Source organism: Pelecanus crispus, chromosome 8 (assembly GCF_030463565.1).
Source record: "Pelecanus crispus isolate bPelCri1 chromosome 8, bPelCri1.pri, whole genome shotgun sequence".
NCBI lineage: Eukaryota > Metazoa > Chordata > Aves > Pelecaniformes > Pelecanidae > Pelecanus > Pelecanus crispus.
Window position 1 is genome coordinate 43,175,868 of NC_134650.1, and position 60,948 is coordinate 43,236,815.

The window sequence follows — 60,948 nt, forward strand, 5'->3', positions numbered from 1 at the left end:
GTCGTGTACTTCACTTTTAAGTGAATTATTCATTGCTCATGACTCTGCAGATGTAAAAATCGTGTCTGTCATTTATTGTGCAAAGGTGTAGCTTTATGAAATGTGCCATGTTATTTTCTGTGCAATATAATGCTACTTTATACAGTGAGTCAAATTGTACCGTATGTCTGATATACATTGATGTTTGCTGCTTCACACTTAAACTGGTAGGTTTTTTGCATGTGATTCTATGCTTTTCATGGCAGTAGTTTTGAAATCTACCCTAATTATTAGAACTCCTAACAGGAATTGGAACAATTAAGTGACTGTAAATGGAATTTCAGCGAGCTAAACATATTACTATTTATTAGCATAAAATCAGTAACTGAAACTTTCGTACTTATTTTCAATAAATGTATATTATTTCAGGTAAATTTTTTTTTTTCTCCTTTTACCATTTGCAAATAATTTTTTGATGTGAATGTGTGGGCCCTCGGTATCTCAGTAAACAATAGAATAAGTACACGCTCTTTGTTGTTTCAGTGTATGTGAGGGGAAAATGTATCACTTGAATGAACAAATGTCTGTTCATGCATAAGCATGATCTCTTACAGATACATGAAACGTTTTTCCACAGCGCCAACAGGCAAACATCTGCTAATTCTGTATTTTAATGTAAAGTAACATACGGAAATACTCAGAATCTGCTTTTTAACATATTATTAAATATATGTTGAAATTTTTATGTGCCTTTCAACATTTCCTAGGAAGAAATCTCATGTATTCCTTAGCTGTCTCACCAAAAGTCCAATAACAGCTTTGTCACTAAAATGAAATTTAGACTAAAAATGTAATAAAAAATTCTTAATTCCTGATATGTTTTCAGCTGTGCCAGAAATCCTGTATCTGTAGCAGCCAGAAGAATTTGATAATATTTTCCCATATTACAGTGAAAGAAATTACAGTCAGAAATATGTCTTCCTGGTACACTCCTGCAGTTATGTAGTTAAGTAACAAAACCAACTGTGACTGTAGTTAATATTACAGAATATATTTATTGTATATATTCACCTCTTACACAGATATTCTAAATATATATTCTACCTGAAATCAGAAGTTCTAGTTTTTTATGAAATCTGTTTGTGGAGACATGGTCTTTTCAGCTTTTACTGTTATTTATCTGATGCTGTATAATGCATATTGTTAAAACTTTTGGATGGATTTAATCTGTCTGCACAGTTTGTATCATGAGATAGAAGTGCTCACTGTAAGGAATATCTGAAGAAAATGACTTTCACCTTCCAATTATACTGCATGGCTTTTTGGCAAATTTTCAGTAATTCTGTTTCCTATACGCACTTCATGTGTACATGTTCTGAATATATGAAAGGATTACTTACTGAAATGAAAATATTTTTGAGCACTGAAATTAAGGTTTTTCAAACGTAAGTAGCTTAAGGTAGGAAGTAAATACAGTCATTTTTGCTGTAAAATAAAAATTAGCCTTATGTAGAGCTGATCTGTTTTGTTTTGTTTTGTTTTTTTAAATGGAAGGTGGTGGCATTTTTCAAAATGAAACATGTTCAGGGAAACATACCTGTTTGAATAGGAAGGTTTTCTCAGGTTCAGCTTATATGAGAGAATTGCCCTAGAATAGTGAAGTGGTAAGAATACTTCCTTAAATCCGGGTATGGACTTGAATGTAGGTCTTCCGTGGTCAAAGTGAGTACTGAGCTCTAAAACCATTGGCTATGGGTTGGACTCTTTCTCTGTCCAACTTACAGACATGACTTTATTTTATAGAGAGGATTTTTGACCCTGGATTTCCCCATCTTGTATGAATATCCTCTTCATTCAGCTATCCTGGCTTTTGTTTGAGCTTTCTGTTGTTGAGAAGGGTCTGATTTTATTTTTATGCAACATAGGAAAATTATTTTACATTATAATTTTGGGGGGAAGGCAGGAAAACTGTTTTCCTTTCAATTTTAGTTTTTTAATATGAAACAATAGCATGCAGAATAAAAATGTCCTTGAAGTAACACATGCACTAGCGATTCCAAAGAATATAGCTAAGAAAAATGTAAAATGTGAGATGTGCTTTTTTAAAAACGTACGTGCTTTGATTTAGTAAGGCAGGGAGAAAGTCCTAGTCTCCAATGCAAGTGTATTAATACCAGGGATTTCTTTCTATGCAATATTACGGTGCACCTGGTTTTTTTAGGGATTAACTTGATTGGTACAGTTGATGTATTGGTGTGTTGTGCATAGAATATTCTGTTAAAAGTGTCATTAAGGAAACTGTATGTCTTAAATGGTGTTATATCTTTAGGCTTTTTTTTGTCTAATCTGACTTCACTAAATCCTAATCATACTCCTTTGAGTAACAGTAGCGAGACAATATTTCATAAAATTGCGTAATGATGCCTCATGCATTATACTTCACTCTTTATCACCACCTAGGACAAAAAGTTGTGTTACTGTTGTGAGTTTCAGAATTTTTGTATTTCTGTGTCTTAAAAATAAGCCAAATCGTATTCTACTTTTAAACCGGAAGAGCTAACATACATGTTTTTAAAGCTGACCAAAAGTAGTAAAACTAAAATTGGTTGGGATTTCTCGTACGTCCAGTTTCTAAACTGTGGTATAACAAACGTTTGTGTACATCCTGTAACTGGCTTCATGGAGGTGCACCCTGACGTGAAGTAATTAGAATCATGCATTTTAAGGTTGATACAGAATGAGGTCTACCTGGGTGCAAAACCTGCCTACATCTGGACATGAATCCATGTCGTAATGCAGGAAAATCGACTGCTGTGACAGAAAATTACTGTTCTTGGAATGGTTTAAACAAACCTAACTCCTCCCTCATAGTGTTACACAAATTATTTCTCTCTGTAATGGAGATGCTGTCTGTGGAAGACAGTGTTCTTTAACGTGCAAGTTTTTATTACTGTTTCTTTGATTTACCTTGACTTTGTTAAAAAAAAAAATTGTTTCTTAACTATGTACTTAACTAGTAAATTACTTTTGGTTGTAGTTTCTTCTGCAATGTTTATATTTCACCAAGTAATGTTTATTTCTAATGTTTGTAAAAGTAATGTAATATCACCAAAAGTTCAAAATCAGTGTTTTCTAATAATGCCTTGTAATTTACCTAGCCTTACAGTATTTCAGACAGTTTTCCACCAAAACTGCATCTAGTCACTGGTTGTCACAATTATGGAAAATATATATTTATAAACCTGTAGCTTCTGGCTGTCATTAAAGATTAATGATACAAATTGTGAGCCTGTGGTGAATATAAACCTCTTTTTTTGACTGACAAACCATGAGTTCTTTTTTGTTGAGGATCTGAAACAATTATGTTCCGATTCATCCTTAGTGCACGTATGAAGGCATGTTGTGAGGTACCTGCACATCTGAAGACAAGTATCTAATATTTGGGCCAGATTTTCCAGCCAACTTGTCTTCAGGCAGTCTCCATTAAGAGTGTTCTCTACGGAGGCTGCAGTATACTGAGTTACGCTGGTAATCCCGTCTTCTGAAGCGTAGCCATCTTTCAAGACGGTAGGATGAGTTATCGGTGGGCATAAGTGTATGTAGCTGTCTTTGTAGTCTTGTGTCGTTAACACCGTTTCAGACCTAGTTTAGCAGGCTGTAGTTTGGAAAGGGGTGCCTGTACTTCGGGCATCTTCAGGTTTACTCCTTCCCGGCTTTGCATCGTTATGGTCAGTAGTAACAGCTGAAACATTCTCCAGCGCAGTTCAGCATTGGGCTGCCGAGAGCCTGTGCTAGGTGCTAGAAAGCACAGAAACACCAGTCTTTCAGGAGAGGAGGGAGTGGCTTTCATGGAGGGAGGATACGAGATCTGTGGAAAGGACTGATTTTTATTTAAAAAAAAAACCAGTTTAAATTTTTCAGTGCTGAAGGACTAGGAGGAAGGTTCTAAGCCCCATGTACACTCAGCAGGAACTGCAGTCACGCTGCTTCTTTGAGCAGCACATGCCTTCTCCTCCAGTCCTGATGCAGAACTGAGGCTGTCTAGGTATTAGCTAAATGAATCGTAAGGACTCTTCCAAATACTTTCTCTGTTAATTGCCGAGTTCAAAGTATTTGTTTCTTGAATTGTAATAATGTGCTAGTTTTCACAGTGTCACTGTAAACAGCATCTTGTCTTACAATGCCAAGAACAGTTTTCAGCTCTTCTTTAACCAACAGTTTTTAAGCCTGCCTTATAATACAGATAAAAGCCATATAGCCATAAGGAGAAAAAATGGTACATGTTTGTCCTGGTGTAATTAGTGCAACTTATTTTTCTGTACTCTTTCGGAAACGTCTGCTTAGCTGTCTCATTATTATTATTAAAAATAATAATATTTTAATGTGTTTCTTTTGAAGGGCAAAGTAATTAAAATGTAGCCCCAGATTTCATTTTTTTCCAGAGGGGAATGTTTTCTGATTTAACGTCTGTCTAATCTTTTTGTTCAAGTAAAAATGAACTCTTAGCTCACAGAAATTACAGAATCCAGAACTGTTTTCTTAAGGTGCCATCATATAAATATTAGACTGTAATAATTAGAATAATGGAGTGTCATTTCCCTTTTCTTTTTGGTAAGGCATATGCTTTGAATTTAAAACTGCTGTTATGCTTGAGTGATCCTGAAGTAACGCGATCACAGTTCTGGGTGAAGATTATGATGAAGTCATGGTGCTCTAAAATGGAAAAAAAAAAAAAAAAAAAAGGAATAGGAATAGTTTTACATTGTTCTTTAGTCTTGGATTAATTTTTCAATTTTTTCACTCTGACATGGAACAAAATATGACTACAGTAATTCATCTGACTTCAGAATTACATGCAGTAGATAGAGTCTTATTAATAACAAGTGTTAAAATGTATGAAGTATTCATATAATAGTACTACTAATAATGATAATAACAATCCCCATTTCTTAGCGTCCCTCTCTGGGCCCTTCTTGGAATCTACCAACAATTTCTGGTCTGACTGATGAGCTGAATTGGCTCCGGAGACGTGCTGAAAGCCATGGCTGTCTCAAAGGGGGGAGCCCCTCTCGCCCGCAGAGGTGGCGAGGGTGAGGAGCATCGGCTACGGAGAGAAGGGAGAGGCCGAAGGGGGGGGAGCACGAGCCTGCTCTTCCAGCAGCAGGGAGCTGCGAGCTCAGCTCAGCTTCTCATGCAGCCTCATCCCCAGAGCTCGTGCTCTTGTCATGATCTAGAGCCACGGTTCCCAACCTTTTTTTGACCTCGGGATGACTGCCTCTTCTTCCTTGCAGCTGATGGCTGCCTCTTCTTCCTTGCAGCTGATGGCTGCCTCTTCTTCCTTGCAGCTGATGGCTGCCTCTTCTTCCTTGCAACTCTCCATTTATACAGGGGCAGGTAGAAAGGAGAAATAGGGGTTGTCTGTGCTACCTCTAAAAAGCAGCCCTTTGCAAGACCGTGTTAGATTCCCTATTGGAAATACTACTTTAGATCACATAGAAGCAGGGGCGTGCATTAAAGGACCGTGTTGTCCTTCAGTTATTCTTTAAACCTATGGAAGATATGGGAAGTAGACAAAAAAAATTCCTATCAAGGTTTTGAATGGCTGAATTTTCTACTTCATTGTCTAACACATTTACCAGGCCAACCTGATGTAATAAATGCCCCTTAGTCTAATAGAAAGCTGCAAAAATGTTTCAGTTGTAGATGAGGATGAATACCTTGCAGAGAAAAGTAAGAGCTGTGCAATGGTGCTGTTACACCAGTTTTATCGCTGGCTTTGGCTCACCAGTTGTGGCACAAGCGAGGGGCTGTCAGAACAGACAGGAGTTGCCAAGAATACTTAACGCTCTGTCATTTTCTCTTGATCCAGACCCATGCAGCGAAGAAGGGAGAGGTGATGGCTGAAAACCAGGAGTACTCTTGAGTCCGAAGAGTGCAGACTCATCCTCCTGTCTTGCGGATTGATTTTCATGGTTAGAGAAAGGTACAAGTGCTGTTGTCCATTAAAACACATCTCTAAGCAAAATACATTCAATAGCATAAATCATTGACCACTATAAACAAATGCCAAATAGAACAGCCTAATAGCAGAGGCTGTTGGTTGCTTGTACTGCATTAAAATAGATCAGGTCTCAAGTGACTGAATTATGCTTTGTCAAGAAGAGAGAGATATCAGTATTGTGTGAGGCAAATGCTAACCAATCTAATTTAAACCACAGGCTAAATTTGCCCGCCAAGGACTGATTCTCTGTGTCTCAAGTACTGTGGGGAAAGCGGAGAAAATTACAATGAGGACACTCCTAAGCTGCTCTCAAAATTTGCCAGTGCCATCTGCAGCCTGTCTTGGCTGGTAGTTTACACTGATGGATATTGCTCAAGAGTCTTTTAATACTGTCTTCCATCCATGAGGTCATATTCCCTGGAAATGGCTTGCCAAAGGGTGTTCAGTTTTCCATCAGTCCAGTCCCATTTCACCACATTAAAACATGTTTGTCTGTAGAAATGGCACTGCGTTATGCAGGGGACTTTTGCAGCCTCTCCAAGACTGGTGCAGCTTCCTTAATGTAAAAGCAGTCGCACCTGTGACTTTGGTGGAAGAACATTTTTCCCAAAGCTCCCAGTCGCTCTCTCTGCTCTGTCATTGCAAGGCTCCTATTGTCTTAATGGCTGGCAGCACGTTTGGAGCTTGGTAAAATTTTAGACTGTCCATGCACACCCCTTCCCAACGAGGCCAAATTTTAGGCGTGCTGCAAGAAGGGGGAAGAGGAGACAGGGGGAGAAGAAAGATGTTAAGGTGATGGGTACAATAAAATGAGGTTTAAGTTAATTCCTTTGTTACATATAGTGCTGTGAGGAGCGGTTTTTAAAGATTTTCAATAAAGCAAGATGTGCGTAATAGCTTTTCTGATCGTGAAGGTGACCTAGGAAATTGAATTCCACTGAAGCTGAGATGGCACTGCAGTACCGTGCAGCGACTGAGCAGTGGACTAGACACCCCGACTGACAGCACCTCCTTGCCTTGCCCCTGTGTTACCATCTTTAACGTTTTGAGTGCCACCGTGCGGTGAAATTCTGCGATAATTTCTATTTTAACTTGCAGTTATTTCAATCCGCACGTCACCATTGGCAACCTGGAGCATTCCACCCACCAGTGAACTCGCGTTACTAAGTAATGCTGCACTCTGCTTCGGTTTTCGTTCTCTCCTCCGAAACACGCAGTGGTGCGTTTCCTCTGCCTCTTGCTGCGTCACGTCTCCCAGCATCACAACAGAAAAGCCTCGCGCGCTCAGTTGAGGAGCTGAGCACCGTGCTGGTTTGATTTATTGGTACGGGTCAGCTTATTCAGATGAGCAGGCTGATTGAAGATAGATGTTACGTCCTTTATCTGTCAGTTTGGCATAGCACAGCTGTGATGGGAGCCATTACTACAGGAAGATTGCAAATTCCCCATCTATCAGGATGAAGAAACAGGAAAGAGGATCCTTATCCACAGGACGTCAGCTGTCTGGAGACACCAGTTAAAGGGGCATTAGACACTCAGATCTGCTGCACTTCTAACCCTAGCATCAAAGCTGCTTAGGTAATTGTCTTACTGCTAATTTAACAACAGTGAAGTTGACATTGCCCTTATTTTATGTTCATCAAAACACCAAGTGTTATTATTTATGTACTTTTTGTTGGTGTTTGAGTTCCACAGCATTGATTTTTTTTTTTCCCCCTCTCTGATCAGAAGTAACAATTACATGATTTGTATTTATATACATGATGGGTCAAGATTCACAGGGAGAGGCAGCTCTTCATTGGTTGAAAACCAGACAAAATTTTAAGTGTGCAATCTTTTCAGGACTGATGTGGATAAAAAAATCTTCAAAACTAGATACAGATTGAAAAAACTTAGCTCCAAGTTTACTTCATATTATTCGGTTAGATAATTTGAGAGATAAAGGGGTTGGTACTTGTGGAACAGAAGGAAGCGTTGGCAAGAAGGAAGGTGATAATAGAATTAAGCCCTATGAGAGAGACATGATTAGTGGTTGTGGGAGAAGTATGGAAATCACAATTTGCCATAAAACCAATCCCTCTACTGAATCTATAATGTTTAGTATCCAGTAACTATGTGTCTTAAGTTCTTAAGCTCAGGATCAAGACTTAAGAGGTCACAGATAAGGTGGTTATTTTGTAAAAAAATCACTTTCTTTATTCATTTTCTGTAGGAGCACACACTGGTGAACAGGTTTGATGTATTCCCTTGTGGTTTATACAAACGCATTTAAAATTGTGTCATAGACCAAAGCTAATACACATGCATTGCATCTTTTATTTTGACGAAAGGCATCCATTACAGATTCACGTTGGCAAGTTTTACATTCCTGCTCTTGGAGAGTCTGGCTCCAGCCTGGGCATGGTGGTCTGCCTGCGGCTGCCTGCTGCTGGGTGTAGTGACGTTATGGGATCATTTGAAAGCTGGGAGCTCTGCTCGGGTAACGCGCATCAAACATGTAAGAATACATTCTTTCGGCAGCGTAATTCAGGTAGCTGAGTGGATTGTAGAAAGATATAAAAATATTTGCTCCAATAGACAGCCTTTGGCCTAAGTATCTACAGAATACCAGAGCTCTCGGTATAAGCCTCACAAGAAAAGCACCTAAGTATTGTTGTTCCCATTTTAAGAGGAATTGGGAAATTTAATACATCACTTTAAGAACATATAAAACCCTAAAAGAACTAGGGATAGAGATGTTCCTGGTCCTCCTCTTTAAGCAAAAGAACATCCGTTCTCCAGCTGGACACCATGAAAGAAAGGTTGAGTTCTGTTTCAGATGGTTTCTCAAGAAAGTTGTCATTTATCCATACTCGTGTGTTACCTTATAAACACTGCTCATACACAGATGAGGGCAAAGCTTGAGGAAGAGATCAGATTTGCCCATTTTTATTATTCCCCAGGTTCCTTAGGGGATTACAGAAATTACTATTTCATATTTCATGGATCAAAAGGAAAGACTATAAACACTTTAAGGGAAAAATTTTATTAAAATGCATTATAACACTCTGGACTAACTTCTGAAGGGAGATCCACAAGGGTTGTACATTACATGGCAGTGAATGAAGGGCCTGTTACTCTCTAGTAAAGTTGAAAGAAATAGGGTGGAAGAAACAGCATCAAATCGAAGGGTGTTCACACATTCCTATGTCCATTTGCCTGCACCCATTCTAACTGGAAATGAACTTTCTCTTTCCCTTTGGAAAGCGCAGAGGGAGGTCAAAGACCCAAAGTGATGCAGGGAGTCTGTAAGAGGCCAGGATGAAGCTCCCAGCTCTCCGGGCCCTGAACGTTGTTGTCACAATAAATACTGCACGATACTGTGCATGATGGATAAGCACTGCCAGTTTCTAAAGCATTTACATGAGGTTTACTGGAGCCTTTTGTTTATCAGCCACTGCCAAGTTAGGACTCCTGTGGAACAGTCAAACCCGCTCTTTCCTCTTAGTCACTTTGCAGTTTAACTCCTATGGAGAAGATAGTTTTATCTTAAATACACAGTGGAGTCTCTCTTGGCAGGGCTTTTATCTGTGACTCGTGTAGGAAAAATTAGCTCCTAAGACTTAAAAAAAAAACAAAACAAACAAACCACCAACCACACCAATTACCTTGACATCCCTTCAGATCTTAAAAGACAGACCTACATTGTTACACGCTAGAAAGGTTTCTGTATAACCTGCAGTGTATTTCTGCCCTTTAGAAGGGCTGTGCTTTTGAAAGTAACTTCCAAAGGAATACGAATTTTGCCTTTGTCATCTTATGCGGATTAAACGTTCCCCTGCTTCCTCTTACATCAACTTACAGATACTTGGGTTTCGCTCCCATTTTGTGCTTAGCTTCTAATTGCTATTTTAAAATTGTGGAAAAAAGGTTTAGACCAGAACTCTGCTGTACTATTACATTTTCCTAAAGTGCAGGTCTCTACAACTCAACCTTACCCTTGGATGTCACATCAACTTTGAGTGCACATTTGTGGATTCATTAAATATTAAGTCTAATGGAGCCAGCTGCTTTAGTTTACTGGTTTGCAAAGCGAAAGTTTCAGCTTCATTCCTGTGATGTTAGTACAGCAGTGTGCCTACTTGATCTTAAAAGACAGACACACACGGATGCATTATATGTCAAACTACTACTGATCACACAATTTTCAGAAGTATCTACTCTTGTAAATCACCGTAATTGCTAGGCACAGGATATAGAATTCCTTAATTACTTGTGACAATAGGCAGTGTTTACCAGACAAAAAATACAGCCGAAGTAATCCACTCGAGAACCTCGATAAACTACCATTGCACGAGTTCTGCATACTAAAAAAGCACATAGATCAGAAGACAAGGACCCTACCCTTCTGCCTCAAAGGCAGAACTATTTGATTACATAGAAAAATGAAGAAGGAAAACATAAAGGATTAATAAATTCTGTAATGAAGTAAAAATCATGCAAAGAGGTAGTTGATATGGCTTCTTTTTTGGTATCATCTTTGCAACTATAATTAGGAAAAATATTAGGAAGGTAGGGAGGCACTGGTTTTTCAGTATCTTGGGAGCAACAGAAAAGTATTTCAGGAAAAGCTGTAGTCCCGGTTACAAGGACAGTCACGTGCCTACAACAGAATTACCATATTAAGGCTGTTGTTACTAAATCTGATTGTCAAATGATTCTTCGGAAGTATATATTTTAGTAAATAAATTTTGTTTCCCAAAATATCATACATAAGATCCTGAAGTTACATAAATCAGACAATCTAGAATAAAAAAACCCTTGCAGGTATGCAGATGTTAAACACTTTTATCACTGCAGTTATTTATGGCCTTGTATATGTGATCATAAGTGGTATTTTTCAGGTTGTCAAAACTTGATATTCTCTACTTCACTGATTGATGACAAACTACACTGAAATATTTTATATGGATTTATTTCATTATTCCAGCTCAGTCCTCAATGGATTTTATGTATTTCTCGTAGGCATCTTCATTCATCAGTTCATCAAGTTCAGCAGGGTTTTCCACAGTCATCTTGATAAGCCAACCTGTAGTGAGGAAATTAAAACAGTTACTAATATCCTACAAGAAAGGTTCATTCACGTTACTGCCTTAGAAAAGTACTCCCAGTAGGCATACAAGCCCTGTAGCACTGGTAGAATCAGCAGGACTTCTTGTGCAGGCAAAACAATGTTTCAATACCTTAAAAAAAATTAACAACCAGCCAACCTGTCCTAAGAAACAGCCTTTTGAGTCAGACCAGCTCTCTGATTTAGTACTGCCTCTGACAGTGGCATTAAGGAAACGCTGTCTAGAAAGAGTAAAAGAGCCTGAGCTCTCAGTATGATGAGCTGTTAGAAGAGCAAAAGAGAGAAATGCGATCAAGGGAAAGAGATTTAAATTCAACCACAGTCTGTCTCTGAAAAGAACACACTGTAAAGCAGCTGTCAGCAAAGACAAGACTACAATAAGACCTTCATGTTAAATTTTATTGGGCTTGAACTATATTCAATATATTCCACTTAAGCCTCCACACCATTAAACAGAACTAGGAACTGTAGAGCCATGTGTGACAGCAAGAATCCAGGTGGTATTCATTATTGAAAGATAAAAATGACATCTTACCATCTTGATAACAAGATTTATTGACAAGCCCCGGATTATCTGCAAGGGCAGCATTAACCTCAGTCACTTCTCCTGAGAGAGGAGAGTAGAGTTCACTAGCAGCTTTCACACTTTCCAAAGCTCCAAACTCATCTGAAACACAGAACATGATTGAATGCTTTTAAGAGGAAAATACAAAACACTTCAGTTTTTTTTAGTCAGACATTCTGGGGATGACCTAGCCATTGAAAAAGTATCTTGATCTTGAGCAAGAGAAACTGTTAAAGAGATTGAAGTCACCAACTTTATGACAATGATCAGCAGCATTAAATTTGATGTTTATGCTCCTGAATTATTCTGGGGAACTTGCATAACACTAGCTAGCTGGCTACTACAGATTTCTTACATTTGGCTAATCCTTTGGCTAAAGCCCTACAACATATGATATGATAAAGGGTTAGAAGGAACCACATCCAGCTCTTCCTGCAAGAGACCTAAATATGCCTGCTACCTACAATTTAAAGCTTTTTAAAATTTGGTTACAAAACAGACACAGCCACACTTTCAGGAATCCCAGTTTTTCTTCAGAAACACTACGTAGTGTTACATTTGCACTCACTGGCAAACACACATTAGTATTCAGAAGCACCACACTGGAATCACCCAACCGCTCTTCCTTTTTTTCTATTTTGTAGGCAGTTATGGAAATGGTGCCTGGAGCGATGCTAGTCCAGAGTAACTCTAAGCCACAAGCAAACAAGACAGAGGCTGGAGGAACACGGAGCTGTCAGAAGAGTAGATAGGCATCAGCACAAGGAATCGGAGAACACCATGTTCTGGGAAAGCTTGGAATTAGACTAAGGCCAGAACAGGTAGAAAAGAGAAGAACTAAATGGAAATGAAATTCCTTCAGATAAAACGACAAGTTGGTTAATTAAACTCTAAACAGAAAGACAACTTTTGTCCAACAGTCACCATTCAATGCCATGCAATAGATTTGGCCAAAACAGTTCGATACAGACCTATTGCACAAGAAGGATAGCAAAAGAAAGGCCTGCTACTTCACCTCAGGAAATCTACATTCTTGTTCTGCAACATCTGAAGCTAATGACAATCTTTTCTTCCTATACTAGTGAGACAGCTCTCCATGTAAACACAGGAATAGGCTTTTTCTGTCTGTTACATTACCTGTTAATGCTCACTCTTCTTTAACATGGAAAATTACATAACTGAATGATTAAGAATGTAACAATCTGTACATCACTAATGAGCAAAAACCTACAATTGCAGCTGATACCCCAAAATTACTGAGTCTGTATATTCACAGAAAAATTAGAGCTTGAGATCAATTAGATGTTTCACATCACGCAACTTGTGAAACGCGTAACTGCAGAATTACAAATAAGTCAACCTAAACACTAGCAAGTCCAAATCAAAACATAAATATTTTAAAAACAGAGTATAGATAAAATTACTACAAAAATGTATTTCAAATGTTTGGTTTTTAAATAAATGTCTTCACAGTTTAATAAGCAGGTATTTTCTGCTACCTACCATGCACGGTCTGACAGCAGGAATTTGAAATTAAAGCTGTGTCTTGTAGAAATACCTGAATTTATACTGCATCCAGAAGATTTATAATGGTATTAATGACCATCTTTGCAAAGGGAGAGTGGCATGAATAATTACTTTATTAGAAATCAGAGCTGAAACTTACCATTTTTATTCAATTTTGTCCCAATTTCTGGAAGACTACAGTAAACAACGTCTCCTAATGCTTCCTTAAAAGAAAAACAAAACCATCAAAGCATACATTAAAGAAACTATACATAGGAGAGATCTGATACAGTAACTCTAGAATCACTGTATGTAAGTAATCTGTCTCTAAATTTAGTTCTCATTCTTTAAGGACTGCATATTTTTCACTTTTTAAACATTTAACTTGAAAACACTGTTTTGTTATCATGCCCCAAATGCCAAATTATTATTTATCTATTAGTGTTAATAACCCTCAGGCTGAGTTGCAAGGTTTATATACAGATTTCTTCAGGCAGAATGAGAAATAACATCTGCTGATCTTAGCATCAGCTAGAGTAACAACAGTTTTAAAGGACAAAGTTCCCAATGATTAGAGGGGATTATCTTTTTGTTACAAAGCACAGAGGATTTACTTCCAGTGCCATTTGAAAGAAAAGGCAGTGAATCCTCCCCAGAGACACGGACAACTGGAGAGCCGCTAGCATACAGTTTGTGCTTACTGACTTAATAAGGAGCCGTATCACCGTAAGAATCGGCTCACCCGGAACAGGCTTCTGCCTCTTCACTGACCAACGTACCCTATCTCACAGCAGGCTAGGAATCTGGCAGAGTAGGAGTGTTATTTACAGAAAAATGAGATTACGGGAAATGCTGCTTGTCCTCAGAAACACTAATGCCGCTTCCTTGACAGCTTCTCACATTAGATTTTCCTAAGTTTGCCGTAGAGTGAATCTCTCTCCTGAATTTGCCTGTGACTATTCCAAATCAAGTACTTGCACGAGAACAAAACAAAACAAATAATCCAAAGGAATTCCTATCCCAGAGTAAGAAATGCATGCCATGTTGTACTTCTACCCACAGTTGTTCTTTGGCAGAAGGATTGCACCATATCCACGTTCAAGGGAAATTTGGCCTAAAAAGTGCACGATATCCTCTTCACATAGCCACAAACAACTCTGGCCTATAAGAACTGAAGTAATAAAGGAGGTTCTAAATTCTGATGAACCATTAAGTTTCTCATCAAGTTCAGCTCTCCGTAGGCTCAATCTGAAGCGATTAAGAATTCATCAGAATGCTGAAGCAGCATTCATTTCACAAATAATGTGATAGATCCAAGTCCAAAATTCGCGCTCAGCGCATAGCATATGCAATTAGAACAATAAAAACCAGTAACTGACCAAAGAGCAAGGACAAGAGCAGGTCTGCATAAATAAATATTGCAGACTTGGGTAAGGGGGGAAGGATCAATACCTGTGCAAAATTGCTGATTCCTACTGTTCCAATGCCATTTTCAACGGATACCCATTCATGCTTGTCTGTGAATTTGCGGGCTAAAATGAAACAAACTTGGTATTTCAGAGATAAGTGACACGTTGCTCACTTAAATACAGTAACACATTTGCAGGCTTAAACTGTGGGTTTTTTTACTGAGGTTAGTTTTGTTTTTCTTGGAAAATATTTTAAACAGCAAATACAATTTACAGGAGCATTTTGTTCTGCTCCCGACATGCTGAGTGACACGGCAGAAGCTCACCAGAGGTTCTGCTGAGAGTATTGCTAGGTCCTGTGCACTCATCTAGAGACTGGTAAGGTACAGGAGCAAAAGGAGTAGTTCTACTTCAAACAAAAATAGAAATCTAAAGCATAGATGTGTACTTTACTCATAGTTATGCATTTCTATGACAGCTTAGTGGCTTTTCAAGCATATTTAGTGTTTGTTTCTGACCACCTCTTTATTATTCCTGGGGAGGCCAGTGTTAACGACCCCTTAGAAACGGTGCCAGCATTACAGCATCTCATGCGAAGTACTGAAATAGAGCCATCAGCTGAAGGGGAAAAGTTGCATCCTAGCTAGTTTTCATACGAAGTACTGAAATAGAGCCATCAGTTGAAGGGGAAAAGTTGCATCCTAGCTAGTTTAAGTGGCTGATTCTCTTCCCTCCCCCTGACATTTCCTATAGAGTCTATTTCTCCCTGGTTAATGTTGTCACAGATCTATCTGAAATTAAGGCAAATTACTACAGGGCAAATTAATAAGGTCACTCATACAGGTAACTGTTCCTTAAGAGAATTTGCTCTGTTAATACTGTTACTGTGAGAAGAACACAGTGGTTATTCTGTACAGCTTTAAAATAAGCATATTTAAGACCCTGTTAAGTCTTTTCACAGCAATCTTATAATCCTACATGTATTTGAGATCTGTAAGATTCAGGGCAGCTTGTACTAGCTTTTATTAGAAGCAATTCTTATTATAAAGTCAGATGGAAAATTTCAAAAAAGTAAATGAAACATGCAACATTCCTCTTGCTAACATTTTACCTGGAACTTTTCTTACTCTGAGCATTTTCAGCCTGCTTTGTTTTCTCACTTCCATAGTTTCCCCATAGATATTTTCTTACTTTTTTTTTTAAATGTATTTATTTTTAATTTTCACTTGTAGCACCTATCCCATCAGGCAAGGGATGTCCCAGAAGCTGGAGAAGATAACTTCTTAAACAGCTCCCCGTGTGATTAGTGCCAGAGTGGTACAGCTGGACCTTCCTTTTGAGTTCAAAATTCTCCTCTCAGGCTCCTCCTCTAGGCTGGACTTCTACCCACTAGAGAAACTACACTTCTGTAAATCCTTATGTATTTCCTAAACTTGTACATGAAGGAAGACAGACGTTCTCACTGTAGACCTGCTAAAACCTTTCCACTGCAAGTCAGTCATATTTTAAGCTGTTTCAATTGTAGTGATCCCCTTATTTATGTCTGAACACGTGTAAGAGAAGCAAGTCTCAGATAAAGTGGTTTGTCTTTGAGGATGGCCTAAGTTTTACAGACCTCGGTAGAGCAATACATGTTTTTACAAGTCCAATACACAAAAAATTTTGAGGAAAATGCAAATATGAAGTATTCTTCCATGAATTACCACTCAAAAACCCCAGAGAATTTCAGCTAGCATTATTTATACCTACGCAAATCTCTCAGGACACGTTCTAATGCACAGAAGAAATCAAATGTCTTAAATCATTTAGGTCAAGACATTAAACCCATAGGAATTTCATTGGAAATCAGTAATGAACCATAAGAACAGAGAATGACACAGAATCTCAAACCCAGGCTGAACATTTGTGACATTACACATCACAAAAAGTCAACCAATATCTTTTTATGTAGGATAATAATATTGTCTAAGATTTGTTTATAAAGCAAAGCAAGGTTAAAAAATAAAAAAAGAAATACAGAAGACTTCCATGATCAGTTTGGAACACAGCAGTAAAATGTTCCTAACAGTTAGGAGAGCACTAAAGCTTCTTGCAGGACAAAAAAAGGGAAAAATGAAAACTTCTAACCATGTAACAAAAATACTGCAAATAAGTAAAGGTCAAATTAAAGAGAGTTAATAAGTAATCCCAAAATTTGAACTTTGAGCTTATGTGATCAGCCCACTAAATAAATCAAATTAAATGAATGTGAAATGTCAAAGCATACCAAATCTCTTCTGTGAGCATTCTTTTTCAGAAGAGCAGCTAAATTTACTCTAGCTTCATTCATTTCAACATGACTTTGGGTTTCAGCTTAACTAGCACATTCTGAATTCAGACCTTCATTTAGTTTAGCCTGCCTCTATTAAGTATTTCATAAATATGTACCTCAACAGTGAAGGCAAACTCACACCTCCACAGAGGCATACAAACTTTTTCCTCTCTGCCTAAAATAAAACCATAATTTATGTTATTCCTTCAAGTTATAGCTGTAGAAAAACAACGGGTACATTAAACGATTAGAATAGAGACAAAAGCTTAGATCTTGACTCAATTTGCAAACAGTAACTAATAAATGTTATTTTGTTCACTTGTAGCAGAAGGCAGACGAACAGATAGGTTAAAAGACTGTCCGGCAGGAAATTTATGATCTCTTCTTCATGGCAGTCATTACTTTTATAGCACATTCTCCTCCTCATCTCTCCTATCTTTTCCACACTCCTGTCTTCTCAAGTGCCACAGATTCTGTTTCTCAGGCTTCTGTGGCTAACTTGCATCCAAAGAGAGCTTCACCAGCAGCAGATACTTCCAGGATTAACTTCGTTAAGCGCAAAATCACGCCGAGCACCGATGCGCACGCCCGTCTCCTGCCCGCTCGCTCTGTCGCCATGCTGCGGGGGAGCTGGGCAGCCCAAGCCAAGCTCCTTTCGCACGAAGCTGGCCCCAGAAGCCTGGCCGGGGCTTGCCGGCCGCCCGGGCCGGTCCAGCTGCCGGGGCCGCTGCAGGCCTCCCCCGCCCGCCCGCTTCTGCTGCTGCCGCTCCCCGGGGCCGCCAAGGAGCCGCTTCGGCAGGGCCCCGCCAAAGCCGCCCGCTCGCCCCGCCGGGCCCGCTCGTTCTCCCCGCGCTCGGCCCCCCAGCGAAGCCTGCGGCTGGGGCCAGAGGGGGACAGGGCCGCTGCGCTGGGCGACTGCGGCGCGGACAGGAGGTGGGAAGCGTCCTGCCCGTTAACGGAGGCGAACCAGCTCCTCACGGCAGGGACCGGGGGAGCGGCAGCACCGCCACGAGGGACAGGTGGAACCCGCAGCGCCGCAAGCCAGGCGGCACCGACGCCCCCCGCAGCTACCAGCCCTTGCGAGGCTTCAGCCATCTTGCGAGGCTGTGCCCCCGCTCCCACACGGCCAGCCCCGCGCCCGCGCCCGCAGACGGCCCCTGCGAGCCCCCGCGGCTCAGGGGAGGCTGCAGCGCCCGCTCCCCGCGGCCGCGCTCGCCCGCGCCGCCAAGCGCAGGGCCCCGCAGGGCCCCGCAGGCCTCGGTACCGGCCGCTGCTGCGCGCCGGGGGCTGCCAGGCGCAGCTCTGGACTCCGGGGCTGCCCCGCGCAGGGAGGCGCCGGCAGCCGCCCGCCGGCAGCCGCCCCCCGGCCGCGCCCACCCTCCCGCCGCTGCCCGGAGCCCCCCCGCGCAGCGGGAGCCGCGACTCCCCGCAGACGCGGGCCGCTCTCCCGCGGGCCGCCACTCACCGGCCAGCGCCAGCGAGCTGCTGGCCAGGCTCCGCGCCGCCGGCACCCGCAGCGGCAGCGGCGAGAGGCGCGGGCAGCGCGGCGCCAGCACCGGCCCGACCCGCCGCAGCGCTCGCCACGCCATCTTTGCCGGGGGCGGGCGGGGGGCGGGGCCGTGCCGGGGGGCGGCCGGGGGCGGCGGCCCTGGCGGTGCGCGGGAGGCGGCGGCCGGCGGGGCCCCTCAGCGGGCGGCGCGGTGCCCCCGGGGCCGGCGGGCCGAGCCGCTTCGTGCCGGGGGCGGGGGCGGGCTCCGGGGCGGGCCCGGCCGCAGGAAGGCGGCCCAGGGGGTCGCCATCTTGCCGTGGCGCCGGCTCGGCCCCGACGAGCGGTGTCAGGCGGGCGGTGCCACAGACGCTCAGCGTTTATTGATAATACCGATATAATAATAAAAATACCGATGCTAGGTCTACAGGAGGGGCACGTGGGACGCTTCATCTTAGGTCGAGCGTTATTTCTTCGCTAATACTCCACAACATCAGCCACAGTCCGTTGAACGCCACAGCGATTTAGCAGAAGCCACGATAACCTAAGTCTAGCCGCTGCAGCCCATAGTTAAAAAGTAAATCTTTCACCCACAAAGTGACTTTTCATTGTGGTGATCATTTAATCCTTGCCAGGCTATTTCAGTTAATCGTCAGTGACTGCCTTCTCCTCCTTCTTGCACTTCATCCCGAAGAAACTGAAAAGTTTCATTAGCATTAGGTCAACAATCTCCTCTTCCTCTGAAGCCTGAAATAACAACGAGAAATAAGTGACTTGGATGCGCAGACCAGAAGCGGACACAGCCTCTGCGGGAGCCAGAGGAAATCTCTGCTTGGGGTGAAATAAGCCAACTCACGCTAAGCAGAGCACGAGTACCTGCCAAAGCAAAACGACATGCAAGTATTTTCATCAAGACAAAGGCCCCAGGTGAGCATGGGTGAGCATGGACGTTACAGAGGAAATTTTGGCTCTGTCAAAGCCCATGGAAACCTTGCTCCAGGAGCCTGGAGTTCACTTGCCAGCTACCGTACAGCTAGTGGCAGAGACAGTGAGCCACCCACCATTTCTAGATTAAGTCGATGAGAAAAACTAAATATATCTTGTTTTCTATTGACCACATCCTTTGCTTTCATCTCCCTTGACTTCATTTAAAACATAGAGGAATTTTGGACAGTACTGGAATACTAAGCTGGATTTCACACCATGCTATCAATAGCTTGAATGAGTCAGGCACCCACAGTAGCATTTTTTAGAAGAACCGTAAAGTCCTCATGGACTTCAATAGCAGTTTTGGCACTGATTTCAATGGAGCTGGGGCACAAGTCTAAGACTTATTTGCTGGAGTTAGTATGTGAACAGAAGGCTACAAATCAGATCTTGTACTAAATCTGAACAAGGAGTCAACATGAATGGACAGCATAAATCTGGAAAATCTGAAGTGTACTTTATGAATAAATGTTGACTTCTTAAGAGTTGGACTGAGTTTACATGGGTTTCATCCAGTGGTAGAATACCTAAATCATGAGTAAGCACTGCACAATAAATGTTAAATATGGCAGGAGAGCTTAAATGAACATACCTGGTAGTGCTTCTGCTCCTCACTAAAAGCAACCAGAATCACCGAAATGAACAGATTCAGTACCACAAATGTCATGAAAATTATGCAGGATCCAATTAAGAAGGAGCCTAAGATTGGATTGTAGTCCAAGACCTGTAGTATTGATAAGGTGAGACATCATATTTTGATGGGGGGGAAGCATACATACAAGCAGTTAACACACAGTGAGTTTGTCTCTCTGAAAATACTTGTGGTGAATAAATTATGCTATATATATTACATATATATATACATTTTATCCTTTAGTCACTTTTCTACATTGATGTGATATAGTACAAAGACTATAGAATATTTTACATACGTGAATATGGGCAATTTGGGTTTTTTTTAAGTGTTTGCATTTCAATGTAAAGGTATGAAAGTTTCACGTGAAAGTTGACAAGCCTGGCGGTGTGTTTGTCCACAGGACAGCTGCAGCTCCATCATACCTCAGCTTTCAAAGTACAGATGAAATCTCTGTATGCTTTTATTTAGTCATGTCTTTACAAAGAAGCCCAGTCAGACTGTCGTGGACAAGTATCAACTAAGGGTTGTGCAGAAATCCAAAAACTTCATTTTCATGTAAGCTATAATGTAGGAATATATTCTCATGATTAACAACATGAGTTGTAGACATGAAAAAACTGTATGCCAAATTACTGATCTTCAAAGCTACCCGTACCCTGTTGGGGTATGGGATCCATGGTCTAAAAACATCCACCAAGGAGGGCTTCATGGTCAGACATGTCTGAGAGCTAGCTTAATCCACAAAGAGTCGTTCAAAGGATATTGCAATATTTGAAAGAACTTAATGAAAAAGTCAAGAATAATAAGTGTGACATAAAGGTCCCTTGTGGAAGGCTTTGCCTTTCTTGAGAAGCTGATGGCTGTGTGTTCAGAACAAATGCAGGGCATCGCTCACATTTCTTTCTGTAGCTTTCTAAGGAAATTGCTCAAAACTTGTAATCAATAAGTAACATATAATTAAAATGTGAGCACCTTTCTCAATGAAAGGTTCATTATGAGTCTACTGGTGGTCAAAATGGGATGGGAGATACATTTCACTTGGTGTCTTTTTCTTGTCTTGATGAGAAAAGGTGGCTGTTTTAGGAAGCTGTGGAGCTTGCAAAATTAGATTAATGCCTAGCACTAACTGCAAGTCTTTCTATTTGCTGGTTCAAAGCATATTTGGTAGCTGAGCTGCTAATTACACAGTGATAACCTTCTCAAAATCCAAGGTGGTACCTCCTCATAGTTGAAGATTCCCAGCTGAAGACTGACCATGGTCTCTGCTGAATCAAAGACAGTTTTGTAAGAGTAGAGCTTCCAGCCAAATATCAGGTTTGTCTGCAGAGGAGAGAGGGCATATCTTGTGTCATGATCAGAGTACTTGCTGCAAAATCAGCTAATGACTGCTGTACTTGGAGAAAGCCCTCCTAGCTTGTCATCAGAGCCATGAAGCTTTTTTTGTGTTTTGGGGGCTTTTTGTTTACAAACAAACAGGGGACACACCAGACAAGGTCACAGAAGACAACTAACCTAGAGCTAAGAACTGGATTCACACTTTCTGAATGTGTTTAGCTGTAAGATCTTTTATCATGGATATGAGAATGACTTATATCTGCTCAGCTTGCCACTAGATATGTAAAAAATCTGGAAATACGTGACAAAATCATGAAAGTAATTTAGCCCACCTCCAAGGAGCAGATTTATCCCTGCATAATTGACCAGATTAATCACAGTCACAAACACTTGCCTTTCAGTGCACAGATCCTTGCAAACAGGCAACCTCCTCATTTGCCCTCAGTAACCAAGGTGCTGTTTTCTTCATTTAGATCTTGTGAGCCTACCGTGTCTGATTTAAGTAGGGGCTGCTGCAGTCTCACCTTTTTCTCCATCCCTCTGCCTCTTTCTTTCACAGCTCCATCACTTGCGTGATGTGACAACAGGCTGGGGCGTGGAGCTGATCTCATCACTTATTTTACCTGTTAAGTTTGTGGCCACACCAGTGCCTAAAGCTACTCAGTGGCTAGAGCGTCAGTGCTGGAGGGAGAGATGAGGAATGTGAAATCGGGCAGTGCGAGGCTGCAGCAGGTCCCGCTTGTCACAGGGCTGCCCTTTACAGGACACTTTGGATTTGGCTCAGGTGATTTCCACTTTTTCAGTGATTTTGCAACTGAGGTATGCTGAATTTCCCACATTAATCTGCCAGAAGATTTACACAAAACGTTTCAGCTAAAACAGTAAATACAGTTGCAGTCCAATAATTCTTCAGTCTCATTAGAATGAAAATATAATTTTATTTGCATGATAAGTATTCCTATAAGAGGCAGAAAAATAATTATTTGCCACTAAAAAACTAGCCAAACAGAAAACGGCATTTGCTGCACTCTCCCCAATGTGAGCTTTATCCAGAAAATTATTTTTGCTGTACTTTGTTCTTTGTCATACCTAGTAATAGGTATGTGTAAACATAGAGAATCCATTTTTTCATCTCAGTGTTTGATTTTTATACTAAATTTCAGTTTGCAGAGAACAGACAAATGGATATTTTAACTTCTCTTTCACTTACACTGAAGAATTGGGCTCCAAGCTGCTAACCTAAGATTTAGATAGGCAGCTTTACTCAGTTTTACATTTCAAAGCTATGTGGCTTTCAGCATTCAGAAATAATTCATTTAACCTGACAGTACCTGGATGCAGACTGCAGACAACAGAAACCACGGTGGTACTCACAGCAATGGAGTAGGCGAGGAACATGATTGCAATAACGGTGATGAATCCAGAGATATCTCCCCATGCCCTCCTTAGAGTTGAAGTGATCATGTTTAGTTTAGGGTTGAGCCTCAGGAGATGCCACAGTTTCACTGTGGAGAGAAGCACTAGGAACGCAATCAGGTAGCCAAGAACTGCATCAGCTCTTGCTGTTTCATTAAAGCTTACACAGCTGTTAGAAAGAAAGAGCAGATGTATTAGACCGTGCACACAGAAGCTTTTGAAGTGCATAAATGAGTGGGCTGGCAAAGCCAGTCACTCTGTCCTTGTTTTCAATTGAGAGCTAACTTGAGTTCTTGCTTGAATGTTCCCGTCCGTACTTCCTGCTGTGTACACACAAAAAGCTCAGTTGCACATGGCAGAGTTTTTTTATCAGCATTAGCTAGAGCTGAGAGAGGGTCTAGGCTGTAGCCCAAATGCTGCTCATTTTTAGCAAGTCATAGCTGAAAGGCAGCTAGTGCAAACTTACTATCAAATTCTGACCCTTAGGAAGGAAGACAGGTTCTTCTGTGCATGTGTAGTTGAAGAGGATGGGGTTACTGGTGCTGTGCAGCTAGCAGGCTGCAGCGGCTGTGACAGGATTAGCTGATTTCCAGCAAGATGTGTGAGAAGGTACTGTAAGGAATGCAGTAAAAGATTGGCGGTCAGAACTGCAATCTGTGACTGAGTTGAGTCAAGTCTTAATGTTAGCAGAAAAAAACTCAATAATACTTGTATTTACCATTTATAAGGGTAGCACATTGTTCGTACTTATGATTTTGTTTGCAACAGAGGTGACCACAAAAAGCTTTTATGAAGTATGTATGCTAATACAGCACAAGACATATACCTATATGATATATGCATGCTGTAGTAGCAAGAATGTAGCTGTCAGGTTAAAGGAAGTGTTTGTTCTTTCCCCTCATTCAGCACTTGTGAGGTCGCATCTGGAACACTGAGTCCAGTTTTGGGCTCCCCAGTGGAAGGAGGACATTGAGCCCAGTGAAAGGCCACTGGGATGGCTGGGAGTCAGGGTACAGCACATATGAGAGAAGGATGTGGGAGCTGGGTTTGTTCAGCCTGGAGAAAAGAAAGCTAAGGAGGCCTCTAACTGCTGTCTCCGACCACCTAGTCGGTGGTTATAGAGAGGGTGTAGGGAGACACGTCCTGGAGGCGCACAATGAAAGGACAAGAGACAACAGCCACAAGTTGCAGCAAGAGAAATTCCAGCTGGATGTGAAAAAAACTCTTCTTTTTCTCTCCCACAGTGAGAGTGGTTCAGCACTGGAGCAGGGGTCCAAGGGAGGCTGTGGAAACTCTGTTCTTGGAGGTACTCAAAATTCAACCAAACAAGGCCCGGAGCAGCCTGATCTAACCCCAAAGCAGGAGGGTGGAGCAGAGAGCTCCAGAGGTCCTTTCCTTCCTAAATTACCCTGTGATTCTATGACCTCTTTCCTGTGCAACCTTTTTTTAACAGATGTTATAATTTTCCATTCTGTATAAAATAAGCCATTATTGTCCTCTAACTGATGGCTTTTTACAACAAAGAAAGAGGCAGATTATGTACTATCTGGATGGACGTCCTGCAGCAGAAAGGCTTGCTGATTCAGAAGAGGGTGATGCAGATAGGGAACTAGCAGCTAGGCTAGGGAACTTGGTGCCCAAGTCTGCTGGATTTTATTGGAGCAACATCAGAAGAAAATCCTATTGCTGACACACATCTAAGCCCCGAAATACTTACATGCTTCGTGAATATAGCTGTGTAGGGTAGCATTACCTAGCACAGACAAGCTGCTGTCTGGGGAGAGGAAAAATAGATCTGTTTCTGCATAAGTAGCACTGACAAAGGGTGCCCTAACTAGCATTAGTACTTACTCCTCTTTGTGTTCCTGGTAGTAGCTGATGTCTCGGGTCCCAAGGATTGTCCGCTTCACAAACACTGACAGGGCACTCCAGCTAATCAATATAATGGCCATCTCCAGGAGATGCCACTTGCTGTGGAAGTATCTCCATTTCAGAGTCTTCATCAGTTTTCCCTGTGAAAAGAGTTCTACTGTTTCAGTCTCGTGACTCCATATCATACAATGCACCTCTAAAGATTAGGGCTATCCCCTCTGCAATAAAGCAGACTACTGGACATCGATAAAATCACATCTTGTGCTAATTTCTCAGTATCTTTCTCAAAAGAAGCATTCCAGCCAAATAAAGTGTCTCCTTCCTATTATTTAATACAGATACAGTATCTTCCATTGGTGCAAGTCAGCTGCAGCACTAGTGAAATCAAGTACAGTCCTAAAGTTTTTGTAAGTGAAATCAAAACCAGACACAAGCTGATGCTGTCAGCCGAGCTTTCCATTGGGTCTCACCTGTACTATCATGTAGTACACAATAAAGAGGAAATAAATTACTTCTGCTGCAACCACGAAGATGTGGAGACTGTTGGTGTACGGGTAAAGCCGGACACTTTGCAGCTCTGCGCTCGTGAAGAAGGCCCCTAAAAGACAAACAATGTTCACCTCAGTGCTCTAATAATTACATCATTCTGTTTTCATTCAAACGATTTAGTTCACCACTAAGACTTCTGTACTTGCATTCACACCAATGTGAGACTGAATCCAGCTTTCAAACTAAGATTTATGTTTGATTATGTGAGTAGCCTTATAAGGGTTCTTTGAAGTTTTCCTCAAATAGGACTTTCAGGCAGTCGATGGCTTTTAGAGTGCTAGTGCTCTCTTGTGTGATAGTATGATACTGATCCCAGCAGGGCTGAGTTTGGATTGGGCTACAAATGCAGAAATGTAGCAGGAGGACCTGGAGACGTGAATCTGAATCTCATTCTAAAAAGAAAATGAGCTCGGCTTTGTGGTCTGGTTTGAGCATTTTCCAATACTGGGACAGACCTGTGGGAGGCTACTGCTCAGATAAAATGTTTTTCTGTGGTCTTCAAACCAGAATCTAGTTTCACTATTTTCTTTATTGTATCCAGATTATGTATTATATGATTACACAGCTATATATTAGAAATCTTCTGGAACAAAAAAGACAGACTCTGTTATTTGTACCTTTTATCTTAATATTGTACTGATCAGCTGAAATGATTAGGAAACATCATTTTTCTTGTTCCTTTTGTATAAATTCTGGAGATTAAGTTTCAGTACCGTGTTTTCTTCATCAGCTGAAGACCACAGCATAAACAAACATAAGATATTCCATTATGATCTGTATTACTGTGATGCTACATATTTCCTAAATGGTTTATAAACTTTGCATTGATTCTGTCATTACTAGATTTATCAAAACACTTCTGTGTACTGAATCAAGAACTAGGTAAACATTGACAGTATGAAAATCTGCACTCCGTAGGTGCGTTGCTTGCTGTCTTCAGAAATGCGTAACTTAAAAGAGGTTCTCACCTAAAGCATTGGTTTCAAACATCAGGCTTATAATGCAGAACAGGTTCACATTGGCATTGTAGACTGTAAATTCAACAAACGCTGCTCTTGTGAAGGTGTCTAGCCAGACGTTGTTGAAAAGGTACTGGAGAATTCTGCCAAAAAATGTATAGCCAGTGATCTAACTCATACAGGAGAGAGACAGTATCACATGGAGGATAGGAGTCTTTGGATATTATCATAGAGAAAGGGTAAACCAGAGGTAAGGTGTTCAAGAGGACGCCTGGTCTGTCAAGTCTGGAGATAGGGGATATTTGTACTGTTAGTCTAGGTGGTACGTTTCTTTTTGGCTCCTCTGGAGAAGCAGATACCAGATATTGGCCAGTGCTAAACCTGAGATGCCTCAGGTATCTGATCATTTACCTCATATAGGTTCCTGTGCAGATATGGATATCTCTGACAACATGTATGTTATCTGTAAGTTTGGATTTCCACGCTGTGGGATATTTTTTCCTGCTCATTTATCTTGGGTCCCTTATCTGCCAAATTCTTTTTGAGTCCTGGGTTTCAAGGCCTCATTTTCTATTATTTCACTTTAAAATGTATTCCCTGTTACTATTCATATTCACACACAGGAGATTACTTTCAGTACAATTTCACTGATTCTCCTCTTTTAAGGCAGCTACAAAATTGGCTGCAAGTATCTAGGGAGTATAAACACTAAAGAGAGATAAAGAAGCTTCACAGATCTTACTATGATATGGAAAGAGGCAAAGATATCATAGTTCAAGCATAGTAACAAGCTAACATAAGATTAACATAACGAGATTTAGGCTAAACTATTTTCTCACACCTATTGACATCCCCTTAGAAAATTCAGTATTTTAGAAGTTAAAGGCTAGACTAGATCCAACACTGGATTAATACATCGATAGGATAGTTTTACTAGTTTTTCAGCATTATGTATTTCTGCAGCTATGTAAATCTGGAATCCATGCATGTAAGTTAGGAGAAAAGGGTTCTAATTTTGGATCCTGGTTGTTTCCTAGCATGGAGCGAGACGATAGGAACATAAACTACAATGATGGCACCGCAGTAATACCTACAATATCCAGCACAATGCCTAGCAGGAAAACTCAGGATGCAATCTGAAATGAATCTTAAATAGGATAAAGAGCATCGTTGGCGCTACAGCAGGTACACTGTAAATTACAAGAATACAGGTGGTACCTGGAGGCATTCTTAGGATCAGTTCCCAGGTGGATCACGTATCCCCCTCCCCTGTAGACGCCCAGTTTGCCCCAGGTGGGCTGCCCCCTCAGTTTGGACTGACTCTGATACTGCCATGCTGAGCTCAAGTCAGAGGAGTTATCGAAGACCGAAGTATTCCAGTGTTCCCCATAATCTGATGTATCTTCTGTTTGTAGGGAATATGGAGCGTGGCATTCCTGAATCACACGCTGGAATTTGGGAGAAATAGGGCAGGTGTCTCCTTTCACTCTTACTTGGCGAATTCGAGCGCTACCCACCAGCTTGGAATTGCCATCTGTAATGAATCCTAAACGGGAGATGGAAAAGAGCAGCACTGGCAATATGACAGAAGTACTGCTAATATTTCTTCATCTCATTTATGATTCACTGATGCATTAATATTTTTCTATAGATTCTTTTCAAAAAAACACTGTAAGCAAAATAGTCATGAAAATTAAGCCTTCATGTTGATTTGAACTGAGTTCTTAGATAACATCCATAGATAACAGAGTTCAGTATCACTGCCTATCTGTATTTTATACAGAAGGAAACTGAGGCCTGGAGGAGAAAAGTGACTTGCTTCGGGTCACACAGCAGAGTGGCTGTATGCAGTGTTCACTTCGCCACAGTTGGCCAGTGCCTGTCATGTCCAATGAACAACTCTGCTAACGTATTTCAGTATTTACTCTTAAGTGTGAGCTGGAAAATGGGTCATATTTTGTGCTGGATGTGGCCAGGTAGAAACATGGTGATACTGCGTAATTAGCCTTCACATTGACCTAAGTCATGATGCACACAGAGCTCTCCTGAGGAAAAGCTTTATAGTGCCACCTATCTGCCATTCTGGGTTTTGTATTATGGAAAGAAACGGGTAAAACTGAGGCATACATCTGAATAGCTGGAATAAGTAATGTAAAATGTGAAAAATGTAAAAATACAGTGCTGAACCTGTGGGTTCTATTAAAGATAAGGAAAATATCAGGGCACATTAAACTTGGGGTCAGGCCATGGGGTTTTTGTTATCCGCTAGTACTCATATCATAAGAATCCACACCAGTCTTATGCACTCAAATTCTCTTTCTCCAGTCAAATAGCGTGTGCAAGTTAGGGAGATGTATAAAAGAGAATGTTTCAGAATCTGGAAGGCTGAAGTGAAACAATGTGACTCTGCACCTTTATATGATCCGTAAAGATTTTTGACTAAGGTAGTGTTTGCCCACGTGAAAAAATCCCGATAACTGTAGACATCTTGGAATCCATCTGTAAAACTGTTCTCAATGTGCTTGTTTAAGTAGTAGGAATTGGGATCTCTCTGCCCATAGGCAACCAGTAACAGCATCCATAGAAACCCCAGATAGGCTGGAAAAAACAAGAAGAGACAGCACATGTGAGCTCAGAATTAACACTGCTGTTCAAAACAGGTTGCATGCATGGTTACTGCTGCCCTCACTTGCCAGGTTAAGGAGATGCTTTGCTAGGCCCTGACTGACCCGTGCGAAGGAATTGACCCAAGCTGCTTCGATGTGCAGCACTTTAAACATCCCCCATTTAAACATCCCCCATGTTTAAACATCCCCCCATCCAACATTAGCGGTCAGTAAATTAAGTGGGAAGGCTGGCTGAACACCAATAGCAGTGACAGCTCTAAATAAAATGAGTAGTCTAACTTTGTTCCAAGTGAATTTGAGGTAATTTTTTCCATTGTTTTTAGAGGAAATAAAACTGGGGTGTAAACCATTATCTGTCTGCTTTTAGAAAGATGGCCTCCATCTGCTCTTTTGATTTCAACTTCATTTCACTGTTGACCTCCTCCTCCTACCCCTTCTAACTTTTCTTTAACCTCTCATGTGTCTGTAATATGTTTCTTTACCACAAAATCCAGCTTTTATCTCCAGCTGACATTCCCGCCTCCTTGCAGCTCCAACAGCCACTGAACAGCCTGTCTCTACACTGTAATGGCTGGCAGAAAGCTAAAGATACGCCAAAACCTTTTCAGCCAAGAGAACAATATTTTCACTGATGTAAAAATACTGATGAATACTACTGAATAAAACAAGATCATCTACACAGGGATAATACCCAGGATTTCTCTGATGAGGGCAAATGCCTTCTGCTCCTTCATGCAGCTGATTTTCATTTTCTCCACATCAGCTGCAGGAGGTGGCCGGTAAATATTGCTTCTACTGTCCCTTCGGGCTCCAAAGAGAGGATTTGAATCACCTGTGAGTGAGAGCAGTAAATCCTGCAATTAGTCAACAGATTGTCTATGTCCTGCTTTTTGTTTCTTTGGACATTATAAGGAAACATTTCTATTTAATGTTTTCACTTAGGAACACGGGATGTGATTTTAACAATTAGTATAGTAAGGCAGACAGTGGGGAAGGCAGGAGCTCACAAACACAGCGTATTAGGGTTAGGCCCGGGTACAGGCCAGGTCTCTCTCCCTAGGCTGAGCATCTCGGAAGGTGATGTATTCAGAGCCTGAGACCGATCAGGGAGGACGACTCCTGTCTGCTGCTATCAGCTTTTTTTAGACACAATTATGATTGCATAAGCTACTATTTGTTTTATGGGAGTAATACAGATAATTGTGGTTGTGGAAAATGATGTATACTGAGGACTCTCATATCATAAGACTTAAAGGAGGTAGGAAATTTCCTTGAGAGAGAACTTGAGTTTTAGGTATGCTTGTCAGATAAAGATCTACCAATCCAGAGTGCATTTTGCACTTGGGTCATGTGTTTACTGTCACTAGGTTTTGGAATAGTTACAGGTTTTGTTGCAAGCCACGCGATGAATACTGAGATGTCTGCACAGAGCTAAAACAAGCCTCCTGGTATATCTGATCTTTCGTATGTCTGATGTGAGAGCTGAACTATTTAAGCGTGGTTACTGCATACTAATAGCGCTGATTCATTAATTTTTATTATAGTGGCGTCAGTCGGTTTGCCGCATTTTACTATTTTCTTTTCTAGATGTTCCTTGAATGTTGATGGACTGAAAAGTGATTTGCCATCCACTTGTGCAACTCTTGATCTAGTACGACTCAATATAGGAGAATACTTCTTTTTTTCCTGACATAGATGGAGGGAAGGCAGGGGTCAAATAACAGTATCCTGGCTGCAAGCAGACCCTCCAGTAACAGGGGAAATCTTACAATAGGGCTAGGGGAGATTGTGCACGTATTTATATTTGCAGAGGTAAAAACATACAGAAAAAGATAAACAAGGAAGTATTATTCTTTTGATCCAGATTTCTTCTTTTTTATCTTTTTGATCTTGCGGTCTCTTTCATTAAGCGTTCTGCAAGATTTATCCAACCTAAACATACACTGTTTTTTGTACTTTCTCCAGCTGGCACAAAATCAGTTATTTTGGTTTATTTCCACTTCCACCTTGATCTTGGGAATGCTAATGGCCAGGCACATAGTCATAGCACCTGTGGATTTAGTGATTTCTGCTAACCTTGTCAGCTAAGATCAGGTATATAAAGATAACCAGTGAAGTTCTCAGTTGAGCTGAATCACATATTTGTGCATAAAGCACTCCAAACACTTGGAGAACGCTTCACTTACTTTAATAATTTCTCACTTTACAGACAGTTACCTGGTGCAGATAAAGGCCCATCAATAGCTGTGTTTTCTTCATCCTCATGTTCCACCTTCTTCAGAACGAGAGCAAAAAAAGCAGCAAATCCCAGCACCTGGAAAGAATTAGCTATAGACTCACCATATGCTCATTCCATATAAAGCAGCTCAGGCTTTGACCTGGGTCCCTTTGAATCCAGGGACTGCAGGAGAACAACTGTGCTTTGGCTTTGTTGAACTCCTGCAGCTGAAGCTCATAAACAAGAGAACAGTGCACAGTGCTGGGGTCCATCCAGCTAAACTGATTTTGCCAGATGACACATCTTTGCTGGTCAGAAACCTCATCACCTATTAAACTCTGACAAAACAAACTAATGGAGATGAAACCAATGGACTTCATGTCAACAAAAGACAACAGAACTCTGTAAACTACCTGCCAGCTCTTGTTTTAAGGGCAAAGATGTCTCATTTTACATGTTAAATCCTGTGGTTCTTTAGAACACTTTACATTGTCTTCCTGAAATGATAGTAGAATGAGTTCATATTGGCCAGTGGTTGTGTTTCCGAGGATCTCACCTTTAGGGGCTGTGTGATGAAAAGACTTTCCAAGAAGGAGATGGCCATGGAGATCAGCCACTTAATGGAGTTCTCCTTGCCGTAATGCAGCCCGTAGAGCATGGTAAAGAACCCAGACACACCACTGGTGGCTGCAACAAGGAACCAAGCAATGAACACAAACCACCAGGGCAGCCCTTTGGAAGAAGAACTTTTCTTGCCATCACCAGAGAAGCTTGGAGTTAGGGACCACCTGGAGAGTCGATCAGAAGAGAAAAAAGTCAGTCTGCAGTGGAACAGAAGCCAAAATCACAGTCTTTGGGTTCAGTGGGGGCAGGCCACATCTTATGATTTAAAATCTCAATCAAAATATTCTAAATTCTTTTAACTAATGCGGTTATATAGGATATATGGATAGCAAAAAGCACAGTGAGTAAAAATATGAGGAAGTGTGCAGAGATCAACTAAAATCAAAACAAATATGATGGGCTTATTTACTCCTCAGTTCACGCATAATTGAACCTCCAGTAGAAATATTGACAAATAAAGCCATGTGTGCATTTTAGCTGCTGGATACATCTCTTGTGATCGCCATAAAGGCCAGGGAGATAATTAGTGGTATTGTTTTCAATACTTCCAACTTAATTATCATATTTCACTGAAATATTCTTGTCTGCTTATTAATTTTTCTTTATCCATACATTTTAAGAGACATCTGAGACTTTGGAGCTCGGTGATTATCTCGGCCCTTTACTGTCATGTGGCACTGTATTGTAACATTCAGTTTTGGAGGCAAAAATGACAAAGAGTGATGATCTCTCATTATTGCTTTTGTGTGCAGTTTGCAGTGCATTGAAATTTCTTTGTTGCTCCTACAATAGTATAACAATAAAACATGTTTCTACAGCTGTAATAATGGTTATCTAGCTCATATTAAGCAGTAATTATTTGGGCTCCATTATCCTGACCAGATTTGAATTCACGACCTGAATTTACTTATTCTGAGAATGAGATGAGAACTAGGCTACCTTTCACTGGTGGATGCTGATGAGCAGATCCGGTTCTCCAGGAGGTTCTTCATGTGCTGAACCTGACGAACAGCTTGTGTGTAACTCTGAGGCATCTGAAATTTATGGGGCCCCAGTAATTCCAGCTCCATCTCGACCTGCTGGAGTTGCATGTACAAGCAGCGATTGTAATCACTGTATTTCAGTCGCTCACATAGTTCCTTCTCTGGAGTTGGACTTCTTGTTTTTTCTGCAGGTAAAGAATTTTTTTTTTTTTTTAAAGAAAATCAGCATAACTATCCCTAGATTAAAACACTGTTCAGTACAAAGGTTAGCAGAACTGGAGCTCAAGCTTATGAATGTGGCAAAGTGAAGAGCAACATTGGAAGGGACACGTAAAAGCAACTTTAGTACTACAGCTTTAATGCTTTTCTGCTGGAATGGACTGGAATAGTTGCCAGGAGGCAACTTAGTAAGACAGAGGTCCTAAAACCTTAGTAGAGAAGTCAGATAAGATCAAGTGCTAATTTGTTCATAGTTTACCTATGCAATTAGTAGCTTGGTACACTGATTGGAAAAGCCAAATGCAAGTCTTAATGAAATCAGTGGGATTGTTCACTCATATATTATCATTTAATTGAAAATAAATGAATGCGTAAGTTAAAAGTCAGACTGAAAGGAACAACAGCACAAGGCCAAGAAGGAGAAAAAGGACAGGACGAAACTGTGAAACAACTGATGTTTGTGAGTCTTCATGCTCTTAGATACTGATCCTGCTCCCAAGCCAGGCTGGTAGCTAACATTTAATTCTACAGCATAAGAAATAGAAATTTCACAGTGTCTTTACTCAGCTGGGTGCTCACTGGTGTGCAGTGAAAGGACAAGAGGCAATGGGCACAAACTAAAACATGGGAAATTCTGTCAACATAAGGAAAAACTGTGTTGTAAGGGTGGCTGGACACTGGAACAGCTTGCTCAGAGAATTTGTGGAGTCTCCATCCTTGGAGATACTCAACATCTGACTGGACGTGATCCTGGGCAAGCTGCTCCAGCTGACCCTGCTCTCAGCAGGGTGATGGACTAGACAATCTCCAGAGATCCCTTCCAACCTCAACTATTCTGTGATTCTGTAATTGCCTTTGAGTCAGAATGTAAGAAGAGCTTGGGTCATCACATCCAGCATTACCATCATTTTCACTACAAAGGTTTCAGTAGGCATGTCACGTTGTGTTGTTTACCTTGTACATCCATAGCACCTAATGTGACAATTACAGGGTCATTCTTCTTTCTGCTGTCGTCATAAAACTCTTGCCCAGTTCGGTTCTGCTGGCAAATGATGTCCTCAACCAATGCTAAAAGCGTGTTGATGTTAGTTGATTTTCCAAGATCTGATACTGAAGTGGGAGATGGAGTCTTCAGGGCTTTAAAGAGTGAGTTGGCAATTCTTCTTATATCCTAGAAAAGACAGCAGCAACACAGCAGTGACTCTGGCTGCAGTGACTTAAGCCGATGTGATCTGAAGGCACCACTGGCTGGGAGCTGCACCAATTGCTGCCATCTCCAGAATGGATAAGCATAGCATATCCTACGGTGCTGCATGTGACAGGTGGACTTCAATGAGTTCAGCAAGAGAGCTTTCAGGATTCAAAAATACAGCTTACCTGCCTGAGGATCTAAGCTGAGACAAACGGGGTCTATGATACCTGTTATCTTCACTGTCTTGCTTCATGTTTGCTTTAACCCCTGAACACGGTGATTTTGGCCGCACATAATAATTGTGCAGGGGCTGGGATGTACACGGGCAGATCTTAATGAAGTCGAGGATTCCATGTAGATGGGTAAATGAGTGCTTTGCACCAGTGCGTAACTGGCTTTTCGCTGCAGACAAGCTGAAGGGCACCTGACGGGGATGATTTCTGCTGGTGAACTGGGGAGGCCGGGTGGTGGATGGCAGCAGAGGGCAGTGCAGGACTCGCTGGGGAGCAGCCACAGGGACTTGCCTTTATCACAGCCTCTGGAGTGAGTGAGACGGCCTGGGTGACCTGTGGGGTGGGAGGTAGGCTTGGGGACACTCGACCATTCTTTCCCGGCTTCTTCTCTCTCCCCTGCATGGCTGGCCGGGATCGTATGTTCCTGAAGATCTGCACAATGAGCAGGTTGATGGGGAACATGAGGAGGGAGCTCTCAAAGCCAATCATCACTTCCTGCCATGTGAACTCGATCTTACCTGTCAAGATCAAACAGAGGGGAGGAGTAAAAATAACCCCAGGAACCACCAGATCTCTCTCTTGTGAAAAAGCCCCTTTGTTCAGCTGTTCTGCTTCTAGATTCTGCTGTCTCCCTATTTCCCTGCCCAAGCAATGATGAGGATTGTTACCCAAATCCATTTTCTGCTCAGCTGGGTCCTTTGGCACTCCCCAGAACATGATGCTGGTCAGCATGGTGCAGAGAAGCAGTGAGAAGCAGCACGACACGCGCTGGGCTCGTGTGAAGGAGCTTCGTGGGGAGCGGCTGAAAACTGAGTACCAGATGTGCCCGTCCTGGAAACCCTTGGAGGTCTTCATGAAAAACAGATTGCTGGGAAGGAGGAGAGGGAGATCAAATGGATACTTAGAAAGGAGAGGGAAGAATAAAGCTGTAGTTCAGGGTCCTGACCTGTTCATGCTTCTAGGCACTATCAGAAGAAATAATAACTATGAGAAAAATGTCACGGCTTGATTTGCATGGAATGGTCATAGCTACTTATGTCCTTTCCTTCTGGCCACACCATGGAGGGAAAGCTAATCGTGAGCTGTTTCTATACAAATTGTTAGGGAAATTACACATAAGAGAAGTTGCTTGTGTTTCTGTAGGTCTTGTCAGGCTATCCTTCTTTAAACACCAATATTTCCAGTGTGCTATTACCGCTAGGGTAACGGTTAGGCTTACTTAACCATCCTTCCTCTTTTCCTTTGAGGGCAATGGAAGGACCTCCATTGTTTTCATTTTTGTCTAGGAGTTTGATCTTTTTTTGCATACTTGCTTTTCTAGACTGATTGCTATCAAGAGTAAAAAGTCCATAACATAGAAGGTACCTGAACTGCTTCATGTCCTGTTCTGTAGCTACAGGGAACACTTTATCTAGGACACATTCTCCAATATCAACGGCTAGCCAGGAGTTACAGAGGAAGTACCATTTCTGATCCCATGCCAGATCATGCACCAATACTCGATTCACATACCTGTCGGAAGAACATACAGGGCACATTCACATGTAACTGAGTGGTACGAAATTCAGGACTCAACAGGACTATGGAGGACAAACTCTGGCCTTCGGCTTCTTAGCTTGTGTCTAAACTGTAAGGTTTTTTCACAAATCCCATCCTGTACTGGACACAGGATATGGGAAGCTCTCCTGGTCCTGCGGTTTAGATTACGATTTGATCTATTCATCTGCAAAAATGAGAAACTAACACTTCTTTCCTTTCTAGAACTGTAGAAAGGACAACTTTCAAGTGCTAAAAAAGGAAAACTGTTAATCATTATAAAAAAATATTTGTGAATCTTTACTTCCCAGGATCTCCAGGTCTCCACTTACCAGGATGGACTGTCCCCTGAATTATCATGCCACAATCTAATACTCTGCAGTTCCCCAAGAGGGAATAAGGTACAGAGTAGGAAAATATCCACTCCTCCACGTTCAAAGACTGGTGTATCAGGATCAGTTAGATGGTGTGGCTCACTCTCTCCTTCCAGTCCATAGAGGGTGAGAGTCACCTGGAGAATAAGATGGCAAAATGAAGACTTGCAAATCTCGATCCTATGTATGATTATTCCTCTGGCATACTCTTCCTGCTTTCATCAAATCTAAGGGACTTTGTGGCTTAGACGTTGCATTTGAGCTGTCCTGTTTAATAGCCTCAGGTGCTCCATTACTCATCCAGTTCTCTAAAGGAGTGCATAAACTGTCTTATGGCACAGTGCCATTGATACCTGGGAGGTTGTGGCTGCCCCTCGGCGGTGTCCTGTAAAGACTGTCACAAGATAACGATACTGAGCAAAGGGGTCATTGTCTTCCAGTACTGTGATTTTCACCTGCAGAGTGACACAATAGAAGCAGTGTGTTAGCTGTTCTCTAAGTATGGATTCCTTAAACCTGTGGATAGGAATTTGTCATCTTGAGAACAACGCACGTACTTACCAGTAAACAGAGAGTTACAGGGAAGGGAGTAGGATTGGTTGAAGACTTCCTATTAAAACAGGCTAGGCAAAGTGGGAATTGGCCTGAATACATTCAGTCTTTATTAGCTGAAGACTTACTTTGGCATCATCCTGGATGTCTTTCCTTCGAGCCCAAATAACTACAAGCACATATATCAGAAAGATGCATCCTACAGTTGTCACCACCACAGGGTTGTCCACAAATGTGCCAAATAACTGTGCAGTTTTGCTAACATCTATGGCATTGGGTATGACGAAGAACGAGCTTCCAAAGAAGGTCAGATGGTTGCAGAGGCACTGTGTGCTTCTAGGATTTGTTTTTGGTCCTACCTGAAAACCAGAAAAATTTCCTAATAAAACATATGGCTTCAAAGTATTAGATAACTTACCAAGCAAATGAAAAGGCAGTGCTGAGATTGGTAAGTTAGTGTGGAGAGCTGCTATACAGAAAAGAATTGTTCAAGTTCCAATAAGGCATATTCATTCTAATGTCTAGCCAGAAACAGACATTATAATATAACACAGCCTTGTCAGAATGCTTCCATTTCTTCTTATATAGAAGTTCATCTCAAGAAATTGAAATGAAAATGTCATTTGAAGCTTAGTCTGGTATGACTAAACTTGAGTTTATAAAACATCTCAGGATGATCTTCTTTGAGTGTGAGTTCAATGCTATCATTTTACTACAAGATGGTGGTTATAAGGGCTGGCTTTGAAGTATATAATATAAACATTGTTTCATTTCTCTCTACTTACATGACATCCGTAGCTGTTCCAGTTGCCCTGGTGCTCATCCCAAAACACACAGCGGGATGCGAAGCAAGTGACAGCTATAGTTAGCCTCTCATAGACTGTGGAATCTATTCCCGTATCTTGTAAAACCATGAAATAGTAGGTTCCCTCTCCAAAAATGAGTTCTTCTGGGCTAAGAACCCAGGTATTTGTCTCACCTTGAACACAAATATTTTAGTTTCAATATATATAGAGAAATGCTGATTCAGAAGTATGTAGCTGTATTGCTTATAATCAAATAAACAAACTGAAGAAATAGATACGAAATCATTCTTAGCAACTCATTGTTCAAAGCATCCCACTCTTTGCTCCTGTTAGTGAACACTGTATACCAGAGATCGGAACCCTGAAGCATGACAAATTGAAACTCCTTTGAGAGGTTTCTTTCCAGTTAGACATCTGACCTCATCGTCAAGCCTCATTGTGCAAATATGCATGTGCTGTAAAGTTGTGGATGAGCACTCCCCGTACTGACTGCCCTTAACTTGCTATGGATGGAGAAAGTCTTTTGGTTACATAAGCCCAGAATGCACAAGTTCATGGGTCACTTACACATTGTCTTACCTCCAGTTGTTTTCTTACAGAGCAGGTGATTTTTCATATCATAGTTAGTTCCATTTGGACGATAACCGTACCCTAAGTAGAGTATTAGTGGAATGTCATGTTCAGATTCCAGGTGGATCACTATAGATGTGTTTTCTGAGGTGATATTGACTTGGAAAGTGCTAAAATTAGCCAGATTCAACAGAATCTTATCTTCCTGAGTTGCTGAAAGCCTTGGTAAGATTATCTGTTTTTAAACAGAAAGACACAGCTTTAAATACAGCAAAGCATTTTGCTTCTATTATCTATAAGCACAGTATAGCCACATGCTAGATAATCTTTCTTCATAACATAGGGAAAGCATGGCCAGCAAAAATATTGGCTTCAAAGTCATTTTCTTGATAGTGTCAGCTAACCTCTGAGAAGTTCATTTGAAACCTATGTAAACTCATCACAAAGTCTGTGATCCTTGGGGCATTTCTGAACAAAGAGCTGGGATTGTAACTGAAACGTTGGCTACATGAAGTGCATATATGAACGATTTAGAGGTCAGCTCATACATGGGCTAGGCAGCCCAAACAGTGGCGATACGAACATACAGTTGTTGGCTGATGAAATCAGACATTACATTGTGTTTCGGGATGACTGTAATCTGGAGTCTTTCTCCACAACCATTAGCATTCTCACATTAAATGAAGAATAAGATACCTCTTCTTTAAGAAAGGCAGAAATATTTGTTACTCGTTCTTCACATGACACAAATCCCTCCATCACAAATGCGGGCACCATGATCCCATTACGTAATGTAACGAACACTACCACCGTTTGCAGTCACCGCAGAAGATGACAACTCAAACAACAGTTCGTTAGCGGAGAAAGAAAAAATGGAAAAAGAGGAAGAAGGCTAGGAAACAGTGGGTTTACCTCAATGTTTTCTTTGAGATTGCTGACTGGTATGCTCAAACCATCCAGACCAGTAAGACTTAGACCTCCCACTGTTCCACTGATGTCAAAACTAGCATCACTGGAGAAAAAGGGATTCACGGCAAAGCTCACCATCTATTAGCAAGACATTATCAATCAGTTTTGAGCTATTGTCAATATTTCGTGACGTTCACACTCTAAATTGCTGAATAGTGAAATCTTGAGCTCAGACCCAAACAGTACTCGACTTAAAAGAAGCTTGCATCCAGATTTAAATAACAAGCTGCCTTATCTCTAAGGTAGGTCAAACACAAACCTTGAAAGTGATTTTGATTCTGAAATGCGATGCGTGTGCAACAATGTTTGTTGTTTCTGTTTGTTTTAACCCTTTTGCCTTTTAGACACCAGATATCAAAATACAATTGCGTAAGCCTCTTTCAAAGTAACCGCACCAAAGCTAGGCTGTGGCACCCCTCTTGGAATTACGAACAGAAGTCTGTTTCTACTATCATAGCAGTGCACAAAAGAGTATGTTAGAGACATCAGTCCAATGAGACACAATGAAAAACACCTGCATATTTTGCAGTTATTGTAGGGGTTTCCTGAAAGTGTCAAGCCCTTTAGAAAAGTTATAAAAATATTACAATAATATGCCATCTATTGTTCTGAGGGAAAAAACCACCATATCCTAATTCAGATGAGAGATGTGTTATCATCAGGACATTCGCAGGCCTCTTGTCTTCTGCAGGATGAGTTCCTCAAACTAGTTTATGTCTAGCTGGGATGAAGCAGGACTGCTGCAGGTTAGTTTTAATGGTGATATGGACTCCGAGCTGTTGCATCCTCCTCAGAGCATTAAGTGCAAACAAACAGCAAATAGATTTATAGGTATTGATTCATTCCATTGCATTCTCTAGCCATGCAAGTATGAATCAGGAGTGTATGTGAGGGGCTGATGGGATGGGGAATTTAAGCTTTCAGTCCTCCTTAGCTTGCTGAACCAACCTCATGCAATTAAGATAAGTGAAGGCTTCTTCGACCAAAACTATTTCAAATTATTTTCTTGGCACGACAGGAGGGATGACTTGTGTGCTTGTGTATTCATTGTAAAAGGAGAAAAGATTCTAAAACCGCTAGACCAAAAATGTAAGTTGTATATCAGACTGAGTCAGATAAAAGCTGTTTACTTGCCCGTATGTCCACTGTTTCATCATCAACTCCTGAAACACTGAGAGAGGAAGCAGGTGGGAGAGTAAAGCTGGCAGAGCTGGAACTGGTGATATTAATGGATGTGCCATCCATGTTTTCTGTTTGTAATCTGTCCAGTTAGGGTTGGACACAAGCAAAACAGAATAAAAAGAAACGGGGGGGGGAAGAAAAACAAAACAAACCACCGAAAAAAACATCAATAGCATGGACTTCATATCTAGAGAAAAAACTTTCTCACTTCATGAGTATAACTTAGTTGGAAAACTATTTCTAATTCTACCAGTAAATACTTTGTACATTATCTGTCCCTGATGTAGTACTCCATGTAACACTACCATAGAATCATCAAAAAAGGGGGGAATTGGTATATCTGGATAGGAAGTTGTACCCAACTAGGTGTACTTATGTGAAAGACATACCGGGTTTCTGTGTGAACAAGCTCTTGATTTGAATGCACAGTTAAATGTGGATGAAAACCAGGCTCTCAGGGTTTTTTTAGGGATGATTACAGGGAATGGAGAATGCTTGTCAGGCTCCTTATGCTTATAGTTGCTTCTGCCAAGCTGGTTACAATTCTATATTACATGTCATTACTGGCAGCTTGGAAAAGGAGAAAAAAAAACCCTTAACTGGCATGACATGAGTTTTCCACATAATTTCAAAGGTGAGCAGCTACTGCCTCATCCAGGAAATAGTGGTAAATTCTCCACTGGTCAAAGAAGACACGGCATGAGAATTTCTAAGGTGGCTCTATTGAAGCTAATTGGAGTCCAAGCTGTTCTTACTATCAGCTAGTAATGACAGCCTCACTGCACTGTTGAAGTTGTTATTATGCTACAATATTTAGTTGGGTGGTTCCATTTAAGGACAATGTCATGAATGTTTGGGGCAAATTTGATTAACTCTCAGGAGCCTAGGTGGGACGTCCTGTTACTGTTACCTGTGTATGTACATTGTGGCAGAAGGAGTGGTAAGGACTGTTGGTTCATCATCCGGTTCTTTCCCAAACAGAAGGGCACTCTGTAGATTTTCAACTGTATTCAGGAGCTGGTGCGACACTGAACTCTGACAAAGGATTAGAGGAAACTTGCAACAAAGCTCCCCATAATCATCAAGATGCACATTATTTGCATTTACTTCCTTTTAGGAACAATACTAATTTTCACTGTCTTATAAAGCTGGCAAACTTGGTGATGTGCTTCTTAATCACAGAGAAAGTTATTCTAATCAGCAATTTCTGTAATTCTCATTAAAACATTGCAGACAGCAAATATATCTTACAGCTTTTACTTTTGTATTGTATTATTTATAACTTCTACACATTGAAATTTGAAGCACTACAAACATGACACAATTTAATGCAATGTATTCCTGCACTTCTGTACACTAATGCCCTTTAGCTTTAGTGTTTAGTTACTTGCAAAAGCAAGACCTAATTACATATTAATTGTGTGTTATTAATGTGTTATCCTGGGGGAGTTCGAATAGTTCATAACCTTTTCTCTCAGTTTATTTCATGCCCTATTCCCTTGCAGTGATGAAAGTTAAAGTATGTTCAGCCCAGGAAGCACACAAAGGCGACTGTGACAATTCACATATAGGTAGGAAAGGCTAGGACAAAATAAACATGTTGCATAATTCTGAACAGAAAATCAGAGCGGGCTTTCTGAAAAAGTGTAAGCAGCAAGCAGAGTTGATTCCAGCTTTGAAGTAGTGGAGCCAGTCATGAAGAATACCTGTGGCTTCCTTAAAATATGGGACAAAAGGAGGGGGTAGAATCAAATCTGAAAAAAATCTCTGTGTGCTTGCCATCCATCAGAGGTTGCACACTGACGCTGTGTTCTCCAGTACTCTGTCCTGCTCAGCTTTAAATGTAATAAATCTTAAGAGGCTTCTATCATCTTCGTTAGTAGACTCTTCAGTCCAACAGGTCTAACTGGGGAGAAGTTTCCTTTGATATTCAAGTCCATCATGGTGTCATAATGAACCCTACCCGATGCCAAAAATATGAGAGGCAGCAGAACTCTTGAAAACCTTCCAAAGCAAGCAGAGGTTCACACACAGTCCACTACAAACTGGACCAAACCAAAATTACCTGTTCTGCCTCTGGCACTGAAGTGTTCGTAGCTCTGATTTCTGCAGAAGCTTTAAGGACATTGCTCACTGCATTAAATAGATAGTTGGCTGCATCTTTTAAATTCTGATCATCTCTGCTGTCCTCTGCGTTTACAGTGAGTAAGGAAGCACTGACGTCTTTTAGAGTGTTGCTAGCTTCCACCTGCATGGGAAACAAGGGGAAAAGTTTCTATGTGTCGGTACTACAAATGACAGAAGTGATACTTGTGTCATTTGCTGGATATTGCAACATAAGTAATCTCATGGGACTATTTGTGGCTAACACTGTTCTTACTATAATTATTTGTTCTGGGGTAATACCTCAAACGCCAGTAAAGATGATAGACTAGATAGTATACTAACGTGTAATACAGACCCGAAAAATGCAGCCTGCTTCTACAGATTTAATCCGTAAAAAAAGATGAATAACATCTGAAGGAAGCTTGTCTGTCAAACACTGGGCGAGGATACAGTTTAGATGCACAGTAATGTAGTAAATTAGGTTATACTTTGGGTGGTGTGTCCAAAAAATACCACCATATTGTCAAGTGCACGTGCATTTCAATCTTAGTTTCTACAAACCCTGTTGGATTACCAGCAAGTAATAGCTTTGGCCTTGTGCTGTGCTAAGTGCTGAAGGAGAATGAGTTTTACAATTTTTGTTTTGTGCCCGAGTGCAGCCAGCGATTACTTTGTGACTGTGAAAGTGCTGGCCAGCTTTTAGCCCAGGATGGTGAGGCAGCCAAGCAAATTCATTGCAAGCCTGGACATATCCGTTCCTGCAGTCTGCAAATGCTTAGCAGCCTTACTGTAGGGTGAGTGCTGAATCTGAGCTATGTTCTTGTCTTGCCAAGTTAACCACATACTGCTGAAATGCTCCCAAGCCATTGTCTGGCTGCAACTGTATAATACATCAGAAATCAGCACAGCTCTTTTTATTGCCAGCGTATTTGGGAAACTTCCCCAGTAACAGTTTGTTCTGTCCTCCCATGTGCTCACTCCTTATGCATAGATAGCATCATCTACTAATAATGTCATGTTGCCAGATAAGATTCAAGAAATACTTTTGTGAGGCCAATCTGAAAGTTTGAGCTCAGTTCCTCTGGGTGCTGTCGTGTTCCTGCCTCACTGACAGCTTGCCTACGTGCATTTTGTGACAGTGTGTGCATCAGGGACCAATAGATCTGGGCAATTCTAGAAAAACCCACCTGGGCAGTTTTTCTTCAGGATTGTAAGAGTGCTTTGCAAGATAAAATACACATCCTAACATGCCTCTGACTAAAAGTTAAAGTTTCCATCTTAAAGATGTATCATAAAATGTAGCTGGCCACACGGTCATAGCCTAGATTGTAGTGGTTGCTGAGACAACGTCTGTGAGTCCAAATTTGCTTACTCTAAACAGGAAAACGTATTCCCTTCTGGTCAAAATACACCTGCTGGTACAGTTGAAAAAATGGGTAAGGTACGGGTAACCAAAGGCACCAAAACTCTTCCAAGGGCAGTGGGGTGCAATAGAGTCTACACTGTTAGTGTGAGGAGATACAAGATGAATTGCTCCTTACCTGTGCTGAGACAGACAGCTCTTCACTCCTGTAAGTGATTTCTTTCAATACTTCTGACATCTTAAGAGCAGTCTGCACTGACGTTACGTTAACAGCAGAGAGAGTTGTCAGCATCAGCCCTCGGAGCTTGGGAAAAGCAAAGGAATAAGATGCTAATTAGGACTGTGCAAGTAGTGCTGGATATTGACAGCCAGGCTTGCTGTAAATTATGCAGTAGAGTAAGACTCCACAACAAGGATCATTTGAACTGATATTAGGTCTGCTGACAAGTTGCCACTTGCCTTAGTGACTGTATAATCACGAGTTTTATGTTACCTCCCAACATAGAGAATTTATACACTTAACATCCATTAATAGCAAGGAGAGTTACTTGTGAGAATTTGTACTAATGTAGGTGAATTACTGTATAAATGTCACTTCCAGAGAAAGCAGAGCCATGTATGATTGATGTTACTCAAATAATGAGTCATAATTGACGGATACATTGCATTTCTCTAGATCTTTTCATCTGAGGCACTCAAAGCACTGTACAAATATAAGCTTACAACTGAAACATAAGCTGGTAGCTGAAAGGAACAAACTGAAATTACCTGCCATCTAGTACTTTTTGGGGAAATTAGATAGGGTATTTCTGCTGCAGGAGAGGCTATTTTATTAATATTTAAATTGCTTGTGGAAAATCAGGTTGATAAGTTTAAAAAAACATCCAAATTAGTTTAAGTGAATGCAATAACAACTGAGAATGAATTCTTCTACTGATGGATAATAAAACAAATTATTTATGTGGGCAGATAGTGAAAAATATCTGAAACCTGTGCCAAACACTGAGACAGATACTAGAAACTTGAAACCTCCATTGATTTCAGGTGGTGATATATGAGCTTTTTATTACTTAAGAGCTGTCAAAGAATATGAAGAGTCCACTATATTGCATTGTGCTGCAAGAAAACAAGTGTCCGGCTGACCTCTTTTCGTGTGTCCATCTGTAAAGATAGGTTAAAGCTTTCCTCTTGGGTCTCCTGATTTAGGACTGATGTCACTGACTTGTACAGCTGGAAAAGACTCATGCTGTTGTTCCCATCTTTTAGGATGGTGTTTGCCTTCTCAGATACAATAGCCGGCAGGGTCAGGTTCCCATCAATCACATCTGCGTGTCCAACCTGATGAAGAAATCAGATATGCTCTTAACGTTGCTAACACTGTTATAACTATCTTCGAACTGCTTCCATGATCATCTTATTGACAGCCTAGCTAGAGTGGGACAGAAAATTTTGTGTTCCCCATTCTTAATATTTTATTTTTAGTGGCCTGATGAGGATCTCCTTACTGGGGCAGAAGCAGGAGTTTTCTGGGGCCTACACAGAGTAACTCCAGACTCACTAAATACAGCTTATGCTGCCCAGTGTCCAAATAGATCTTCTTTTAAACTTCTATCCTAGAGAAAGGACAGTGGAAGATTCTTTTGACTACCTTGAGTCCGCAGAGAATAGTCTCTGTTAGATAGAAAAGTGGTGATTAAGGCACAATCAGAACAAAGTAATAAGTATAAAATGGGAAGAAGCTCCAAAAGTGAATCCCAGGTTAGGTATCAACTTGAGAGATCTTGAAATAAAGTAATGCTACTGTGTACCTTCACTGAAGCATTAGTTTGAACGGTATCGCCATAGTTATTGCTAATGGTAATTGTCATATGTAAAATGAAATTATTTTCCTCTTCTCCAAGTGGAAGATAAACAGGGAAGAGTTCAGGATCCGGGCCACAGTGCAGGAGAGAATCTGAAACAGGAAAGAAGGGGTCACCTACCCTCACCACACAGGCACCTCCAGTTCTCTAAGAACAGGGGACTGTGGGCTTGCTCTGTGCGGGCCCGATGGACTGGGTATTAGTCTCCCTGGGGAGCAGAAGCAGGTTGTGCCTCTGCTCTTGCTAGCAACAGCAACAGTGCTTGCTAGAACCACAGGGAAGCAGTTAGCCAAGCAGTTCACCTCAGGACTTACTTGATTTCAGATAGAAGCAGTATGTCAGCTGCCTGTTGCGATGGGATTGGCATGAATCCGCCAAGCAAGGAGCGCTGCAGGAGACCGTGAACGTGGTGAGCACTGATCCCTGCTTGGGAGACACGGCGCAGCTGGGGATCTCGGGCGGAGGCACGGTGCTGACAAGGTATGTTTGCTCCCCGTAGCCACGCTGAGTCATTGCTGGGAGCGGGGGGAGCAGAACATCAGCAACAATCATGCCCTGGCAGCACTGATCTTCAGACATTAATCTTGCCTACTCTAGCAGCAATGCTGTTTGTTCAGGCACCAGAAACATCAGGGTGAGCCTAACCAGAAATGAAATCCCGCTACTGAATAAGCCGTAAGAGGAAAAGAACTATTACAAACATGGTAGCGTTTGCATTATAAAGCAAATCTGTATTATTTGATCAAGTATTTAGCATAACTTCATTTCCGATGGGCCTTAACAAAGTTATTAACAGCCTGATGTAAGATAACTGAATTTGTCCTGCTGTACAACAGCCCAGAACAAACTTAGCTCTTAATTATTTTAAAGAACCCACATACAAAGTAACAGCTCTCAGCTTGCGGAATGATTTAACTTAGGTGTCCGAGAGGCTACGTGTGTGTAACAACGTCAGTGTGATGTCATGATGGCAGAAAGTGTCTCAAAGAGGTCTGAAAAACCCTGCTTGCCCCTACCTGTCACTTTAATCTGAAAAGCTTCTCCCTGTGTCTGCAAGAAGGAGCTGTTCATTTTCAACATGGACGTGTTGCTTTGAAGCAAATTCAGAGAGTTCTGCCGGAAACCAGTCAGGCCACAGGCTAGAGGGAGGGGCGTAGGCTGGAAAATCAGACAAAGAAAACATGACAGTAGTGGCTCCTTGCTGTGATTTCTGTTGTGATTTGTCAGGAGCAGGGTGGCAGTGGTGCCCTTCATGATAACCCTCCCAAACCTGGCAGCCCCTTGTCTCGGTCTTCACTGTTATTTCCAAAGCATCCATTTGGCAAAGTATCACTCTGAAGCCACAAGATGTTCCCTCAGGATGGATGTTTATTTGTGTGTGTGCGGTATTTCTGACAAATCTGATGCTCTCACCTTGCTTTGGAACGTGTTATCTAAGTACCAGTTGTAATATATGGCCTGGGAGTCCTTCTGTCCAGAGACACTCAAAACAACTTCATCACTAGCGTTCACTGGCTTGCAGTTTGCCTCACACCTGTAAGGAATTAAGACGGCCGTTACAAGTAGTAACTGTATGAGATGTCTTTGATGTTGATTGTTTTAATCTCGTTTGATGAAAATCTGCAAAATCCCTGCAATATGAGACAAGTGACACATGACTCACAAATAACAAAATACTTAAAGCAAGAGGTTTAGGAACCTTCATCTCCGTTTTCAACTTGACTGAGGCCCAGAACCCAGAAACTACGTTGCAAAACTGATTCAGGCTCTCACATGAAGCCTCCCTCTATTTAAGGTCCTGAAATGATTATATAAGAGAACATTGAAATGCCACTGCTCTTTAATGAGGCACTAGACTCTTGAAGAACAGGGGTTTTTTAAGCAGTAATGTGTATCTGGGTGTCTAGTAGGAATTTCAGACATACCTTATGGCTTTTATTCCCATTGTTTCAGTGAGGTTTGCATATGGAAATCTCCAACATTGGAAGGATGTAGTGGGGTCAAAAACTCTAAAGGGTTTTGGGAAGAATATTATTCAATTTATAAAAGGTTTGTGTTCAGAAATGTGGACTGGAAAATGCAGCAAGACCCATTTTGGCTGTAATTCCTATGATGGTAAGGTATAAATAGATTTACAACAATAAGTACTTTATGACTTTATTATCATTATTATTGAAAACTGTGGTCTTGCACTATGTTTGTGTAGTAATAATATTAACCAGTGAACACTATGGTTTAAAACCAGACCTGATTTCTAGTTGCAGTTCTTGTTTTGCAGTCACATAGAGACATTGCTCATCCTGCCTCTCTTCATTGCCATGGTTTCGGACTGTAACCCTGACAGTCACTGCTGACTTTGGAGGAGGAAGGCAGGAAGGTGGGATGTGCACCTCAGTTTGGTTGGTCAGGATTATCTGTTGCTGCACGCATTTGTTCCACTCAGGCCAGCAAGCTCCTGCAAAACATTACCTTTATAATTAGAATCGTCATAACATCCCATGTCTCTTATAAAGGACTTTCCTGCCATAGGTTTCAAAGAGCTTTACAGAGTAAACAGGTTTCCTGAACCCGATTTAAAGAGCGGGTAATCAGAGTTCAGAGTACAGACTGACTTATTCAAAGTAATGTATGAGGCCAGGGATAAATATGTGGACAGAACACAGCTGCCCTGAATCTCAATCCAGTTTTCAGCCATAAATGGTTTTGCATCATATTTGATGATAATTATTGCTGTTTTATTGAGACACATGTATCTTGCAAATGCCTAACTATGTAAGTCACTTGAGATTAGTTCTTGGCTATGAGGGTGAGGGCTTAGGACGGGCAGATCTTGAAAAATTGATGCCTAGGAGTAGCCACCTTTGGGAAAAGACAAAAACTGAGTACTATGCCATATTATATACCTTAATTAGTTCAGTGTTAAAACCAGGGTAAGGTTGAAGGACATTCTTCAGGTACCACTGAAGTGGCAAACTTTAAAGCCAGAGAGGAAACCATCCTTTAGTCAGATTTTCACCACTTGATCTGACATGGCAGTGAGTTTGTTACTCGTCAAATAGAAGTTGGTGGAAAAGTTCAGGAAGTGCACATACCACAGGACCAGAGAAAACTGGAATCATTGTTGTTGTCTGGCCAGCCAAGCGTAACAGTTGTGAAAGGACCCACGTGGCGACTCGGTTTAATATATATTTTGGTTTTTCTTTTGTGATCCTAAATAGTAAGTAAATGTATCAGTTAGGACAGGAGCAGGTATAAACACATACGTATCTTGCTTCTCTATAATGAACAAGGTCTGAAAGTTTAGACCCCAAATCACTGCATGCAGATCTGTAGTTTAAATGATCTTTCCCTGACCAGTGGTAGTGTGGAAGTAGAAGCTCTGGGAACAGAAGCAGATGGCACAGAGAAATTGTGGGGCAAAATACTCCCAAATTCATAAGTGGCTTAGGAGCCCAGCTCCCATTTTTCAAACTAAGGCAGGTACTTAGGAAACTAATTCCCATTAATTTCCCACTTCTGGACCAAGATTTTTAACACTTGGACAATCATTTGTCTTCTAGTACATCTTCTAGTACATTCCTTTTTTATCTGAATTGGATACATTACAGCTGCAGATAAAGAGAAGGGGGAGGTTGATGATTTGTCTTTCTGTGGAACAAACTGTGATAAACTTAGTTTTGAATTAGATTTATATTCATCTGATGCAATATATTCTTACAGACAATCTGTAAAGCATGATGCCTTCTTGTGAAGCAGCACATCTCCTATAGCAGACATCTGTCTGCTAGTGCTATAGTTAAAAACTAGACCTTTTGAGATGATAACAAAATATTATATCTGGCAATTTTATTATTTAAATTTGTGCAGCTGCTAGCAATTGGCGTATCATTAGTTTCTCAGTTTGACATAAACTGGAAATTTCTTCTTTGCAAAGTAACTTAAACATTCCAATACAGAAGGAGGAAACACTTAGAAGCAATATAAAAATATATTAAACTCTGCTTGAAGGATAGGCCCTCAAAGAGAGGTTTCCATTAGTCAAGTAGATAATTTTAAAATTCATCTAAGCACATTTCAACTTCCAAAACTGAATCATTGTGAAAAGTTAGTTTTCTCTAATCTTGTAATTGTTACTTGCAGGCTTTTATGAATTGTAGATTGAATGCCTGTAAACACATTTGTCTCAGAGACTTTTGATGTAGATTTTATGTTAAACTACACGGGGCACAGAAAATCTAGTCCACAATCTAGTATGCTACAAATACTTCTTTTCAATATCTTATGCAGCACTTTTACTGGTAAGAAAAATTTCTAAGCATTTCAATTTTAAAGAAAGATCCTTAAATAATACTTACATTTGTCTTTTGGATATTTGTTTTGGAGCTGCCTTCTTTCTTAGCAGAATCTGTTAAATACAAAAAAGAGCAGAATATGTTAGTGCTACCTGTAAAGCTTTCCTACATCCTCAGTGAATATGACTTAAATGCACAGGATTTGACTGCCGACAGTCTGCAAGATGGGGCTATAAGGATCAGATTTTAGAACTGTGATAAACAGTCTAGTTACAATAGGTAAAATTGTAACAAGCTAGTCAGATACTATAGAGAAGATAATCCTGATTCTTCAAACGTAATGGTGTAAATCAAAATAAATTCACAGAAGGTGATGGAGTTTTATTGACGTACAAGGAAAAATTGAGGGAAAGCACGGGAAAAGTCTCAATAGGATTAGTACTAATGTCACTTTATTCATGGTATAATCTGCTTTTGTAAATGTAAGGATGAGCCATCTAGAAGCATTTACTGACAGCAATTTATGAGACTGCTGTGATGCAAATATTTCCTGGTTTCAGAGCTATGTCCCGAGCCATAAACTTCACTAATTATTTCTAGGAAAAATAGCAAATGTGCAATGTGTAACATATACAGAGTTATGCTAATTTATGCCTACTTCAAAGCGTGGGTATCTGCCTTCATCAGGAAGAAGCCTCCACAAATGTTTTCAGCACTGTTGCTGGAAGGAAAGCAATTACCAGATGCAAACCCTAAACACTCCATGAAATACTCTGATTGCAAAAAGACACGTGGTCAAAACCAGCACTGTCAGATTAATGCAATTACCTTCTTTATGAGAACTGTTTGCCAACACAGTGATGAACCCAAGATCCAGACTCATGTTTGAGAAGGCATTCATGGCCACCACTTTCACTCGGAAAATACCTAGAGAAGACAAATGGCCAGTTAAGAATAGCAGTGGGACCAGTCCATCATTTGGGATACAAAATCCAATTCGTAAAGAAAATCCTATTCTTTTCTGTTAAGAGCTTTGTGGTTTTTTTCTGATGGGTTTCCACTGCTGAAAGGTTTTCAAGGAATGTTCTTCCCCTTTATCTCAGCTTTTTAATAACTCAGCTGCCTTTGTCCTGGCACTTGCAATGCTATTCTTTGTCAGCTGGCTATGATATTACCACACAGTAAACTAGAGGTGTGCTAATACTGGAGTCCAAATAAGTTTCTTGAGCATCTTGAGAGACCAGCTGTCTTGTCTGAAAATTTCTGCCTGAATGGAAGGGTTGTTCAATTGGGTGTAGGGAGACCAAATAAACCTTTTAATATTGAATACTTTTAAAACATAAAATTAAATCATAGTCAGTTTCTAGTGTTCCAGCTTTGGCATGGGATTTGAATAGTTCATTAGAGGAGGAAACATTTTTATCTTCTGCCACTGAGTTAACTCTTCAGGCCAATCTCCCTAATCCCACATTTTAAAGGCTTTGATTTCTTAATAATGGAAAGAAAAAATTACCAAAAAGCTTATTTATAAGTAAGTCCAACAAAAACTACGTGTTGGAGACTGACACACAGCAAAGCTCCCCTTTTCTTTGTCATCTCAGATTATTACCGCAGTGTAAAATGCAGAGTGTAAACTTGAAAAGTCATATATATATGAACAAACAGGGGGAAAACACTTTGTGATTCAGGAAAATGTCATCATTTGTACTTGAATCAGATCGTGTCATGAAAAAATAAACCCTGGGTCACTATTGTCTTTCTTATTACAAAAATCAGGTGAAGCCTTGCTTTCAGTCTCCATATGGAGAACCTATTTGCCAATTCAATTTTTTTAGCTCGCTTACAAGTCAATAAGACTGTGCTGTTCATACTGTTCTGCAGACCAAGTTTGAGCAGCTAGAAAAGCTACCAAATTCTCCTGTACGTTATTGTCCCCTACCCCAGGGTGCTGTGACTGTTTATGTGAATTCCTCTACTCAGCTGCGAGTGTCTTAGAAATACAGAAGATGTCAGCTGTACCTTCCGAGTGCACGGGGATGATGTACGTTTGAGGTTCCCCATGTGGGCCGCCTTCTTTGTGAGAGTGAGTTTCATTAGATCCAATCACCTCAAACTTCAGTTTATCTGGGGCACCATGAGACACAGAGACATTTATCTCCAAATTCTCCCCCAGCTGCAGGGTGTGAGAAGCTAATGCAGCCTGAAGACCAGATACTGGCTCAATGAAGCAAACAGCGATGCTCTCAGAGATCTCTGATGCGGTTGTGTTGCTGGATGCTCGGATTTCCAGCTGATGTGTCCCTGGGCCCAGCAGCTCTTGAGCGGCACTGTCGAGTGTCAGATTGTGAGGGGCAATTCCTTCCTTTGCACTGGATTCAGTGAGTGTCATGTTATCTGCTAATATAATGTAGGTCACGCCGTTGCCTGCAAAAAGACAGTTCAAAATTTCTCACAACTTGTGTAATACGCCATCCAATTCTAGCTGCTCTGGCAGCATTCAGGTATTTATAAAGGAGTCATAAGAACACTGCAGCAATGCAGGCTTTCATGTTCCTCTAGGCTCCCTATGGAAGTCTATCACACATGTTTTCTGCTGGGAGTGTTAGGTCAGTGAAGAGAATTCAAACATACGCTACTGAATTTTAATTTTTAAGCATATACATGGATTCCAGGAACTTGAAAAGAGAACAAAATATACATCAGCAAATGTGACCGGCTCAGCATGGCATCCTCTTACCCTCAATCAGAGAAGCATTTCTGTGGATTCCTAACTTCAAAAATGGAAATATGCCTACGGCTTCATGTAGATTCATGTGACTAAAGTTATGCTCATGCTTTGTCAGCTTTGTGTAGAGGGCACTAAAAAGAAGTATTGTTTTGCATAATGAAAATCCTCCTTCTACCCCATGGGTAGCATAATATTTAGCCTGCCGTTTAAATCATGCACAGTAATCACCCTCACCTCCATTGAGTTCAACTTGAATCCACAACGACTCCCCATACAGCGTACGGCAGTGGGAGCTGTTCCCGGATTCATGCTGGCTATAGCACCCAGTAATGCTTAGTTGATCCATCTTATCTTGAACAGTCACCCGCTTCTGTGCCGTCACGTGCCATTCGCTGGTGGTGCATTCCACAAAAACAGTAAATTCTCCAGGAGATGAGTATCTATATGTGACGTTGCTGACCAGTCTAGAATAGAAAGAGAACAGCTGCTTTTTCTGGAAGACTGTCCTGGGAAGTCCTTAGCCTTACGTGATAACAGTGGTCACAGTTCCCAAATTTCTGACCTGACTGAGCTCTCCTGCAATCACGGTAATCCCTCATTTATTTACATAGAATTTTTAGGTTTGAAGATGGTTCCTTTGTTCCGGCTATGGTGTCATTCAGGATGTGTATCGGGGTGGTCATTCTCAAAGCTTATCTATAAGGATGGATACATTCTGCTGTAAAGTAGGTAGATTGCGGTTCAGTAATGTGTCATTAGATCTGGTCTGCATCTTGTTGGCTTTGAGCACAGACCTGTGACTATGCACATTAGAAAATGTAACGGTGCCCTTAATTTCTGTGTTCTTGATTTTATTCCCGATTTACCATCTCTCAGATATATCAGTGGAAGCTGAGACTGCTCAGCATTTTGTCAGAGTACTCCCTTGCTCTTTTTTTTTAATGTGCAGCTGCTTCTGTACTTGCCCATGCTGGCAAAAACATCTCTTCACTCCTGGGTCTGGTGCAGGTCGGGTCATGATAGCAATAGGAGATGAATGGATATGAAAAAGTCTGTGGTAGCTGCTGTTATTACTAACAAGCAGAGGGGGATGGTGAAAAGAACCTAAGGATATCCTTCTTGAATGACATACACCATGGAAGGCAAATAAGTAATATTCCTGACGCTATTCTCTCTGAACTATTTATATTCTTATCATGGTACCACCTAGCAAATGCAAACAAAGATCAGGACATATCATTCTTGACAATGCATATTTTTCATTAGCTGTTTTAATGAAAAGAAAAGTTTGATTCTAACTGGACTGCAAAAAAGCACCAATCACAAGACCAGACCAGAAAAGGCAATCCCTGTAAGAGTGGGTATCAAACTGGACACAGAAAACAGATGGGCATGACTGCCAGCCATTTAGTAGGCGGGCAAAAGGGCTTCCCATAAAAACAGCCAGCCTCTGCTTACAGCTAGCAAATATATTTCACTTAAAGGTTCACTATCAAAGATTTTTTTTTCCAAGTTCTTTACAGTTACAGGCCTCTGTCTGTAGCTCTGAAAGAATGTTTACTATTTCTAGTATGTTACTACTTTTTGGTTTTCATTCTTCTACTCTTATTTTTCTAGTTGACTCAAGTAGGATTCCATTAGCAGACAAATACATTTCTAGAGCTATTCTCTGTCATTCCTAGCACTAGGACAAAACCTGATTTTTAAATCCAGCAGAAAAATGTTTGATCCTTTAAAGACACAATTTTTATGCAATTAAAATAAAAGAAAACCTCCAGAATGCCATTGTGTTATTTTAAATGTTATAAAAAAAAACCTCTTTAAACTTAAGAAAATAAATGCTTGCCTGTTCTTTGGCAATTCCTGACATGTTTTCAGTAATTTTGTGTGCTTAGGATCTGGAATAAATTCCCCTAGTAAGAAGTAGGAATCATATTAAGCAGAAGAAAGATTGTGGTTGGCAGCTTGACATAAAATTTTGTATTAATTTCAGAACAAGTTTCTGCAGGATCCAAGTGTCTTGTATATGTGGTCTATTATTAATCTAGTTGATTTTTAACATCTCATTTAAGAGACTCAAAGCATTCAATAAAATGCGAACAGTGACATTTACTGGTTGTCTGATGCTACATGAAGGATATATCTTACGTTAGAGGGTAGTAAGGATCAATAGTGTGGCCATCTCCAGTGCTAATGATACAGGAAAGGTTGCCAGAGTACGGAGAGAGCAGCCAGTTCAAACTGACCATGATCTTTTCAAAGACAAAGCATGTATCTGGTACAACCAGCTGCAGACCTGTAAAACATAAGGACAGAATTCAATGCCATTGTTTGTCTACATTTCTTACATAATTCAATTAATTTTCATGTATTGAGAGCAGGCCTTCTCCAAGACAGGGGTGATACTGCTGTTAATTTGAGTGCATTAGTGGTGTGACAGGGAGCTGATTCTTTTCCGTACCTAGTGGTCAAGATTCTTGTTGGAACATAATTTCATTTAAGTGCGTTTTATGTGTCTGAATTTCCTGGCCTTGTAGGGAGCTGATTCTTTTCCGTACCTAGTGGTCAAGATTCTTGTTGGAACATAATTTCATTTAAGTGCGTTTTATGTGTCTGAATTTCCTGGCTTTGTATCCTATCAAAAGCCCTCAGTTAGGACAGGGAAGCTACATTTTTGTGCCTATTTTTAGTGGTCACTGCTCTTCCAGGTTCTTCCCTGGGGATGGAGCAGTGATTTTTAAGATAAGTATCAATGGTCACAGTGTTACAGCAAAGAGCAGAATAGGCTTTTGGTGTTGACAGCCTCTTCCCGCTTACCTTCCTTGCAGTGGTATTGGATAGACAAATAGCTTCCCGAAGCTGGACAGGGATCTCCAAAGAAAGCGCCATCCGCTGCCACCTGGCAGGCCTGGAGACCGTGACACTGGCCTGGAAAGAAGGACCGTTTTTTATGAACTAGTGGGTTTTGTCTTTGACTGTCATAACAGCTCAGATGAAAGATGATTCCAGAAACAAAATGGGGAGGAGGAGCAATATCATGTCACTGATTTCTAGACAAACTCCCACATCACTTTGACTTTAGTGTGTTGCTTATTGCCTAGTATTTCTTAGCACCGTTCCACTTTATTGGAATAAAGCTGAATTAGAGAGGGGGGGGGGGGGGGGGGAAAAGAAGTTGTGTGTTTTGTTTAATTTTGGCTGGAAGCCCAAAGAATCACCACAGGGACAAGCCATAGTCGCTGCTTGGGCTGGCAAGCCCCGGCAGGCTGTGTGCTCGGTGCACGGCAGGCAGCAGCAGATCCTGCCTGCCCTCCTGTCCCCGTGGGTGCCAGCCTTTGCACCCCTCCTCCTTTGGAGTTAGGTTTGTATGGACGTGTTCTCTTCCATCTCTGTCAAACCTAGGGTGTCCCATTGAGCTCAGCAGGGAATTGGTGTGCCCACATATTTTCTTCACACAGTGAGAGGAACCCTTGTTCTCCATTTGCTCCCCCTCTCCTTCTCTGAATCTTTGCTCCTCACAAAATCCTTCCTTTCCATCCATCTTCCTGTGGGAACCTCCTCCGTGTCAGTTCTCTGTGATTCCCTTCCTTTTAGGAATAATCCACTCTCCTATTCGCTACCTCTACTGAAATTCAAGATAAAATATTTCAGGGACCAGGAACTTTGGCACATACTTTATGCTTCTGACAAGCAATGCTGTAAGATACTACCTGCTACTTCATCTTTGACACTGATCCAGCTACATTCTTCATCTGTATCATACTGGTGAGGAGTCTCCGATACACAGTAGTGAGGGGTCTTCCGTCCATAGAAGCTGTCTCCAATTTGAATAACTTCTCCTGATCCACATTGTACAGTGGCATTGTAATTATCACAAGCAATGCTCTGGCCAGCTTCTAATAGGAGAAAAAAAATCAGACTTAACTTCTTGAACTTCTGAAAAATCCTGCTACAATTCTCCTGCATATCCAATTTTGTTGTTGTTTCTCTTTCTTCCCTTTTCTCCCTTTTAAGCTAAACAATTAAGAAAATGGAAAAGAACAAAAAATAAAATATTTTTGCTCTTTTAAAATCCAAAAAGAATAGATTTATGTTTTTTACTGCCTTAAACAAAACTTTGTGAACATTTTTAATAAACCAAAATATTTTAATTAAAAAAACAAACATATTTTTGTGGAAAACACTTAGCATTTGTTTGACCTGCAGTACTGGAAGGTGTAAAGTTACTCCTTACTTCCGGAAGAGCCTTGTGGCGGTGTGTGATTTGCATGATAGTCAGGTAATTGCTCTGGAGAATAGTTTGCATATTAAGTATGGGACCTGATCCCAATTCTGCTACAGAGACACCTTTGTTCCTGTGTGCTATTTGACTGACTTCATTCAGCAGGACTGCTCAAATGAGTAAGGTCATATCTCTAAAAGCATACACCTCATTCTTTGATTAATCTGGGGCAGTTAATTATCTTTCAGAATTCTTAGTATCCTGTAGCAATCAGGATACTTAATACCCTAAAGAGAAGGATGCAAAAGACTGCTCTCATATGGGAGTGTTGCAAAAGAATGTTTTTGTTTCGGCTGTCTCAGGTTTAAATACATTGTCCTCCAGTTGCTGTTCTGATCATTCCCCTTAAGTACCTTGATTAACAGTGCCAATGTGTGCACACTGCAGTAATTGTGTGCTATTGTTATTTAAAAGCTAAATCTAAGCCTGGCTGTAGCTATAGCAACATGATCAGTTTGCAGATTAGAGCTCTCTAAATAAGCTTGAAAAATAATTTCCTCTTAAATTCTAATACGGACTATCATCTCATGCATTTTTTTGGTTTTTACTTTGTATAAGTATTTGCTGTCTCAGCAACTTTTACATGGAAAAATGTACAGAACCTGGTTTGTGTTCCTGTGTACAAACCCTGGTTCAATACGTTTATTTTTGCTACAATGGATTGCAAACCTACAGAGCGCCAAATGGTAGAATAGAAATAAGAAGAAATAATAATAAGGAAAGATTTCACTTGCATTGAGAAACACAAATAATGCAAGCATAGATGACCAAAGAAAGGATGAAGGCAGAACACTCTCTGGTGAGTTGTTTGTACGTGTATACCTATCTCAGATGATCAAGTAGGTAAGTTATCAGTTTCATTTGAAGTTTCAAACTCAATGTGAACCAAGCCTCACAGTAGCTGTGTGTGAAGCTGTTAAGTACCACTGTGCCCATTTTACAGAGAGACAAACTTAAGCACTGTCAGGTTGCAGGAACATCCAAACATTTAACACCCAGGGAAACTAATGAAGATATTGCCCGTCTTTGAGATATTAGGTCTAACTCCTTGCGTGCAAAGCTGGTAAAAGAGGAATCTACTCTGTTCTTGAAATATGTATGTGTATTAATGGACATGGGCTGTAGATACTGACAAGGCTATGATTGCCTCAATCTGTTCTTGGTTTCCTGGGTAATGGAATGATGGATGTAGTGTAGGACATTGTTGCTCAACAATGCAAATACTCTTTGAATTTAATGGGCTTTAAGACAGGTCCTATGGTAACAGATGATAGTTTCCTTACAAACAGACAGTTGTCTACCGTGGTTGTAATGGAAAAACAATTTTAGCCTGTTTTTGCAAGGAAAATAAGCTTAAGGGATTGTGCCGTCTGCCAATTTCCTCTCCCCCAATCATTTTTAATGTTAGTCATCTTCAGCCAAATTTGATGTATAGATATAAACCTCAAAACACCCTAAAATTTCATGAAAATCAATAGCTAGGTAGAAGAGAAAAAGCTACATCAGTGCCTCTACTAGGAGTAGGGACTGTAACCCAATGTTTATCTGTTGGACGATGTGGGATTCAACTGGCCAACACGTACAGCTGGAGCTCTGAGGCAGCTGCAGAACTGCAGGGGAGGGAGCTGAGGGAGGGAGAAGTGTTTGCAGAGGTGGGACGTGCTGGGGATATGAGAGTGAATTGGGAGTGCTGGGGAGGAGGGTAGGGAGGGGATGTGGAACAGGAAATCAGAACAGGAAACAAAACTTTGTTCGTTTTGCTATTGTGGAATGACTTGTTAATTATGTCAGTAGTACAGTACTGGACCAGGGCAGTAGCACTGCTAGTGCTTGTGGTAACCTGTACTTGCATACTGGATTCAAAGACTTTTGTTGTATTAGTGAGCCTACAGCCAGACTTGGACTCCCTCTGTTGGAAACCTGGACCTTAATGGCTAGTTGCTGAGCGCCTACACCTCCCATGGTTTCAGGGTTGTTCCTTTCTTTGGATCAGACCTTACATCAGCGCACTGGAAGAAGAGCACCTGCTGGGGTTATATGGCTTTTTGCTTGTTCACTTTTAATAAACTTTATTAAGTTATTGCGCAGCCACTTTGAAAGCAACAAGGCAAGTTATGCACAGTTGTGAACATGGCATGCTCGCTTCTCAGTTCCAGCTCTTGTGTATCTTACCAAACTCGCAAATGAAGTCAAATTCCTGGCTGCAATTTTCAGTCACGCCCCACTGATACTTGGCATTCTTCAGGATGTACCCACATGTGGATGAGAAGGGAGATGGCTGATCCTTGTACCAGTTACTGTAGCTTATATTTGAAGTGTCCAGCCAAATCATTAACCCTGTGAACAAAGTAATCATGTCCCGAATGTTTCTTTTCCACAATACACGGTTCCACAGACAATTACAGAGTCAGAGCGTGTAAAGCAGGACTGTAGCCCTGCTCCTAATGAAGCAGAGGTGGTTTAGTTTGCATAGGAGTCTTCAATTACATTTTATATTTAAGCTGATCTAATCACTAAAAGAGACACCACCACTTCCCCCTGTGCTCCCAGCCTCAAGATTCCACCATTTCTCTTGCATCAGATCTTGCAGCACTTCTTAGTGTGATAAATTGGCTCAGCTTGCTCTTCCACTAGAGAACTAACACAGCACATTTTTTTCACTGGGTCAGCAAGCTGATCTAATTCACCACCACAAGATCCGACAGAAAGGGTGACAAATGCAACTGGGAAGCGAAGCAGGCAATTAAAACATCTTAATATAAATCTGAAGTTACAGCAACAAAGGACAGTGGCTTTTCAGCAGATGTCTACAGAGGGACTGATTGCATTTGTTGTGACATTAAGTAAGCATCATGGGCTGATAGAGTTTTAAAAAAGACATTATTTCAAAATCACCTACCGTCAGTAGTTTCATTCAGCAAGGAGTTTGAGATCAGTCCTATCCACCATTCCTGATCCTCAGCAATATGTTTTTGCAAGAACTCTTGAGTTTCCTCATTTTCAATAAAGACAAGGTGCCCCCCTCCTCTCTCACACCAGCTCTGGGCACTTGTGAAGGTACGCTGGAGTCTAACAAACTCATAGCACGAATGGTTGAAAGCTAGCTGGTACTTTGAGCAAGGGATTCCTTCATCAACGGTTGCCTCCTCCACAGCCAACCATGCAGCAAGAGAAATCAGAACTGTGCTCCCAAGCCACATTCTCAGCTCAGTGCCCCGTGTGGTACTGGTCTTGCTTATCACATCACCACTCTTTTTGCTGCCTTCTTCAAAAGCTTGAGATGTCACCCTTGTCATGTCATCAGCATTGTTCCTTCCTCTTCGCTGCTTGCAACAATAGCAGCAATAGAACATGGAACAGATTGCTTCTAATACATAATGGTGATTGCATCTAAGGATACGACACACAGAACAAGTGTTGATGCTAAGTCACTGCAATGGCCATTGTGAGGCCTATTGGATAAATGTCTCATTCCATATGAAGTCAGTTTGAAGAGAAGACATTAGAGTAGTGCTTTCCTCATGAACAGAGGAGATAAAGTTGATATATGCTGCTATTGGACGCATGGCAAAGTGAGATAAAGCTCCTACATCAAAGGCATCATTGTGTGAGCATCAAAGCTAGAGGTCTTTACAACAACAAAGAGATACAATAGTAAGAATGAAAGGAGAACGAGGAAAATGAGAAACACAAGGAGTTATTGGATGGGAAAACACACAGTGGTCCTCTAGATACATTTAACTGTTTTGGATTGCTTTGTTTTTAATAATTATTACTTGAGGTGCTTCTTTTGGATGCTAATTATTTGAGGTGCTTCTTTTGGATGCTAATGCAATGTCTACAATTATTGTATAATTTTCATCCTGTCCACCTGTTCACACATACACAGGTTCATCTCAGCTGTCCCAAGTAAACTTCATTTTCAAGCATTGTGTCTGTTTGGAATTCCACAAGCTAAATGCAATGCTCCCATCATCCCTTAAAAGCTAAGCTGCTTAACTATAGAGACCTACAGTATTCATACCTGCTAGGTTTAGAAAAGATGAAAATATTGCCTTAATCATCAGAGCTACTTGGGAGCCCTATGTGCACATTCCAAAGGCTGCTG

General features: G+C 41.0%; 2 protein-coding genes across 2 annotated transcripts; both read right to left on the reverse strand.

Annotated features, from left to right (window-relative positions):
• Positions 1-10,936: 10,936 nt before the first annotated feature.
• GCSH (glycine cleavage system protein H) lies at positions 10,937-18,470 on the reverse strand. The gene is made up of 5 exons (XM_075715317.1): positions 18,347-18,470; positions 14,614-14,693; positions 13,322-13,385; positions 11,626-11,757; positions 10,937-11,048 (listed from the first exon to the last, which is right to left on the reverse strand). Exons 1-5 carry the CDS (start codon positions 18,468-18,470, stop codon positions 10,951-10,953), a joined length of 498 nt encoding a protein of 165 aa, XP_075571432.1. The 3' UTR covers positions 10,937-10,950.
• Positions 18,471-18,989: 519 nt separating this feature from the next.
• PKD1L3 (polycystin 1 like 3, transient receptor potential channel interacting) lies at positions 18,990-60,193 on the reverse strand. The gene is made up of 43 exons (XM_075715931.1): positions 59,740-60,193; positions 59,013-59,177; positions 56,269-56,454; positions 55,376-55,486; positions 54,707-54,854; positions 52,793-53,022; positions 51,850-52,254; positions 50,659-50,757; positions 49,894-49,943; positions 48,631-48,748; positions 47,786-47,993; positions 46,952-47,072; positions 46,555-46,696; positions 45,853-46,053; positions 45,485-45,630; positions 44,820-45,014; positions 43,855-43,980; positions 42,273-42,455; positions 41,118-41,242; positions 40,160-40,286; positions 38,969-39,103; positions 38,066-38,291; positions 37,466-37,659; positions 36,809-37,039; positions 36,482-36,583; positions 36,087-36,265; positions 35,584-35,730; positions 34,887-35,086; positions 34,510-34,736; positions 33,748-33,964; positions 32,531-32,759; positions 31,524-31,755; positions 30,967-31,063; positions 29,441-29,581; positions 28,535-28,720; positions 27,341-27,668; positions 26,132-26,265; positions 25,085-25,212; positions 24,594-24,754; positions 22,701-22,911; positions 21,210-21,311; positions 19,947-20,078; positions 18,990-19,114 (listed from the first exon to the last, which is right to left on the reverse strand). Exons 1-43 carry the CDS (start codon positions 60,191-60,193, stop codon positions 19,013-19,015), a joined length of 7,581 nt encoding a protein of 2,526 aa, XP_075572046.1. The 3' UTR covers positions 18,990-19,012.
• Positions 60,194-60,948: the final 755 nt, after the last annotated feature.

Excerpts from the sequence above, each read along its gene's own strand:
- GCSH (XM_075715317.1), bottom strand. The coding sequence starts at position 18,470 with ATGGCGTGGCGAGCGCTGCGGCGGGTCGGGCCGGTGCTGGCGCCGCGC. Across the intron at positions 14,694-18,346 it reads CAGCTCGCTGGCGCTGGCCG|CCCGCAAATTCACAGACAAG; the intron begins GTGAGTGGCGGC and ends GTTTCATTTTAG. Across the intron at positions 11,758-13,321 it reads GACAAAATTGAATAAAAATG|ATGAGTTTGGAGCTTTGGAA; the intron begins GTAAGTTTCAGC and ends TCTGTGTTTCAG.
- PKD1L3 (XM_075715931.1), bottom strand. The coding sequence starts at position 60,193 with ATGTTCTATTGCTGCTATTGTTGCAAGCAGCGAAGAGGAAGGAACAAT. Across the intron at positions 35,731-36,086 it reads TCAGGGGACAGTCCATCCTG|GTATGTGAATCGAGTATTGG; the intron begins GTAAGTGGAGAC and ends TTCTTCCGACAG. Across the intron at positions 22,912-24,593 it reads TACCAGGAACACAAAGAGGA|CTGTGTAAGCTTTAATGAAA; the intron begins GTAAGTACTAAT and ends TCTTTCTAACAG.